This window comes from Panthera onca, chromosome B4 (assembly GCF_046562875.1).
Source record: "Panthera onca isolate mPanOnc1 chromosome B4, mPanOnc1 haplotype 2, whole genome shotgun sequence".
NCBI lineage: Eukaryota > Metazoa > Chordata > Mammalia > Carnivora > Felidae > Panthera > Panthera onca.
In genome coordinates, this window is record NC_138345.1 from 75,688,253 (window position 1) to 75,760,341 (window position 72,089).

Consider the following 72,089-nt stretch of genomic DNA (forward strand, 5'->3'; position numbering starts at 1 on the left):
GACCTGAGCTGAAGTTGGATGCTTAACCGACTGAGCCATCCAAGTGCCCCTAAAATTGATCTTCTTATTGATATTTTTTCCACTATAGCCACTATTTTCTTTATTAGTTTCCCTACCACCTCCTTCATAACTCTGGGAGTCTTCCAATTTTGCTTAGACCAGACACGTCTAAATTATCCCTTTAAATTGTATCTGCATCTCTGGGTGACAAAATGATGCTTACTCTCTCCCTTCAGCTCTAGAGAATAAGGCAATAATCAATGAAACTGAGTGAAAACATGTCATAGCTTTATTTCTCAATCCTAAATCTCAAGTTAATCTTGTTAGTTTTTATGCAATTCTAATACTAGCTTGATAGTGTATCTTTATAACAGATTTTCATGTGGCTAACAAGCCTACAACAATTTCCTGTACCCTAGAAATGGCCTGTACTATATGATCTTGCCCCCTCTAGCCAAGGTTGACCAACCCACAGGAAAAAACTCTAACCCAGACTGGGCCAATGAGATCCTAACTCCCAGTAATCTGACATTTGCAACAATTAAATACAGAGATGCAATTTTTAGAGCTGAGTAATTATGATGCACAGCCTCTAAGATGGCCCCCATTGTTCCCCTTCTAGTATTCATTCCCCTTCTAGTATTACATTCCTTATGTAATTCTTTCTCCTTGACTATAGGCTGGATCTACTGATTTTTCTAATAGACTATAGCAAAAATAATAAGATATCACTTTAAGGTTAGGTTACAAAAAGACCGTGGCTTCTGTTTTGGGGGTTCTCTCTTGCTTTCCTTCTAATTTGTTCTGAGGGAATCCAGTTGCCATGTTGTGTATTGCCCTTTGAAGAGGCCCCTTAACTTGTGTTAAGGAACTACAGGTCTCCAGGCAACAGACAGCAAAGAACTGAGGCCCTCAACTGAACAGCAAGGAACTGAGGCTCTCAAAATAGGTACTGAATTCTGCTAACAACCAGAGGAATGAGCTGGGAAGTGAATCCTCCCTCAGTTGAGCCTTCAGATTGACTGCAGCTCTGGCCAACAGGATGGTCGAAACCTTATGAGAGATCTTAAGTCAGAGGGACCCAGCTTGGCTGCACCCATATTTCTGATCCTCACATAATCTCTCCAAGTGCTTGTTGCTCTAGTCTTTCCAGTGTAGCATTCAAATCATCTTTCTTAGTTCTCACCTCATTTTTCTCATCATTCAGGGTTTCCTCACAAGTTTTGGCCTTTAACTCATTTGGTCTACTTTCTGGGAAATTGTCACTGGGGTGGGCCTTTCTGTGATATGCTGCAGCAAGGATTCCTGAGAATGCCACCCAGAATCCTTGGTTTTGCCTCCCTCTCCAGGTTTGACCTTGCATATATTGGCCTTCAGACTCCTGGACACTTGAAAGAGCTGTTGCTTCCCTAAATAATGCCAACATGGGAGTCAGACAGACTGCCTAGCAGGCCTCCACCTAGATACCTGATACATTCTCTTTGAACTGTTTCTGAGTACCTGGCCTGATCTCTTCAAGCTCTTTTTTCCAGGGTTATTAGCTTCTCTTTGTCACATTATCTTGTACCCTTCTGATTTATTACATCTTTTACTGGCTTGGAACTCATGGTCTACCGTACTGTTATTTTTACCAGATAGAAGCAATGCTATGTCTTAGTCATTTTTATCTGGACTCTGTGGGGACAGGCTCTAACTCAGTCTCAGATCACACTCACTTCCCACTGTGGCTGTGCTACTTATGACGGTAGTTGAATACATCTGGCTGGTTCGTGTATGCAACTACTTTCTTTTTTTTTTTTTTTTTTTTTTTTTACCATATTTTATTATGTTGAATTTTGGGTCTGCTTTTGTTCATTTCTTCTTGTATAACTTTTGTGTGTATATTTTCGCATGTTTTTTGTTAAGAGTTTTGGTTTAGCTCTAAAATACTACCTAAACTTACTTCAGAACAGAAGAGGAATGGTCCAGTAAGTTTTCTCATTTTTCACCTTAGGTTGTCAGTCCCTTTAGATTGTTAAGCATATGACCTTTCATTTAATTGCCAAATCCAATACCTTTACTCTACTTACAGAGGTCAAAGATTATATCTTAAGCACACTGCTGTTAAAACTATCAAAAACACTGAAAAAAGGAATATTTATGAGGTGTTCCCTAAATAATCTTCAGCTTTTAATTTTTCTAGTAGTTTTAATCACTTTAGAGAATCTGATGAAAACTGTATTCCTCCCACCCCAGATGTGTGTGTAAGCTTTGTTTCAGTTATCTGTTGCTACTTATCATACCACCCCAAAACTTACTGACTTAAAACAGTTGTTCATTTTTTTCATGATTACATGGGTCATGGACGGTTGCTGTGTTTTATGTGGTGTTATCTGGCTCATTCACATAGTTGCATTCAGCCGGATCGCATCTGGGGCTAGAATATCTAGGATAGTCGCATTTACATGTCTGGGGTCTTTGTGGTGGCTATTGGGTGGGGTGCCCTGGTTGTTTTCTACATGACCTCTCTGAGGGAAAACAAGCTGCCAGGCTTCTTAAGAGATTGACCTGGATGTGGCACAGATTCCTTCTGTCACATTCTATTAATCAGCTCAATCATAAGTCCAATGAAGATTTAAGGAGAGAGGAATAGGCTTTATCTCTTGATAGGAGAAATATCATGTACCTATAGAAATGAGGGAAATGGTTAGAAATTTGAAAATGCTCATGGTAGATTTGTCTTTGATTTCATATTCAAAAGGCAATGAATCTAATTCACTGTATCAATAGAATTTTAAAAAAAAATGATTATCTCAACAGATGCATGCAGAAAGAGAATTTGACAAAATCTAACATCCATTTATTAAAAAACCTCCAAACTTTCAGCAGACTAGGAATAGAAGGAAACTTCAACAATCCAATAATGCATATCTATGAAGGGTGCCTGGGTGGCTCAGTAAGTTAAGCATCGGACCCTTGATTTTGGCTTGGGTCAGGATCTCACAATTCGTAATATCAGGCCCCACATCAGGCTCCATGCTGATAGCACGGAGCCTGCTTGGGATACTCTCTCTCCCTCTCTCTCATTTTCATTCTCTCGTTCTCTCTCAAAATAAACTTTATTTTATTTTATTTTTTTAAAGAATTGTTTTTTCAACGTTTATTTATTTTTGAGACAGAGAGAGACAGAGCATGAACGGGGGAGGGTCAGAGAGAGGGAGACACAGAATCTGAAACAGGCTCCAGGCTCCGAGCTGTCAGCACAGAGCCCGACGCGGGGCTTGAACTCACGGACCGCGAGATCATGACCTGAGCTGAAGTCGGCCGCTAAACCGACTGAGCCACCCAGGCGCCCCACAAAATAAACTTTAAAAAGAAAGAACATCTGTGAAAAACTGAAAACTGACATCGTACTCAATCATGAAATATTTAACACTCCCTAAGATTGGAAACAAGACAAGGATATCTGTTTTCACCCCTCTAGTCATCAAGAATGAACTCCTGCTTTTGATACTCTAAATTCTATCTCTCAATTAAGCTAGATCGTCAAAGGCCAACTTGCCTGGACTGCACTGTATAAACTCAGGGTAGGATCACTTTTTTTTTTTTTTTTTTTTTTGCTAGAATGTGCCCTGGTGTGATGCCACAGTCTATATTAAAAGATAGTATAAATGACTTAGCAGTATGCTTATATAAACTACTGGTGGGAGTGAAAATTCACATTATCAAATAGAATCTGGCAGCACATTAGAAGAATACTCACCATAACCAAAATTTTTGTACTGGAAAATGCAATGATGATCCAACATTAGGAAAGCTTTTAAAATAATTCATCATAATATGTTCAAGAAGAAAAATCATGTCAATCTCCAAATATTACTGAAAAGACATTTAATAAAATTCAACATCCTTTCTGATATTCTTAACATGTAAATAATATAAAATTCTTACCTTGATATATATTTTTCCATATATTTTTTGTTTATAATGTCTCAAGGCCAAAAGCTACATTCCAATTAAAGACAGAAAAAGGATAGGGTAAGTATTGTTATTTTTTACTTTTCAATTGAAGGAATTAATACACAGAGGAGAATTATAAAATTCATATGATAGTCTCAAGACTCAAGACTAAAATATTTACTGTCAATTTTTGATTTTTTACATTAAAAATGTTTAATTATTTATTTATTTTGAGAGAGAGAGCGTGAGTAGGGGAGGGGCAGACAGAGAGAGAGGGAGACACAGAATCCAAAGTGAGCTCCAGGCTCTGAGCTGTCAGCACAGAGCCCAATGTGGGGCTCGAACTTACGAACCTTTAGAGCATGACCTGAGCCGAAGTTGGATGCTGAACCGACTGAGCTACCCAGATACCCCTAATTTTTTACATTTTAATTATCTCAAGATTCTTAGAACCTCACAGATTGAAGAGTAGTTAAAAATGTTTTAGGGAATGCAAACTGGTGCAGCCACTCAGGAAAATAGTATGGAGTTTCCTCAAAAAATTAAAAATAGAACTATCCTATGACCTAGCCATTGCAGTACTAGGTATTTATCCAAAGGACACAAAAATGCTGATTTGAAGGGGCACATGCACCTCAATGCTTATAGCAACACTGTCAACAATAGCCAAATTACGGAAACAGTCCAAATGTCCATTGACTGATGAATGGATAAAGAAGATGTGCTATATATATATATATATATATATATATATATATATATACACACACACACACACACACACCAATTACATACATATATATATTAAATGAAATATTGAAACAATAAATATTACTTGGCAATCAAAAAGAATGCAATCTTGCCATTCTCAACAATGTGGATGGAACTAGAATGTATTATGCTAAGTGAAATAAGTCAGTCAGAGAAAGATAAATATCATATGATTTTACTCATGTGGAATTTAATAAATAAAACAGATGAACATAGGGGAAGGGAAGGGAAGGAAAAATAAGGTAAAAACAGAGAGGGAGGCAAAGCATAAGAGACTCTTAAAGACAGAGAACAAACTGAATGTTCCTGGAGGGGTGCTGGGTAGGGGGATGGACTAAATGCGTGATGGGTACTTGTTGGGATGAGCACTGGGTTATATGTAAGTGATGAACCACTAAATTCTACTCCTGAAACCATTATTATGCTATATGTTAACTAACTTGGATTTAAATAAAATTTAAAAAGTATTTTTAATGTTTTAATATTAACTCAGTTAAAAAGTGGGCAAATGTTAGTAGACATAGAGAATAGATTAGTGGTTGCCAGAGGTAGGGGGATGGGGTTAAAGGTGGTCAAAATGCATGAAGGTGGTGAAAAGGTACGAATTTTCAGTTATAAAATAAATCACTAATGGGAATATAACATGCAGCATAGTGACTATAGTTAACAATGCTATATTGCATATTTGAAAATTGCTGAGAGCAAGTCTTAAAAGTTCTTTTTTAAAAAAATTTTGTTTTAATGTTTATTTTTGAGAGAGAGAGCGCGCGCGCGCGCGCGCGCGCACAAGAGGGGGAGGGGCAGAGAGAGAGAGAGAGGGAGACACAGAATCCTTAGCTGGCTCCAGGCTCTGAGCTGTCAGCACAGAACCCAATGCAGGGCTCGAACTCACAGACCATGAGATCATGATCTGCGCTGAAGTCAGATGCTCAACTGACTGACTGCCCCAGTCTTGAAAGTTCTTATCACAAGAAAAAATTTGTAACTATGTAAGCTGATAGATACTAACTAGACTTATTGTGGTGATCACTGCACTATATATAAATATCAAGTAATTATGTTGTATACTTGAAACTACTATAACGTTATATGTCAATTGTATCTCAATAAAAGAGAATTATGCTAAAAAAAAGTGAACAAAGGACTTGAATAGACATTTATCCAAAGAAGATATCCAAATGGCCAATTTGCACATTAAAAGGTGCTGAACATCACCACTCATTAGGGAAATGCAAATCAAAACCATAATGAGATACCACCTCATACCCATTGAAATGACTATCATCAAAAAGCAAAACAATAGAAAATAACAAATGTTGACAAGGATATGAAGAAATTGGAACTGTTATACACTGTTGGACTGTAAGATGGTGTAAACTCTATGGAAAAGAGTATGACAGTTCCTCAAAAAATTTAAACATAGAATTACCACATGATCCAGCAATACCACTTCTGGATATATAACCGTAAGAATTAAGAGCAGGGTCTGGAAGAGATATTTATATACCCATGTTCATAACAGCGCTATTCACAAGAGCCAGAAGGTAGAAACAACCATCATGTCCACAGATGGATGAGTGGATAAACAAAATGTGGTATATTCGTAGAATGGGATATTATTCAGACTTAAAAAGAAAGGAAATTCTGACACATGCTATAACATGGATGAACCTTAACGACATTATGCTAAGTGAAATAAGCTGGTCACAAAAAGATGTACCTAGAATAGTCAAATTCATGAAGACAGAAAGTAAAATGGTGGTTGCCAGAGGCTGGGGAGGGAGAAATGGGGAGTTATATGATGGGTATAGAGTTTTAGTTTTGCAAGATAAGGAGAGTTCTGGAGATTGGTTGTACAAACCATGTGAATGCATTTAATACTACTGACCTGTATATTTAAAATATGGTTAAGATGGCAAGTGTTACGCTATGTGTATTTTAGCACAGTTAAAAATAAACTAAAAAAAAATGTATATATGTGTGTGTGTGTGTGTGTGTGTGTGTGTATAATATTTTGTGTTGAATATTTTGTAATTCCAATCTTAAAACTATCTTTTTAGGGGCACCCGGGTGGCTTAGTTGGTTGAGTGTTGGACTTCAGCTCAGGTCACGATATCATGGTTTGTGGGTTCAAGCCCTGCATTGGGCTCTGCCCTGGTAGCATGGAGCCTGCTTGGGATTATCTCTCTCCCTCTCTCTCTACCCCTCCCTCGCTTGCACGCACGCACACTCTGTCTCTCTCAAAATAAATAAATAAACATTTTAAAAATCTCTTTATGGATTTATAAAATTTATTTTAAATTTATCTATAGCACTGTATTTTATGTTGAAAGCAGTTTGTAATTGAGAAAATGTAATAATACCCAAAAGTTTAAAGTCTCATTCCTGAAGCTTTACAAACTGTTTAAAAATGCTGAGTCATCTTCAGTCTGTTTCTGTTTGTGTTCTATTTATTATCCATTTATTCATTTTTTTTCCAGTTTATTTTTTGTTCTGTGTTTATTTGGATAATTTTTACTGTTTTTCTTCAATTCATTAATCTTTTTCTATGGTGCTAATCTACTGTTAAACCCATTTGGTATCTTTTTTATCTCAGATTTTTCATCTCTAGAATTGGATTTTCCTCCATATCTCTACTTAAAACTCATCCACTTTCTTGAATATGTAATATAATTCTAACTTTTAAGGTTTTTGTATACTAATAACATTAATGAATTATTAATTTTATTTATTCTAATATAAATAATTTCAAAAGTATAAATATTACTAATAATATGATTACTGAAAATGGCTATGTTCTTTTGGATGTCCTTTTTTGGGGATAGATCTCATTATGGATGTACAAGCAAATTACTGTGTGTTAAAGTCAGGTGAAATAGGGCACATGGGTGGTTCAGTTGGTTAAGAGTCTGACTCTTGATTTTTGCTTAGGTCATGATGTTACCGTTTGTGAGATCAAGCCCCACATCAGGCTCTGTGCTGATGGTATGGAGTCTGCTTGGGATTCTCTCTCTCCCTCTCTCTCTGCTTTCCCCCCACTTGTGCTTTCTCTCTCTACTCTATCTCTCGAAAAAAATAAACTTACAAAAAAATAAAGTCAGGTGAAATAATTCTGAATTAACTCTGTAGTTAAGCTACAACTTGATGCATGGTTATATTCATTTGTTTCATTTTGCTTTTAATTTTTAGAGATTTTTCCACCTTGATTTAATACTTTATTATAATATGTATAATTATGTAATTAAAATTATGTAATATAGTTACATGTTTCTTTTTAAAAATTTTTATTTTATTTTTATTTATTTATTTATTTATTTTTAACATTTATTTATTTTTGAGACAGAGAGAGACAGAGCATGAATGGGGGAGGGTCAGAGAGAGGGAGACACAGAATCTGAAACAGGCTCCAGGCTCTGAGCTGTCAGCACAGAGCCCGACGCGGGGCTTGAACTCACTGACGGCGAGATCATGACCTGAGCCGAAGTCGGCCGCCCAACCAACTGAGCCACCCAGGCGCCCCCTTTTTTTTTTTTTTTAAATTTTTTTTTTTAACATTTATTTATTTTTGAGACAGAGACAGAGCAAAATTTTTAATGTTTATTTGATTATTTTTGAGAAAGAGCATGAGCGGGGGAGGGGCAGAGAGCAAGAGGGAGACACAGAATCTGAAACAGGCTCTAGGAGGCCCTGAACTGCCAGCACAGAGCCCAGTGTGGGGCTCAAATCCACCAACTGGGAGATCATGACCTGAGCTGAAGTTGGACACTCAACCGACTGAGCCACACAGGCACCCCTATAATTACATGTTTCTATACAACAAATACAGTTTGGTTAGACCATGTTCCCTCCCCTGCAGGTAACCATATATTTTTAGTTTTTGGTTTATACTTTGGTTGTTTTTAAATTGTGGTGAAACTGTATATATAATATATATATAATATATAATTTTATAATATATAATTTACAATATATAGTATATATAACTTATAATATATATTATATACTTATATGTTATATAAGTATATATTATACTCATATATTATATAATATATACTTATATATTATATATTATATAATATATACTTATATATTATATATTATATAAGTATATGTTATACTTATATATTATATAATATATATGTATATATTTATATAAATAATATTTATATATATTTATATAATATAATATTTATAAATATAATATATAATATAAATATATTTAAATAATATAATTATAAATATAATATATAATATAAATATAATACTTATATATAAATATATTATATAAATATATAATTATATAATATTTAATTATAATTATATATAATTTATAATTTTAACACTTTTATTTATTTTTATTGATTTATTATTTTTAGAAAAGATTTTATTTTTTTTAAGTAATCTCTTTACCCAACGTGGGACTTGAATTTAAAACCCCAAGATCAAGGATTGCATGCACTACCAACTGAGCCAGCCAGGCGCCCCCATTTTAACCCTTTTGAAGTACAATTTAGTGGCATTAAGTACATTCTTATTGTTGTACAACCATCACCACTATTCATCTCCAGAAAAAATTTTTTAAGTTTATTTATATTAGTAATCTCTACACACAACTCATGACCCCAAGATCAAGAGTTGCAGACTCTTCTGACTGAACCAGTCGGGTACCCCCAGAACTTTTTTGTCATTGCAAACTGAAACTCTGTATCTCTTTAGTAATAACTTCCTATTGGGGCGCCTGGTTGACTCTGTCGGTTAAGTGTCCAACTCTTGATTTCGACTCAGGTCATGATCTCATGGTTCGTGAGGTCGAGTCCGGAGTCAAGCTCTATGCTGACAGCGTAGAGCCTGCTAGGGATTCTGTCTCTCCCTATATCTTTGCCCCTCTCCTCCCATCGCCTCTCAAAATAAATAAACTTAAAAAAGAAAAATTTCTGGGGCACCTGGATAGTTCAGTCAATTAAGCGCCTGACTCTTGGTTTTGGCTTAGGTCATGATCTCACCGTATGTGAGTTTGAGTCCTGCATTGGGCTCTGTGCAGCTCAGAGCCTGCTTGGGATTCGGATTCTCTCTCTGCTTCTCTCTCTCTCTCTCTCTCTGCCCCTCCCTCAGCTCTCTCTTTCTCTCTAAAGATAAATAAATAAACTTAAAAAAATTAAAAAACAATTCCTATTATATTCTTCCCCTTAGCTCCTGGTAACCACCATTCTACTTTCTGTCTCTCTGAATTTGATTGTTGTAGTTAGCTCATGCAAGTAGGATCAGAAAATATTTGTCCTTTTGTGTCTGACTTATTACACTAAGCTTCATGTTTTCAAAGTTTATCCATTTGGAGTATGTGTCAGAATTTCATTTTTTTTTAAGGCTGAATAATATTATATTGTATGTATATACTACATTTTGTTTATCCATTCATCCATCAATGGACTTTAGGGTTGCTTCCATCTTTTGGCTCTTGTGAATAAAGCTGATATGACATAGGTACACAAATATCTGTCTGAGTCATTGCTTTAAATTCTTTTGGGTATATGTCCAGAAGTGGAATTCTTAGATCATATAGTAATTCTATAATTTTTTTTTTTAGGAACTGCCATACTGTCTTCATATTTTTTTAAATGTGTACTTATTTTAAGAGAGACAGAGAGAGCATGAACAGGGGAGGATGAGAGAGAGAGAGAGAGAGAGAGAGAGAGAATCCCAAGCAGGCTCCACACTTCGAGTATGGAGCCTGACACAGGGCTCAATCCCACCAACCGTGAGATCATGACTTGAGCCAAAATCAAGAACCAGGGGCTTAACCAACTGAGCCACCCAGGGGCCCATTAATTGTTTTAAAAATTTTTTTTAAATGTTTATTTATTTTTGAGAGAGGGAGATCAGGGGAGAGGCAGAGAGAGAGGGAGACAGAGCATTTGAAGTGCTGTGCTGACAGCAGAAAGCCTGATGCAGAGCTTCAGACTCACTGTGAGATCATGACCTGAGCTGAAGTTAGATGCTTAACTGACTGAGCCACCCAGACACCCCCAATTGTTTTTTCAATCACACAGAAAATAGGGGTGCCTAGGCTGAACGCCCCACTCTTGGTTTCAGCTCAGGTCTTGATCCCAGGGTCATGGGATCGAGCACCGAGTTGGGCTGTGCTGAGTGTGGAATCTGCTTAAGATTCTCTCTGTCTCCCTCTGCCCCTCTCCCCCACTCAGTCACTCTCTCTCTCTCTCTCAAATAAAAAGTAAATCACGCAAAAAATATTATGAGCTCATGGGTTTTAACATATTTTTTATGATTCAACCCACTGCAGTCACTATTACTTTCAATGCTTACATTGTACCATCTATGAGAGTCCCTTCTACTTGACTCCTGTATCCTTTTGATATGACTTTTAGTCTTTGATATCTTCCTCAGTTTCTGGAATGAGAAATTATTTGGGGCTGAGTTTGTATATTTTCTTCTCCAGGCTTGAACATCTCTAAACATTGATTCCTTTTAGTAGAAAATAGTATTTAGAGACCACCATCTGAGTGGTAGGGATGCTCATTCCTAAATTGGTCCTAGGCCTTTTCAGTGGGCAACATTATGGAATTTTTTCTTTCATAATAGAAAATATATAATAAATTCATACTGTCATTTGCCATTAAAATTAAGATTATAGGGATTTTTAAATTTTATAGTTTTATCTCTTTTACCCTACACTATACTCATTGAGCCAATAATCATTGTACATGTTCCTTATATTTTGCTAGGTGCTGGGAATGCATATTAAAAATTTACATTTGATCTAGTTTTCACATTGTTTTTTATTCGAATAAGCGAAGCCTTTTCCTTTTTTTTCTTCCAAATCTATACACATTGGCTTCTAGTTAAAACTGCTGAGGGCGCCTGGGTGGCTCAGTCGGTTGAGCAGCCGACTTCGGCTCAGGTCACGATCTCACAGATCGTGAGTTTGAGCCCTGCGTCGGGCTCTGTGCTGACAGCTCAGAGCCTGGAGCCTGTTTCAGATTCTGTGTCTCCCTCTCTCTCTGACCTCCCCCGTTCATGCTCTGTCTCTGTCTCAAAAATAAATAAACGTTAAAAAAAAAACAAAAACAAAAAAACACTAACTGCTGAGCACTATTGGATTGGCTTTAAAACTAGTTGATTTTGGCTTATTTCTTATTTTTCATTATTTCCACTAACTTACATTAAACTCAGATTCCGGGAACTATAGTAGTATTAGGGGCACCTGTGTGGCTCAGTCAGTTGAGTGTCTGACTCTTGATTTTGGCTCAGGTAATAATCCCAAGATCATGGGATGGAGCCCCACATTGGGCTTTGTGCTGAGCACGGAGTCTCCTTAAGGTTCTGTCTCTCCCTCTGCCCCCTCCCCTGCTTGTGCTCTCTCTCTCGCTCAAAATTAATATATATATGTAACATATTAAATATATATATATACATATATATATATATATATAATTGTGTTACACCCCCTTGTTGGCAGTGTCAAAGGAAAAATAGATCAAATAAGCTGTTAATACCAAAAAATCATTTCATTACAACTATTATTGTAGAACAAGATAATGTGATAGTACAAGACAATTTGCTATTCTTGGGTCTTTTTGTTCAGTTGGACTGGCAGCTGAACTCTACTGTTGAAGAAATCATTGGTCCAGAATTGTTCCTCTCCCCATGTTGGTGCTGGTTCCTACAACTGCACTATTAGTTTTGTTCTTTGAAGTTATTGGCCCATATTAAAATAATATACTTGGAAGCTAAAATTAAGATATATAATTAACACATTAGAGTGAATACATTTATCAGGCTTTTCCACTGTGACATTTAGCTGAAAATAAGTTTGGAAAGAAGAAAGTAGAGAACAAGGGAGCAATTGCTAGGAGAGCAAACTTCTGAGAACCCAGAGAAGAGGAAGCCTGACAGCACTAGACACAAGCCAAGATGAGAATGCATGAAAATAAGCTTAAGACATAATGTATTTGGAATATTCATCATTTCATGTGGGTCGTATGAGACTTGGCAGGCAACCAGACCTTTGGCTGTGTATTAGTAAATACCAATTCTAAAGAGTACTAGCAGTTTAACTAACATATAGTGGAGTGAAAACTAAGAATTGCATGGATAATGGTAATTTTTAGTTATTTTGTATTTAACGAATAAGTTTTATAATACACTAAAATTTAAAATAAAAAAACAGGTCACTTTATAGTACATGTATAAACCACAGTCAACAGTTATCCTTTCTTCTCAGAACTAAATACATGAATATCAGACCCCCAAATAGAAAACACAAGACTGAATTCATTTAAGACAGGGAATACTTTATTCAAACCCATCAGAGAAATGGACAGCTTGGATCTATAACAAAGCGTTGTGTTTTAAAGCATAGGTCAGTAATTGTATATGAGAGTATACACTGCTACATACAAATTAACTGATCAGAGCACAACTTTTCAATATTCAAAACAGAATAAGCTTCCCTGTAAAAGCAGCACCTTTGTGACATTTTTAACTTTAGTATTCCTCTCCTTCCTCTTCACCCTCTCCTTCAACAGAATCCACACCAACCTCCTCATAATCCTTCTCAAGGGCAGCCATGTCCTCACGGGCCTCAGAAAACTCTCCTTCCTCCATGCCCTCACCCACATACCAGTGAACAAAGGCACGCTTGGCATACATCAGGTCAAACTTGTGGTCCAGGCGAGCCCAGGCCTCAGCAATGGCTGTGGTGTTGCTCAGCATGCACACAGCTCGCTGTACTTTGGCCAGGTCTCCACCAGGTACCACAGTGGGAGGCTGGTAATTAATGCCAACTTTGAAGCCAGTGGGGCACCAGTCCACGAACTGGATGGTACGCTTGGTCTTGATGGTGGCAATGGCAGCATTGACATCTTTGGGAACCACATCACCACGGTACAACAGGCAGCAAGCCATGTATTTACCATGGCGAGGGTCGCATTTCACCATCTGGTTGGCTGGCTCAAAGCACGCATTGGTGATCTCTGCTACAGAAAGCTGTTCATGGTAGGCTTTCTCAGCAGAGATGACAGGGGCATATGTGGCCAGAGGGAAGTGGATGCGGGGATAGGGCACCAGGTTGGTCTGGAATTCTGTCAGATCCACATTCAGGGCTCCATCAAATCTGAGGGAAGCAGTGATGGAAGACACAATTTGACCTATCAACCTATTTAGGTTAGTGTAGGTTGGGCGTTCGATATCGAGGTTTCTACGACAGATGTCATAGATGGCCTCGTTGTCTACCATGAAGGCACAATCAGAGTGCTCCAGGGTGGTGTGGGTAGTGAGGATGGAGTTGTAGGGCTCAACGACAGCAGTGGAAACCTGGGGGGCTGGGTAAATGGAGAACTCCAGCTTGGACTTCTTGCCATAATCGACAGAGAGACGTTCCATCAGCAGGGAGGTGAACCCGGAACCAGTTCCCCCTCCAAAGCTGTGGAAAACCAAGAAGCCCTGAAGACCTGTGCACTGGTCGGCCTGTTAGAAAAAAGGAACAGACAAGACAGATTATAATAGACCTTCCCAGAATTACAAAGCATTTCTTCACTTAAAATATCTTCATTGACGTTTATAAAATGACACCAAATAAGTCATGTTGTAGTTGAAAATTTAAAAACCCTATCAAGGAATAATTTACCAGTTGTCCTCACTCCATTATATTTCTATTCTGTGTTTGAAAAGAAAAGATCGTATTTCAAATGTCTTCCTTAGGGTCATTATTTACTTTATTCTGGAGAACAAACATACCAGTTTCCGAATTCGGTCCAAGACAAGGTCGATGATCTCCTTGCCGATGGTGTAGTGCCCTCGGGCATAGTTATTGGCAGCATCTTCCTTGCCCGTGATGAGCTGCTCAGGATGGAAGAGCTGGCGGTAGGTGCCAGTGCGAACTTCATCTGGAAGAGAAAAACAAAGCAGCCACCCGTCACTCACAACCTGCACACGCCTGCCCAACCCCAGGGTGTCAATGGAGCTCTCACGACAGACCTCCTGTCTCAAGAGCCCTGAGATCTCCCTTGGGTTACTGAGGCCAACTCACCAATGACTGTGGGTTCCAGGTCTACAAACACTGCCCTGGGCACATGCTTGCCAGCGCCCGTCTCACTGAAGAAGGTGTTGAAGGAGTCATCTCCTCCCCCAATGGTCTTGTCACTTGGCATCTGGCCATCGGGCTGGATGCCGTGTTCCAGGCAATAGAGCTCCCAGCAGGCATTGCCGATCTGAACACCAGCCTGGCCAACGTGGATGGAGATGCATTCACGCTATGGGAAGAAAAAGAGGAAAATTTAAAAATCAGATTGTGTTAGCATTTTGAATTTTCAGTAAATTTCTGAAAGTATTTCTAGTCATATACAGGTACTCTTCAAGTTTACTTGAGATTATCCCTAACTCGATAGAAATGTTTAAGGAAAAGCACCTGCTCCAAATGCTGCAGATGGGTGTGGTCTGAATAAGGTTGCAGTGTTCAATACATGTGCAAGCCCATTGTTCCCCAGCCATGCTTGAAGAGAAATTTTTCATATGTAAAAAATATTTACAGCACAGATTTAGTAAGATGCAGTAAATTAAATTCAATCATTAGTTAATTGGAATCAGTATTACTACTGCATTCCCTTTAAATAAAGATGAGAGTTTTTTGTACGTATGCCTTGGAATTTTAACATGGACATCTGCGCTGCAGCTGAGGCTAGATGCCACACCCCTTTGCAGTCTATCTGCAGGATCCATTAGTCCTAGGGGACTGGAAGCTAAATAAGGTCTGCCTCCTGCATTGCTGCATTTGCTGTGCCTGGTACTAGCCTGTTCTGTCTGCTACATTATTTAACAGAGTAAGTTCTATTTCCAGAAACTGCCTACATGATCTCATTGTGCTATTCTGCCAGTTTTCCTCCTCTGACCCAAGCTGGGACCATATGCCTAAATTGAAATGAATTAATGAAGATTCACTAGAACAAAAGACAGCTGGACAGAGTATAGTTCTTTATCTGCAGCATTTTCATTACTTAAAAAGAAGTCTTTCCAGAATCTTCTCCACTGCAAAAACTGAAAAATTGTTAGTATCTTTAAAACAATAGTTCCTAAATTAGAAAAATATCACATGAGAACTACCAAAGAATAAAAGCCTAGTGAAAGGATAATGAAGTATTTATTTAAAACAACAAAATAGTATTTTCATTTTGAGATTCTCTACTCACCACCGAATATTCATACTCATCACGTTCAATAAGAGATTTTCTTCTCTACTGTCTTTATGGCTTCAACTTCCATTGTCTGTCCATTGTCTACTCACTGACATATTGATGGGGGTGGGGAGGGGAGGGGAAGGGCGTTTCCCTGGATCCTGGGCTTTAGGGTACCTTGGCTCTCAAAGTGAGGCTTTCTCTCCAGCAGAACGTGCGGCTAGCGCGTGCGCGCGGGCACACACACACACACACACACACACACACACACACACACACGGAGTCAGTCAGGGCGGGGTGGCCCCAGACCAGACTTTAAAGTGCTTGTCAAGTGAATTGCGATTTTGCATCTTAAGAAAAAATATCTCATCTAAGCTTTAACAGTGAATGAAAAACCTTTTAACGCCTACAGTTCCACAATGATGAAAGCATTTTATTAAAAGTCTTATGACAGAGGTTTAGTGAGGGGGAACCCCGCCCAGTGGCTTTAAGGCCAGAGAAGGCAGAAACAAACAACTCCGCCCCTGCGCCGCCCTGACGCCGGCTGCCAGGGGCTCGAACAGAAACCATTTTTTTTCGCGTTAATATACGGGTATCTTCCTAAACGGCCAACGAACCGTGGAGGGATCTTTTAATACTAACCCAAGGCTCCGCTTTGTCCCTGTCCTTCTCCCCACCCCCCCCTTCCCAGCTACACCCACTGAGCCCGGGTCTTTCGGGACTTCTCTCCCTCCCCCTGGGAACAACGCCAGGAAGAAAAGAGCCTCCCCGAGTCACACGAAAACCGTGCGCACAGACACTGGGACAGAGCAGGCGACGCCACGACTGCCTTTCCCTGCCCAGACCCTTTCGTCACCGACAGATGGGCTGCCTGCAGCTTGGAAGGGCTCATATAACAAGAACTCCCTCTGCGCCGCCTTTGTTCTTCCCCCACGGTTCTGCTGCGCCCTGGGCGCAGTTCCTCACCCCGCACTGCGGCGGCGGCCAGACTCAAGGATTTGGGGCCCCAAAGCCAAACCTCGCAAACAAAGCATAAGGCTACCCTTACCCAAAGAAGTTGTAAAGGAAAGAGAGCTTAAGACTTTCCAAGTAGATCTTGGGGGACCGACCCCACCCAACGGCCACAAAGAGCCAGAGAAAGAAGATTCTTACCATGGTTGCTGCTTTGCGGCTGCCGAGCAGATGGCGGAGAGGAGGAGAGGTTGTTGCTTCTTACAGCGCGACTCTTAGGCGGTCGATGTAAGAGAACCTGCGGCACATGGGCGGATGCGGCTCCCTATATACAACTCGGTCACCATGGGGATGGGCTGGGGCCTTTTCCTGTTGGTCCAGACCCCTCAATCTGCCCGGAGAAGCCACGACAGGAGAGTGGTGATTGGTGCAAACGACATGGGATGAGGTAATCTCTCCCCCACCCCTTTTTCCCTAGCATCCATAGACTGTTTGCATCCTTCAGACAAAGAGACTGTGCAAAAACAGTCAGCCGAGCATCCATGATGGGGTGGGGTTGGGGCGGGGTGGGGGGGGGGGGGGGGGGAGAAGAAAGAGAACTTGAATTGTATGATTTTTATATTGCTTAAGCCTCACGCTACAGCTAAAATCACCAATGTAGGTTTTCCCCAACACTTACATCGCAGAATTTGTGTTGAGATGAAATATTTAACGGAAAATTACTCCCAGTCCCTCTCTCAGAGTGTTCTAAATTTCACTACATTCGGCTTCAACATCTCTAATTGCTTTACAAATAATGTAGGAGAGAAGATGGGAATGATGCTTAAAATGGCTTGAGTAAATGTAATTTTTTTAATATAAAAAAGGTTCAATAAGAGTCATCCAAAATGGTTTTTCAGATTCAAGTAATTTATCGTAAGACCTTTTTGCACTCCTCCCCCAAAGAGCTAAACAAAAAGGGAACGTGGAAGAAAACCATACTAAATATGGAAGCACACAAGTAGTTATAACATGATAATTAAGATCTAACGAACATACCATAGTTAAGTAGTCTCCTAGAAATATTCCTTTACCAGAAGTCCCTGTAATATATTTTATGTAGCGTATTGTTCCTTAAAATGAATTGTCTTTCCTGATATAGAATTGAGAAAATACAAGGAGAAAGGATTGAGTTCAGAAGCTGGTGCTACTACCTGTGCATGTAGTTAATATTCTGCATTGTTCTTTCTTTCTTTCTTTTTTTTTTTTCTGGAAAGGGAAGAAAAACTAAGATACCAAATTAAAAAGGAGAGCTGTATACAATGTAAAAAAGACTATTTTGTAATTTTGCCTCCATCCACAGACAACCATGTCAGCTCAATAACTGCATTTTTTTTTTTTTTTCTGGTAGTTCTTGTGTGAATTCAGTAAATCTCCTCAGAGATTGGGCTTCTAACTGTGGAAAATGTAGCCAGCCTCACACCCTTGCTATTCAGCTAGACTCTGGTGGTTGCTCAATTGCGTCTCGAGACAAAAAGGCTTTGCTTTCACCCCTAGGAAATGGATTGCAGGAACATTCTTTTGCTATTTAGAAAGACTCTATTATCAACAAGGATGGGCTATGCAGAATAAGACTTTGGACTGATTACCACCTGACATTGCTAATGAAATTTCAGAGGTAGAAAGGTTTGTTATGTCCACCAAAGTTGAAAATTTATATTTTGACAGGTAATTTTTATGTTTGGTTTTTAGCAACAGATTTTTGGGGTCTGCAGCACCATTTACAGTGCTCTGCAGAGCCCATTCATTCCTGCTGGGCTGCCGAGCCCAGCAGGCGTGGGAGGGAGGGACTTGAGACAGCTGCTGCAGGTTGTGGTGTGACAATGGCTGCCATGGATTTTTCTAGCCTGCTTTCCACAGCTCTGCTTTACTTGTTCAAAGTTGCTGCAGTCGTCTCCCTAGAAAAAATAAAACCCAACACACAAATTATTTTATCTATTTCTTGCATATTTCATAGGAAAAACAATCTTCAACATCATCTTATCTCCGTCCCTTTACCAAATAAATGTTTATTTCAGTAAAAAAAGGAGAATTAAGGACGACTTGAATGCTTCGTTCTGAACCCAGAAGTACATTTAATAAAAATAGGAATTAAATGGCATTGAGCAGTCTAAGGATTTATAAGTAGCTCATTGAAAGTACTTCTTATACAATTTTAATAATCAAATAAATGAAACACCGCTGGACCATGGTAAAGTGTGCAAAGCTTTCCTTATGGAGGGAGAGGCACAGTCTTGAATTTTATTTTCTTTACAGTATAAAAGGAATATGTCATTTCCCCAATAGTCTCAGTTCCTTATGCAACTTACTGAGGATTAAACAAAAGAGAGGCGTGTTCATGCAAGTGATTCTTTGTAATTCTATCTCAGAGCTATTCTGTTCCCTATGCAAATGAGGATTTTTTTCTCCCCTTGGGTATAAGTAACAATAAGATCTAGGTCAGAAATAGATTATTTGAGCACTGATAACCTTAAATATATAAATGGGAGAGCAGGGGAAATAACTAATCTGTTCCTTTTTCCCTCATTATCTGACTTAATGGCATGCAAACTATTAGAAATTTTTTTTACTAGTTCGCTTCTTTTTTTTTTCTGTCAGTTTCTTTAACTTACATAAACATACATGCATAAGTATTCTGTCTACTAAGGGATTCATTCTTGTCCACAGTAAGATTAGCATAAAACATCTTTTCTTTTATAATATTTGTAGAATTTAAGTTATTTGTGTGTCTATGCCTTTTCTCCATTAAAATGTGAATCTTAGTCCCTGGCAAAGTGCCAAGCATACACTAACCATTACACACGTTTGTTGAATTAAATGAACGGTTTCTTTCTGTGCATATTTTAATTAACTATTATAATGTGTAGTAATTTAAAGGTATTTAATAAGTATTTTTCCTTTTTAAAATGTTTATTTATTTATTTTGAGAGAGAGCAAGAGAGCACGAATGAGGAAGGGGCAGAGAGAGAGAGGGAGAGAGAGAATCCCAAGCAGACTCCGCAATCTAAGTGCAGAACCCAACACGGGGCTTGATCTCATGAACCGTGAGCTTATGACCTGAGCTGAACTCAAGAGCCGTACGCTTAACTGACTGAGCCACCGAGGCATCCCAAAACTCTCCATTTTCTGGGTTTCCTTCTTATATATTTTTGGTTTGCTTGTTCTCTGTCTCTGCTGGTTCCTCCTCCTCTCCCAGTCTTTAAATGTTGGAGTTTCTCAAAGTTCAGTCCTAGACTCTTGACTCATTTTATTCTATATGATCTTAGTCACTCCTAATAGATGGTAAGTGCTTTCATTTCCAAGGCTGCAAATCCTTTGTATATGTCCATCACTTCTTTTTTAAAAATTTTTTTTAATGTTTATTTTTGAGAGACAGAGAGACACAGAGTGAGTGGGGGAGGGGCAGAGAGAGAGAGAGAAAGACACAGAATCTGTAGAGGCTCCAGGCTCTGAGCTGTCAGCACAGAGCCCGACACAGGGCTCAAACTCACAAGCCGTGAGATCATGACCTGAGCCCAAGTCAGATGCTTAACCGACTGAGCCACCCAGGCGCCCCATATGCCCATCACTTCTTAACAATTCTTCTTAGTTTCAGATTGTGTACTAAACTTCCAGTCTTAGACTGGGTTTCTCACAGGTATCCCCGGTTGAACTAGTTACCTTCCCATAAACACGCACCTTCTACAAGGTTCTCTTGCTCAGTAAATGGAGCAGCATATATCTGATTTCTCAAATCAGAAAGAAGAATTACTCTTGATAGCTCCCTCTCTTTTTCTGACCAGCATAGAATCGATCACTAAGTCCTATCAGGTTTACTTCCTAAATCTCTCTCAGATCTTATTCTTTTCTTCCATCTCTATTGCCTTCACTCTAGTAAGTACATCATCTTTTGCCTGGACAACTGCAGTGCCCTTCTAGATTTTCTTTACATATACTCCTAACCCCACCCAGTTCAGTCTTCACACAACAGCCAGAGTGATCTTATTATGATACATATCACAGATCATGTAACATAATACAGATCATGTCACACCATTGCTTAAAGCAGATCAATGGCTGCCTATTAGTTTTAAGATGAAGATCCCATACCCTTAATATGGCTGCTTTAATTCCATAATGGAAGTAAATCTTATACTTCAAAATCTGCAAAAGGACATATTAATTTAAAATTATGTCAAAATTCAGCTAATTTCCTGAGAGATGATTTTGATAGGGAGGAGGGAGGCAAAGGAGTTATAAAAGCTAGATATTCACTTTACAATTATTTGTTATGGTATAAAATTATGTTTTATTTTTTTTGTATTTATACCATATTTATAATAAAAAAATTTAATGATATAAACCCATGAGTTTATGAAGATATTCCACAAAGGAAAAATAAAAATAGGAAAAAAGTGAATTAAAAATAACATCTGATACCATTGCACCACTGGAAGTAACTAGGGCAGCAATTCCATACTCTACACATTGGCAATCAGATAAAGATTTGAGCATTTGTCCTGCATTTCCTGTATAAACTATATTTCAAGGTAACCAAATGACCCAAATTAATTAGGGAAAATCATTGTTTTATAGAGTTTTATAGAGTAATGTCAACTAGTGAATATGGAAGTAATAGAATTAGAAAAATTACCCTTGCATCCCCTAATGAAGTAATTTATTCAAGCAAAGATCATCAGTGGATAACAACTCTGATAAAATATTGATGGGGAATTTTTTAAATGTTTATTTTTGAGAGAGAGAGAGTGTATGCAAGCAGGGGAGGGACAGAGAGAGAGGGAGACAGAATCTGAAGCAGGCTCCAGGCTCTGAGCTGTCAGCACAGAGCCCCATGCAGGGCTCCAACTCACGAACCTTAAGATCATGACCTGAGTCAGTCAGATGCTTAACCAACTAAGGTACCCAGGCGCCCCTGTTGGGGAATTTTTAAATGAAAGGATTCAGCTATTACTAAGTGAACTCACTGCTCAATATTAGCATCACTAAAAGTGGGACAATCAGACCCTGCGACCCTGTGATGTGATCTGATAGGAAGCACACAGCATCACCTATGAAAGTGCATCAGAAACAGCTGTGCTAAACCTATAACCAAACTTTTAGAACTAACTTCCATTTATAGGAACAAGTCAGATGACATCACAGGGAGGCAAACAAAAACTCAAAGTGTGGGACATTCTATGGGACAAATTATCTTGTTTCTGCAACAACTGAGTGGTCTGTATCTTAGTGTTTGGTTGGAGTACATCATACACTATGAATAAGAGTCCTTTTTGGATTTGAAGATTACAAAAAAAATTTTTTCCCACTCTGCAGCTTGCCTTTTTACTCTCCTAATGATGTAATGATGTCATCTGATGAATGGAAGTTCTTAATTGTAGTGTAGTTGTGTTTATCACTTTTTCTTTATTGTTAGCATTTAAAAAATATTTATTTAGTTTTGAGAAGGGGGGGAGGGGCAGAAAGAGGTGGGGACAGAGGATCTGAGGTGGGTTCTGTGCTGTCCACAGAGAGCTCTATATGGGGCTCCAACCCATGAACCATGAGAACATGACCTGAGCTCAAGTTGGAGGCTCAAAGAACTGGGCCACCCAAGCACCCCATTGGTAGCATTGTTTTAAAGATTTTGTTTTTAAGTAATCTGTACACCCACTGTGGGGCTTGAATCTACAACCCTGAGATGCAGAGTCACATGCTCTACTACTGAGCCAGTCAGGTGACCCTATTGTTAGTACTTTTTGAGTTACATTTAAGAAATCTTTGCCAGGGCACCTGGGTGGGTCAGTCGCTTGGGCATTCGACCCTTGATTTCGGCTCAGATCATGATCTCATGGTTCGTGAATTTGAGCCCCATATCGGGCTCTGTGCTGGCAGCAGGGAGCCTGCTTGGGATTCTCTGTCTCCCTCTTTCTCTGCCCCTCCCTCTCTCTCTCTCTCTATCTCTATCTCTCTCTCTCTCTCAAGAATAAATAAATAAACATTTATTTTTTTTTTAAACGTTTTATTTATTTTTGAGACAGGGAGAGACAGCATGAACAGGGGAGGGTCAGAGAGAGGGAGACGCAGAATCGGAAACAGGCTCCAGGCTCCGAGCTGTCAGCACAGAGCCCGACGTGGGGCTCAAACTCACGGACCGCGAGATCATGACCTGAGCCGAAGTCGGCCGCTTAACTGACTGAGCCACCCAGGCGCCCCTAAATAAATAAACATTTAAAGAAAAAAAGAAAAAAAATTTTGCCTATCCACAGGTCATGGATTCTTCTAAAGGATTTATTGTTTAAGCTTTTACATTTAGTTCCACAATACATACAGGAACCGATATTTTTGTGTGTGTTTGATGTGATGTAGAGGTCAGATCTGTTTTTTTCCCCATATGAATATCCAGTTGGCCCAACACTATTTATTTATAAGACCATACTTCCCCACTGGACTCCAGTGACACTTTTGTCATGAATCAAGCTACCATATGTATATTTGGGAACCCTCCTCTCAGTAGCTCATACATATTTCAACTTCATTATTTTCTAAATTATCTTTTTTAACCCAAGTAATTAACTCATATGAATGATCAGCCCTATATTTTTCAAACACTTATTCATTTGTTTCTTCTTTTTGGAAACACATAAGATTGCCTACTAAGTTGCATATATTGGGCTAGGTATAGTGTAGGATAAATAAATGTTTATTTGGCTAAGATTTAATTGGACATAATGCATTCTGATAAGTCCCAAGAAAGAGGCATGGCATGGTCCTGTGCAAGGAGATATATATTACCTATAACCTCTAGGTCTTTGGGGGATGGTGTGGTATAAAGAATGCAGGAAACCTTCCTGGAAGAGGCAATTCTTGGGATTGTCTTGAAAAATAAATAGAAGTAGCAGGTACAAATGGAGAAGAGAGTGCACATGCAAATACACAGACAGTTGGGTTAGTTTCAGAAACTGGAAATGGTTTGTTATGGTTTATTACATGAAGTGTAAGGAGAAAGGGATTGGGTGGCTGGAGGATTATAGCAAAGAATTGATTATGAAAGGACCTTATTCCAAACTCAAAGAGAGCCATTAAAGGAAAGAGGAATAATAAACTTTGCATTTCAGAAAGATCCTTCTGACTGTTATGTGCAGAAAGAATAGACAGAGCAGAGTTGGTTACAGGGGAACATAATGCAGAGAGACTGGCTAGTCTTCCTGGACATGATTATGCTGACATGGTGAATTTACATTTATTTACTTTAGGGTTCAGTACTGATCGATGTATTGAGTGATTTGGCTCTTACTGTGTATGGCCCTTAAAGACTACCTGCTACATTCACCTTGGCCAAATTCCTCATTAACAATTTAGGTAAGAATGTGACCCACACCTGAATTCAGAATTTTATTTAAAGCTTAACATTATCTTTTTCAAACTCTGGTCAACACAATGCAATATTACTAAATAATAAGTTTTTCTGAATAACAGTGGTAAGAATTATCAGTGGTGATTCTGGTAACTGAGTTTCATCTATTTTGAGAAGGACTTTTGTTGTATAGTAGAGAGAAATATTAATGAATTTCGATCCCAGAAGTAAGACTTATGAAATAATGCAAACACCTCTACCCTATAATATTAAAAATGTATCTCTTGTATTGTAATACAGTGCTTTGAGGTCGCTCATTGATGTTCAGGCACTTAGTGAACTCTTTTGAACAACATATTTATGTCCTGACATACACATTTTAATTTGTAGTTTTGCTCTGGCTGCAAGCCTACTATTGAAATCCAACCTTTGACAAAATTTGAAGAGGCTCAAAGGCATCCTGAGAAGAGAAAAAAAAGAAGAAAGTGGAGAGGCAGCAGATAATCTCAGTTTTCCATAAAACACAATTTATAATTTGGTTGCATTTTATTAGCCCAAATTACACACACTCACAAGAATGCACACTGAAGGCTTCACTTCCATCCTACCCCACCCTCCCCTTAAAGCATATGGAAATTAGGTGGCAGCCTGGGAAGGTTGCCATGGTGCACTGGCTGCAGGCATTTGATAGTAGTCAAAGATGCCCCAAAGTCCCTTCCCCCAACCATCCAAATGTGCACTTCTCTTCTTTCTTTCAAATCCCTGTCTTAACTAATTCCATAGCATAGATAAATCAGGGTGACGCTGATTTACTAGTGAACAACAGAATCGATGTTTTCATGTTGTAGGAAGTAAAATACTGAGGAATTACAACTGGTCTATTTTTATGTAGCACTAGCCACACAAAAATTCAGAATTCACTTTTAAAATGTCTTATACAACATGTTCCCATCTTCAGGACTTATATTTCTTACTTGGCTTTATCCCTTTGGATGACCTGTGGGTATCTCAAGTTCAACATATCTAAATGGAATTAGTTATTCTTCTCCATTACCCTCTTTAGTGTTCTATATTCTTCATTATTCTATATCCTCAATATCAGTTCATTGTCATCTGCCTAGTCTACCAAGCTAGACTAAAATAAGAATAACCTTGTATAATGTTTACTATATACCAGGCACTATTCTTAGCACTTTATGTATATCAACTCTTTCAAGTTACTCCCAACTGATCACTAAATTCTGTCCATTATATTTCAATTTGTCTTACTAAATATTTGCATAATGAACAAATAACTATTTTTCTAAAGCTTAACCAATTAAAAAAATTTTTTAACATTTATTTAGTTTTGAGAGAGAGAAAGAGAGACAGAACATGAGCAGGGGAGGGGCAGAGAGAGAGACACACAGAATCTGAAGAAGGCTCCAGGCTCTGAACTGTCAGCACAGATCCTGACACGGGGCTCGAACTCACAAACCATGAGATCATGACCTGAGCCAAAGTCAGATGCTTAACCAACTGAGTCACCCAGGTGCCTCTAAAGCTTGGCCAATTTTATTAGCCAAAGGGGCTAGTTCAAGGGCAAGATGTGGCAAATATTTAGGACTTGGTCTTTGAAGCTTCTTCTTTAAGCATTGGCGCAAAAGACGTAAAACTTTTTTCCTGGCCCAGAGGAGTTCAAGGTCTAGTGATTGAAACTGCTATTACAATACATTGTGTCCAGTGCTGTGTGAGAGAGGACAGTGCAGGAGCTGCTGACACAAAGAACTGTCACATTTCCCAACTTCATCCCAGGATAGTGTTCACTGTCTCACACCATACCACCACCTCTACATTCTTTATAAAACGATCATGCTGTCTGTCTCACATTGCCTGCCTCGTGCAAGTTTGAGTTTAAAAGGATAAATCCAAGCAAATACGTTTCTCCTAAATTCTCTAACAAAAACACAGCTCAAGATCTAAATTTATTTTTATTTTTTTAAGCGTTTACTTATTTATTTCATTTAGAAATGTTTGCTTTAAATAGGCTCCATGCCTACGTATGAATCCAAGAGACAAAATAGTGGAGGATAACCCTTTGTAACATATTAGAATCACCCTCTATACTAGTTTTTCCTAAAAGTGCTAAAGTAACTAGGGGGCTAGTTAACTGATTCCCAGTTCCTGCATCCTGCACCAGAGTCAGACTGAGTAGATCTAATTCAGTAAATAGTATTCCCTTCGATTAATATTTACCATTTTGGAACTAAAGAGTTGTAATGGTTTGGGGTGGTATGATCCAGTTATTTCTGAATTCTGAAAACCACTGAATAAGTTCGCAGAGAATTACTTTCCAGACTGTTGTAATCTTAAAAGACATAACTCCCAAATGACACCCAGCCTAGAGAGGTGTTTTGGGAAACATTTCTCAGTCTTCATTTAGATTTACAAATCAATTATGCATGTGCAGAGAAGAGGAAAGGCTGTGTTTTTCTTCATCTGTGCAGCCTAAGAGATCATTTAGGAAACACTTCTTCATTCTGCAGAAACATTGATTATGCATGTGTAGAAAAGAAAGGATTAGAAAAGGCTGTTTTATCTCTTTATAAGAAAAGCTGTTTTTCTAGTATACTGATTATAAGAATTATAGAGGTTTACTCAAGATAGCATGGCCTGAAATAAGTTCCCTCCATGGCAAACTTATATGGTAAACATGGTATATCTTAATAAGCCCCCTATTATTTTTTGTTAATGATTTCAGTATTTTTAGATATGTGAGAGAGACTTCACTCTCACCCCTCATGTTACTAAGCAACATGTCATACGTTGCTAGGAGACAGACTAGCAAGCTTAGGGGCACTTCAGTTCCCTTATCACCTTGCATAACACATGACTATACCCTAGAGAGTTTTACAGTCTTAAGAGAAAAGAGAGAAAAAGTATAATGGCATACAGAAAGGATAGAAAAAGTGACAGGGGTGGGGGAATGGAATAAAGAAAAGAGCAAGGTATTTGAGAAGAGTGTGTGAGGTTGGCAGAGGAAGGGCTATTATGCAATTTCCTTGAATGAGTCATGGAAAAACCTTAAATTGCCAGTGCTCTATTTCATATTCTGTATGCTTCTACCTTTTCTAAAAACAAATTAGAGACTGTACTTGGGGAAGAAGATCTTTCAGATAATATTCCTGAATATTATCAGAAGGGTAGAAACTAACCGTAACTTTGTAGAGAAGATTGCCAATTCCAAACACATTAAACAAGTCACACCTTATTTAAAATTCCAGATCAGATACACAATACTATTTCATTCCATTTATCTCTCAAAATAGTGAAAATGGACGGTACTAAGAGAGAGGTTAGAATGTAAGTGTTCTTGAACAAATTTAGAAGCAAGATTGTCATACAGGCTCCCGGGCAGTGTGTTTCTGTACAAAATTTTAAAAATCTAGTATAAATGGGGGAAAGAAGAAGCTGTTGTGCTCTACCTGGAAGATTCTGTTGTGTCTGAAATAGGAAACCAAGCTCCAGGTTTTATTGTGTACATGTGAAAGGTTGAGTCTTTGTGTCTCTGTGGCATTTACTGTTGCTGGCAACCAGGAAGCTCTGTAGCAATTGTTGCTAGGTCCTCAGTGCCTCTGTTTGCCTGAAACCTTAATCAGCGCCAGAAACACCAGAGATAAAAATCATTGCACAAAATCCAGTGCCCGTTATCCCCAATGGTCCTGCTGCAAACAGTCCATCTTGTGTTCAGTGAAAATCAGCATAAAATGGAGACTTGACACAAAGAGTTCCATCCTCAGTGTCGTCTCCGTGAATGCCTGCTCTTTCAGTGCAGAGCGGTGAGAGGACACTGGAGAATGGTTTAATTAAAGTAAAGCTTATATCTGGTGTCACCAGCTTAACTAAATGCATAATAAAGAGTCTGAGAGAAGAACACAGACAAGAAAGATTTCATCAGATTTAGATGACTTCCAGTTCTGAGGTCGCATCAACATTCGTTGACAGCTTGAGATCACCTTAGTGACAACAGAAGTCCTGGTGCGAATGATGGCACCATTTCAAATAGGAGTCCAGAGATTCTGATAAAGATCCCCAGAAATAACCTGCATTGTCTCTTGAAATGAAATACTGGCTCTTAGGTGAGCTTCAGAGACCGGTACAACCCACTTACTCAAGCCATCCTATACAAATATAGACTTCAAATTTTGCTTCCTGTGTGTCTCCTACCCAGATGTAGATGGTTATAGCTCTGAACTTACCTGGAAACAATGGCAAATCTGGGCTGAGATTTAGTAAACATTGATGCTGAGATGACATAAATATCTACTTCCATCAGGCATCTAGCCTCCGGAGTGGGTCTGAAGAGATATTTATGGTTGCGATTATTACTAATTTTTGAGTACCTTATCAAGGCTAAATACTATATTATCTAGTTTAATCCTCAAAATAATTCTTAGGTGTAGGTACAATTATATTCACTTTTTTTCCTCTCTTGAGGAAACTGAGGTTCAGAGAAATTAGATAATATGCCCAAGGTCTCTCACAGCTGATATGTGACAAAATGAAAATTCAAACCTGGACCTATCTGTCTCCAGCATTTGACTTTGAACCACTACTCTATGTATTGTTTAATAGAGAATGCTCTTTATATGGAAATAAATTATGTAGTACATCACACTTGTGTCAAGGTGAAGACTGTAGGGTCTTGGGTCTCACTGTCCCCTTATGGGGCAGTGGAGACTCAGAATGTCTGCTCCCCCTGGAGTTGACTTTGCCATAAAGGCCCTACCAGGACAATCCTTCAGAACCCCGTGATGCCTCATCCTTGCACTTCCCCAAATCTAGGTTATTCAATATGTAATAACACTCCCTGAGGTCTTTAGGTGAGTGGTTCAGATTGGGCTCTGCAATCCCAGCCCATTCAACCTGGTAGTCCTTTTTCAATGTGAGGCAAAGACTTTGCCCCTAAACGCTTTCTACATTCATCTGATCTCTCCTTCTCATTTGCTTATCTAATAAGAACAGGAGATCATTTTTAGGGACTTCGTGATCTGAATTCTAATTTAGAAAAGAATGCCTTTTCAAAAGAACAGTCTGGGGCATCTGGCTGGGTCAGTTGGTTAAGCGGCCGACTCTTGGATTTTGGTTCAGGTCATGATCTCACAGTTGGTGAGTTTGAGCCCTGTGTCAGGCTCTGTGCTGACAGCACGGAGCCTGCTTGGGATTCTCTCTCTCTCTCTCTCTCTCTCTCTCTCTCTCTCTCTCTCTCTTTCTCTCTCTTTCTCTATCTCCCCCTCCCTCTCTCTTTGCCCCTTCCCTGCCTGCACATGCTCTCTCTCTCTCTTTCTCAAAATACGTAAATAAACTTCAAAAAAGAAGAGTCTGGAGAGATTCACGTTTTACATTATCCAGACCTTTGTTCAGTGCCTTGGAGTCACATTGTCTCAAAATCTTCATTTTAGAATAAAATGTTTCCTTTTCCTTGGCATAACCGAAAAGTCCACTGAATGGTATTTTCAGAACAAAGAAACGTTTGATAATTAAAAATGCTTTCATTCTTACATGTACACTGGGCAGAAAACATGAAATAGTCACATGCAGATGGTATGCTGGGGACTGCTTGTTAGGGCTCATGCGAGCAGAATATAGGCAGCTCTTTCCAACTCTGTATTCAGAGACGTCACACTGGTAGCTTGAAACTGGTCATGATGGGAACATTTACACCATAGAAATTGGCCATGCTACAAATCTGGGCGCCTTTTTTTTTTTTTTTTTTTTGCCTCTTTATCTTAGAGCTAGTTAGTTGTTAAACCACTAGGAGAGGAGCTCTCAAAGAGCAATGTGTCAGCAGTATAATTGCAGTGAAACATAATCCATCCTTGTATCGCTAAGCATCATGTTGCTGGATTCTCATACTGTATAAATGAAGGAAGTCATCTGCTCAGTGTGTATTAATACAAGTTTTATTAAATGAGGGCCCTCAAACAAAAGACTTGGTAGAAATTGCGTTCACAGGCATGAACAGGACAGTATGATCCACATCTTCTCAGAACATTTGGGTATGTTTGGCAGTGTCTAAGAGAGAGATATAAAGCAGGTTGCAGGGACAACATAGTTTTCTCAGAATAGCACCTATAAGGGGCTTTTGGATCCTGAGGTGATCACCCAAAGATTCTGTATTGAAATCCATAGATGATAGGCCTAGTCTCTATGTGTGAGAAGCTTTATGACCTGACTTGAAATGGTAATTGTTAGAAAAATGGGATTTAAAAATATGACTTCTATTGCCAAGTAATTTGAGAATATTGATAATAATAGCTAACATTTCTTAATTTACTGCTATGTGCTAGGCTCTGTTCTAGGCATTTTACTTGTATTGACTCATTTATAGCTCATTATAACTCTCAGAGATAGGTGCTATGATTATCCCCATTTTACAGATGATAAAATTGCACAAAATGTTTAAGTAAGTTGCTGAAGGTCACCAAGTAAGCAACAGAACCAGAGTTCAAACCCAAAAAGTCTGAAGGCCTTTGTAGGCCTTCTAGTATACCTTTTCATGCTAAATATAGATCAAGCTTAACATTTAGGTTATTTCTAATGCCTTATTTTAGCAGAGCATTTACAATACCACTAGTCAGTATTTTTCCAACCTTTTGGCCACTGATGCATTGTAGAAAATACATTTTGCATTCATATCATATACCCCAAACAAAATAATACTCTTACTATGCATAATATTCTCTGATACTTTCTATCCTATCCTATTTCCCTTCTTTTATGCACCTTAATCTGAAAAATCAGTGACTAGTTCTCATCCACATTAACTGTCTGTAGATTTTTGAAAGTGACGACAGGTACATAGGGTAGGTAACCAATGTATAGAACTTGTTTGGTGAATCTTCATCCTTGTTAGGTTTTCTGGACAGCTGCACACGCATATGGTACAGAACATTCCTTATTCCTTTGGCCCAGACAGCTTTGTTGAGCCTGGTGTCAATATGCATATCACCTTCATGGTGAATTTCCAGATCTCTTTCAGTGCCTAAGGTGCATGCTTCTTGAAACCCACTCCATGGATGCGCTTGTGAATGTTGATGGTGTATTCTCTGGTCACTACCTCCTTGCTGGCAGAATGGCTCTTCCTCTTGCCACCCTTTTTTGTGGGATCATTTCTGCTGGACCCTGATTGGAAAGGAAGAGTGCGAGGTACTGTGGGAGAGGGAAAGCAGCATTACAAGTACAACTTCTGGGTCGCTTCCTATTCTATTTCACTTTTTAAATACTGGTCACAAGTCACTTAGTTGATTTCTTGACATGCTAATGAGTGGTAAACCTACTGTCTGAAATTCAGTGTAGTAAATTTTCGTATATGGGGTCCCGTGCCATGGTTTGGTTTACTACTGGTATCCTATTTTAGAGCAGAATTCACGGTATTCTATTTCCTTTCCAGTTAACCTATGGTCTAGTGGCAAAGTCACGTGAAGATGGACATATGTTTTAAAAAAGATGCAAGAGATAATGGAAGTCTGGACTAGGCTGATGGCAGTGAAAATGGAAAGGAAGAATCTGACGTGAGAGTTTTAGAGGAAGACTTTCAGGATTTGACAGGACATGAGTGACTAGTGTCCCTTCCCAGATGATACAATTAGTGATGTCCCAAGTGTCCAGGATGGGCAGAGAGGTGAGATGTAAGGTATGGAGCCATGGGACAATAGCCAGATGCAATGGTCTATCAGGTTTTCAGGCTAGTTGTGCTAAGGTTACCACATTCTAAAGCTGAATTACTGAATCCAAATGGTTGAAACAAGAAGGGAAGGTAAAACGTGAAGCAAGCAAGTTAGAGACCATTGTGCTATCAGCACAGAGCCCAACACAGGACTTGATCCCACAAACAGTGAGATCATGACCCGAGCCAAAATCAAGAGTCAGATGCCCAACCAACTGAGCCACCCAGTTTCCACACATTACCCTCCCCTATCAAACCTTATTATTATTCTTATATAGCATTTACAGCTACCTGAAGGTTATCTATCTATCTATCTATCTATCTATCTATCTATCTATCGTTTGTGACTCCTCTAGAATATAGGTTTTTTGCATTTTTTAAATTAAGTTTTTAATTTTAATCCCAGTATAGTTAACATACAGTGTTATATTAGTTTCAGGTGTACAATATAGTGATTCAACAACTTTAGGCATTACTCAGTGCTCATCATAAGTGTACTCTTAATCTCCATCATCTATTTCATCCATCCCCTTATCCACCTCCCTTCTGGTAACCATGTTTGTTCTCTATAGTTAAGAGTCTGTTTCTTGGTTTGTCTCCAGAGATGAACTTTGAAAACATGTTGCTAAGTGAAAGAAGCTAGACATAGAAGGCCATATATTGTATGGTTTCATTTATGTAAGATGTTCAGAAGAGACAAATTCATACAGACATAAAGTAAATTAGTGGTTGCCTGGGGATGGTGGAGAGAGGGTATGTGGAAAGAAGTTGGAGAAAAGGGGGAGTGACTACTAATGTATACAAGATTTCTTAGTGGGGTGATGAAAGTTCTCTGAAATTGATTATGGTGATGGTTGCATAACTCTATGAATATACTTACAACCATTACATTATAATCGTATGGTGAATCGTATGGTACATTAATTATATTTACATAAAGCTGTTGTCTAAAAAAAAGATTATAGGGGCGCCTGAGTGGCTCAGTCGGTTAAGTGGCTGACTTTGGCTCAGGTCATGATCTCACGGTTCATGAGTTCGAGCCCCGCGTCGGGCTCTGTGCTGACAGCTCAGAGCCTGGAGCCTGCTTCAGATTCTGTGCCTCCCTCTCTCTCTCCCCCTCCCCTGCTTGTGCTCTGTCTGTCTCTCTCTCTCAAAAATAAATAAACATTAAAGAAATTAAAAAAAAAAAGATTATAACCATGAAAAAAAAATTCCTGATTCTGCTCACTGAATACAAATAATGATATCCTAGTAGCAAAGAACTCCCTTGACACCAAGAGAGTGAGTTTCAAAAACTATTCCCAAGGCATTAAGGAGGTCAGGGGATCTCAGAATAGAATGTGATAAAAGAATCTAACTGCATTACAAACGTATGAAACAAGCTCCCTGAAGAGGATAGGGAGAAAAAGTGCTGATCCAAGTAACTTTGGAGATGGGTGGAATCTATAAGACTAAAGGCAAGAGGAACTCTCCATAAGTCCTGTATTCTAGGCAATAAAGTTGTTTCCCAAGAGGGTACAAGTTAACAATCCTGAAACCACTATATATCTATACTGGAAATGAACGATTAAATATGTATGGTGGATGGTGGGAGCCAAGTTTCTTACTATTGGAGTTAGAGGTTATAGACAAACAAGAAGAGAAAGTTAAAACGTGATAATGGATTCGAGTTGGAGACATCAGTATGAACTCATATTTAGTTTAATATACATGTAATATACATGTAATTACATATAAAATATTAATAAATATGTGTGTATGTACACAGGTTAGTATACATATATATATTTCCTTTTTCTGTCAGCTGAAAGTGCATAGAAGCAATGACACCCCAATAGCAACAAGCACACCTATCCTGTGTTTCTTTCTTTCTTTTGTTTTTTCTTTTTTTTTTTTTTTAAGTAAACCCTACCCACAACGTTGGGCTTGAACTCATGACTCTGAGATCAAGAGTAGCAGATGCTGCCGACTGAGCTAGCCAGGCACCCCCCCACCCCAATCATGTGTTTATAATAACATTTTCCAATAAAAGGAAACAGTTCCTTGGAGAAATGGCTGATTCTAGGACTAAGGCAAGAAATAAAATGATCCTGGAGCATCTTATAGTGCCAGAAAGTAATGAATCGCTAAAAAAAAAAAAAAAACCCACAATGATGAAGTATGTCAAAGGGACACAGGAGCCACTTGAAAGGAGCCCAGTGGTCAAAGCTGGAGCAATCTGAGCAATAACTAAATGAAGTCGTACTAAATTAAGACCCAAAATATAAAATATCTATGAGTACATCTGATAATAATTAATTAAGTTAGAGGTGAGTTAGGCAAAACTCCCATGGAGAAGAATTTCAATTTTCTTTTCTTTTTCTCATGTTTTTAAAAAAATTATTTAGTTTTGAAAGGGAGAGAGAGTGAGTGAGCATGAGTCGGGAAGGGCAGGGAGAGAGAATTCCAAGCAGGCCCAGTGCAGAGACTGACATGGGGCTCGATACCCCGAACCATGAGATCATGACCTGAGCTGAAACCAAGAGCTGGTTAACTGACTGAGCCACCCTGGTGCCCCTGAAATGTATTTTAAAAAATGTATACAACTCAACATCCCCAAAACAAATAATCCAAGTAAAAAATGGGCAGAAGACATGAACAGACACTTCTCCAAAGGAGACATACAGATGGCCAACAGACACACGGTTTGTGAGTTTGAGCCCTGCATCAGGCTCTGTGCTGGCAGTGTGGAGCCTGCTTGGAATTCTCTCTCAGTCTCTCTCTGCCCCTCCCCCTCTCTTACTCTCTCTCTCTCTCTCTCAAAATAAATAAATAAGAAAAATATATATTTTTATGTAAAAAATATATATTTTTTATATATCTCTTTTATCAGATATGTCATTTGTAAATATCTTCTCCCATTAAGTAGGTTACCTTTTAGTTTTGTTGATTGTTTCCTTTGCTGTGCAGAAAATTTTACTTTGATGTAGTCCCAATAGTTTGTTTTTACTTTTATTTCCCTTGCTTCAGGAGACGTCTAAAAAAATGTTGCAATGGCTGATGTCAGAGAAATTATGCCTGTGCTCTTTTAGGATTTTTATGGTGTCAGGTCTCACATTTAGGTCTTTAATCCATTTTGAGTTTCTTCTTTCTGTGTGGTGTAAGAAAGTGGTCCAGGTTCATTCTTTTGCATGTAGCTGTCCAGTTTTCCCAATATCATTTGTTGAAAGACTTTTTTTTCCATTGGATATCCTTTCATCTTTTGTCGAAGATTAGTTGACCATATAACTGTGGGTTCACTTCTCAGTTTTCTATTCTGTTCCATTGATCTATGTGTCTATTTTTGTGCCAGTTCCATGCTGTTTTGATTACTATAGCTTTGTAATATAACTTGAAGTCCATATTTCTGATACCTCCACTTTTGTTTTTCTTTTTCTTTTCTTGTCTTTTATTATTTTTAAAATGTTTATTCTTGAGAGAGAGAGAGTGTGTGAGCAGGGGAGGGGCAGAGAAGAGGGAGACAGAATCCGAAGCAGGCACCAGGCTCCAGGCTGTCAGCTCAGAGCCCAAAGTGGGGCTCGAGCCCACAACCCTGAGATCATGACCTGAGCCAAAGTCAGATGCTTAACCGACTTAACCACCCAGGTGCCCCTTGTTTTTCTTTTTCAAGATTGCTTTGGCTATTCAGGGTCTTCTGTGGTTCCATACAAATTTTAGGATTGTTTTTTCTAGTTCTGTGAAAAATGTTGTTGGTATTTTGAGAGGGATTGTATTAAATCTTTAGCTTGCTTTGGGTAGTATAGACATTTTAACATTTTTTTCTTCCAATCCGTGAGCATGGAGTGTCTATTTCTTTGTGTCATCTTTAATTTCTTTCATCTATGTTTTATAGTTTTCAGAGTGTAGGTCTTTCACCTCTTTGGTTAAGTTTATTCCTAGGTACTTTATTATTTTTGATGCAATTGTAAATGGGATTATTTTCTTTTTTTGGGGGGGGGATTATTTTCTTAATGTCTCTTTCTGCTGCTTATTATTAGCATATAAAAACGCAACAGATTTCTTTACATTGAGTTTGTATCCTACAGTTTTACTGAGCTCATTTATCAGTTCTAGTAGTTTTCTGGTGGAGTCTTTAGGGTTTTCTATACATAGCGTCATGTCATCTGCAAATAGTGGAAGTTTTACTTCTTCGTTACCAATTTTGAATGCCTTTTATTTCTTTTTGTTCTTGGATTGCTGGGGCTAAGACTTCCAGAACTATGTTGAATAAAAGTGGTGAGAGTGGACATCCTTGTCTTGTTCCTGATCTTAGTGGTGAAACTCCAGTTTTTCCCCATTGAGTATGATGTTTGCTGTGGGTTTTTCATATATGACCTTTATTATGTTGAAATATGTTCCTTTGAGACCTACTTTGTTGAGGGTTTTTATCATGAATGGATGTTGTACTTTGTTGAATGCTTTTTCTGCATGTATTGAAAAGATCATATAGTTTTTTAAATACTTTTTCTTGGTGATGTGATGTATCACTTGTGAATATTGAACCACCCTTGCATCCTGGGAATAAATCCCACTTGATTTTGATGAAAGATTTTTTTAATGTATTGTTGGATTTGGATTGCTAGTATTTTGTTGAGGATTTTTGCATCTATGTTCTTCAGAGATAATGGCCGGTGGTTCTCTTTTTTTATGGTGTCTTTATCTGGCTTTGGTATCAGGGTGATACTGGCCTCATAGAATGAATTGAGAAGTTTTCCTTTCTCCTGTATTTTTTGAACCATTTGAGAAGAATAAATATTAACTCTTCTTTAAACATTTGGTAGAATTCACCTGTGAAACCATCTCGTCCTGGACTTTTGTTTGCTGGGAATTTTTTGATTATGGATTCAATTTCATTGCTGGTAATTGGTTTGTTCAAATTTTCTATTTCTTCTTGCTTCAGTTTGGGGAGGTTATACGTTTCTAGGAATTTACCCATTTTTTCAGGGCTGTCCAATTTGTTGGCATATAGTTTTCATAATATTCTCTTATAATTGTTTCTATTTCCATGGTGTTGGTTACTATTTCCCTCTTTCATTGGTGATTTTGTTTATTTGAGTCCTCTCTCTCGCTCTCTGTTGTTTTTTTTTTTTTTTTAATTTTTTTAACGTTTATTTATTTTTGAGACAGAGAGAGACAGAGTATGAACAGGGGAGGGTCGGAGAGAGGGAGACACAGAAACCAAAACAGGCTCCAGGCTCTGAGCTGTCAGCACAGAGCCCGACGCGGGGCTCGAACTCACGGACCGCGAAATCATGACCTGAGCCAAAGTCGGTCGCTTAACCGACTGAGCCACCCAGGTGCCCCTCTCTCTCTGTTTTTTAATGAGTCTGGCTGGAGATTTGTCAATTTTTGTGGATCTTTTTAATTTTTTTTAATTTTTTGTTTTGAGAGAGAGAAAGAGCAAGCATGAGTGGGGTAGGGGCAGGGAGAGAGAGAGGGAGAGAGAATTCCAAGCAGGCTTTGCAGTGCTACAGCGCAGAGCCTGACACAGGGCTTGAACTCACGAACCATGAGATCATGACCTGAGCTGAAATCAAGAGTTGGATGCTTAACTGACTGAGCCACCCAGGTGCCCCTGTTGATCTTTTCAAAGAAACAGCTCCTAGTATCATTGACCCATTGTTTTCTTAGTTTCTATATCATTTATTTCTGTTCTAATCTTTATTATTTCCTTCCTTCTGCTGATTTTGGGGTTTTGTTGTTCTTTTTCTAGCTCCTTTAGGTGTAAGGTTAGGTTGTTTTTTTGAGATTTTTCTTGCTTCTTGGAGTAGTTCTGTATTGCTACAAACTTGTCTCTTAGAACTGCTTTTGCTGCATCCCAAAGATTTTAGATCATTGTTTTTTCATTTTCATTTGTTTTTCTGTACTTTTAAAAAATTTCTTTTCTGATTTCTTTGTTGATGCATTCATTGTTTAGTAGCGTGTTATTTAACCTCCATGTATTTGTGCTCCTTCCAGATTTTTTCTTGTGGTTGATTTCTAGTTTCGTTGTATGTGGTCAGAAAAGATGCACGGTATGACTCCATTCTTCTGTATTTGCTATCTAGTTGTATCCATGGGACAAGGTGAGCTTAGGATCCTCCTACTCTGGCCTCATCCCAGCTCCACAGAAAAGAGTAACTTTACAGTGGAAATACCTGATAAACATAACCTCAGCCAAGTGATCAAGATAACATCAGTGATAAATCATATTGATAGTATGTATCCCTGATAATGACACCTAGAATTGTAGTTTATCTCTGTGGTCTTCCTCCCCAAACCCCATAACCTACAGTCCAATCATGAAAAACACCACACAAATCCCAAATGATGGAAAATCTACAAAATATATGACCAGAACTCTTCAAAACTGTCAAGGTCATTCATCACAAATAGGGAGAGAAAGTCTGAGAAACTATCATAACTAAGAGAAGCCTGAAGAAACATGATAAATAAGTGTAATGTGGTATCATGGATGGGATGCTAGAACAAAAAAAAAAAAATTAGGTAAAAATTAAGGAAATCTAGAAAAAGTATGGACTTCAGTTAATAATCATGTAGCAATATTGGTTCATTAATTGTGACAAATGTAAGATGCTAATAATAGGGGAAATGGAATATGGGATATATGAGATTTCTCTGTACTATTTTCACAATTTTTTGGTGAATCTGAAACTATTCTACAACAAAAAGTGTACTTAAAAAAACTACTACTAAAAAAATTCTAAAAAGAATCAGGACTTCTTGGAGAAATGGCTTATTCCTGGTATGGGGCATGAAAAGTATAAGGTGACCCTAAGACATTTTATTATTCCAGAAAGCAAGGAAATTATTTCAAAATTAACAGAATTGTGGGGGTACCTGGGGGGCTCAGTTGGTTAAACATCCAACTTTGGCTCAGGTCATGATCTCGTGGTTCATGAGTTTGAGCCCTGCGTCGGGCTCTGTGCTGACAGCTCAGAGCCTGGAGCCTGCTTTGGATTCTGTGTCTCCCTCTCTCTCTGCCCCTCCCACCTCTCAAAAATAAATAAACATTAAAGACATTTTTTTAATTAGCAGAATTGTGTCAAAAGAACACAGAAACTAACATGAAGAGGCTCCTATTGCTAAAAAATGGCACACTAAAAGCATTCAAAAGAACAATTCCTGAAATTGATGGAAACGCACTTATTATATTTTTAAAATAATGATTTTGTAATGAGATTTTAAAGAGAAAAATGGAAAACATTCATTACTATATTCTGAAAATTGACAATTTAAAGGAAAGAATTCAGTTTTATCCTAGTTTTTTTCCACATGAACTATTTCAGACATCCCCATAGTACTCTTTAAAAAATATTATTAGCTAATAAATGTAGGAAAAAGTACAGAATTTGAAAATAACCATTTTGCAACTCTTAATGTCAAATCATTGATTCAAGCAAAGGTCATCAAAGAAAGATACCGTTGCAAGAAGGGTTGATGAGGCATTTGACAATGAGGGGCCTCAGGCTGTCACAACCTGAACCCACCCGTGAGTCTTAGCATCACTAAGATAACCTTGGATAACCAGCAGTTGTGCCTTCTGATGTGATGCAGTATGAAGCATACAGTGTGCTACCTATGACATAGATCCTTGAACATGAATCTAATTAAGCCTTAGAGCTAACTTCTGATTTATAGGCGATATGGAGAATGTAAGAATAAGTTAAAGAAGCCACTAAGAAGCAAATTAAATAAAAAATGGCCGATACTCTTAATTTATTTGTATTTTAGTTAATCTACAAGACAATGGCATGGGGATAAAAAAGAAAGGGAATGGTTTCAGATTAAAAGAGATAAGAGATATAACCAAAATAACATGTTCCCTTTGTCTGGATCCTACTTAAAACCAATAAATTATAAAAATAAAATTTTTGAGATAATCGGGTAAATCTGAATATGGCCCAAGGAATCGTTGTTAATTTATTAGATGTGATAATGACATTGAGGTTATGTAAGAAAACGTCCATATTGTTAGAGATGGATACTGAAGTGTGCAGAGGTACAACAACATGAAGTCTGCCATAAAGAAAGAGAGAGACAAGCGCCTGGGAGGCTCAGTCAATTGAGTGCCTGACTCTTGATTTCAGCTTAGGTTATGATCCCAGGGTCATGGGATCAAATCCTGCATTGGGCTCAGCCTGAGCGTAGAGCCTGCTTAGATTCTCTGTCTGTCTGTCTGTCTGTCTGTCTCTCTCTCTCTCTAGGGGCACCTGGATGGCTCAGTGGGTTGAGTGTCTGCCTCTCCATGCAGCTCAGGTCATAATCTCATGGTTCATGGGATCGAGCCCCAAGACGGGCCCCTGCACTGACAGTGTAGAGCCTGTTCTCTCTCTCTCTCTCTCTCTCTCTCTCTCTCTCTCTCTGCCTATCCCCTGCCATCTCTTTCTCTCTCCCTCTCTTTCAATAAGTAAACATTTAAACATTCTTTTTTTTTTTTTTAACACTTATTTATTGCTGAGAGACAGAGCATGAATAGCGGAGGGGCAGAAAGAGAGGGAGACACAGAATCAGCAGCAGGCTCCAGGCTCTGAGCTGTTAGCAGAGAGCCCGATGTGGGGCTCAAACCCACGAACCATGAGATCATGACCTGAGTCAAAGTCTGACACTTAACCGACTGAGCCACCCAGGCGCCCCATTTATGAGATCATGACCTGAGTCAAAGTCTGACACTTAACCGACTGAGCCACCCAGGCGCCCCATTTAAACATTCTTTTTTTTTTTTTTTAATTTTTTAAAAATGTTTTTATTTATTTTTGTGACAGAGAGAAACAGAGCATGAGCAGGGGAGGGGCAGAGAGAGAAGGAGACACAGAATTGGAAGCAGGCTCCAGGCTCTGAGCTGTCAGCACAGAGCCCGATGCGGGGCTCGAACACACAGACTGTGAGATCATGACCTGAGCCGAAGTCGGACGCTCAACCGACTGAGCCACCCAGGCGCCCCTAAACATTCTTTAAAACGATTCTATCTTCCTGTGCCCCTCTCCCCCATGTGTGTGTACGCTCTCTCTCTAAAATAAAAAATAATAATGATGATGAAAATAAAATAAAGTGATTTGCCAAAAAAAAAAAAGGGAGAGAGCCAGAGATAGAGAAAGGGCTAGATGAAGCAAGTGTTGCAAAATCTTGATAATAGATGAATCTAGTTGATGGGTATATAGGAGTTAATTACACTATTCTCTCTTCTTTTTCTTTTAAGCTTATTTATTTTGAGAGAGAGAAGGAATGCCAGTGGGAAAGGGGCAGAGAGAGAGAGAGAGAGGGAGAGAGAATCCCAGGCAATCTCCACACTGCCAGAGCAGAGCCCGATGTGGGGCTTGATCTCATGAACCATGAGATCATGACCTGAATGGAAATCAAGAGCCAGACGCTCAATCCACTGAGCCACCCAGGCGCCTCTCTTCTCTCTACTTGTGAATGTGTTTGAGAATATTCATTAAAATTTTTGAAAAGCAAGTTGCAGAAAACATACAACATATTTCATTTTGATAGAATCCAGTGTGATGGGCTCTGTGATGCATTGCCCAGATCTGCCTTTACTGGTGGTTATTGCTCCTGCTGCTGGGAGTGCTGTTGGTGGATGCCCTCAGCTGTTAGCCCCTACAGAGAGCTTTCGGCCCAAGGTCACGCCCCTTTCTCAGGCGGCTAGGCCCAATGACATTGATGTGGCAGTAAAAGCCCTGGTCATCTCAGCCCAAGGTGAAACAACTCTAAAGGGCCATCCTGAGCAACCTGTGGGGTTGACTGCGGCAGTTGTTAAGCCTGTATCACAACTTGACTTGTCTGTTTGCCAAAATTCTGCTTCCTAGCCCTCCTTTCCCTAGATGTTGATCTCCAATATATTAATAAATATTGTGGTTGCTTTTCAGAGTCTGCTTCCCTGGGAACCTATTTGTGAGAGTCTAATGGGATAATTATGTCCCCCCACTAAAATGAAAAAAAAAATTTTTAATGTTTATCTATTTTTGAGAGAGAGACAGAGCACAAGTTAGGGAGGGGCAGAGAGAGGGGGAGACACAGAATCCGAAGCAGGCTTCAGTCTCGGAACTGTCAGCACAGAGCGGGGCTCAAACCCACAAATTGTGGGATCATGACCTGAGCCAAAGTCGGTCCCTTAATGAGCTGAGCCACCCAGACACCCCCTCCCCCTCTAAAATTTATATATTGATTTCCTAACCTCTAGTACCTCCGAATGCGATCTTATTTGGAGACAGGGTCTCTAATGAGGTAATCAGGTGAAAGTAAGGTTGTTAGGGTGGGCCCTAATCCAGGATGATTGGTATCTTTATAAAAAGAGGAAATGTGGGGGCGCCTGGGTGGCGCAGTCGGTTAAGCGTCCGACTTCAGCCAGGTCACGATCTCGCGGTCCGTGAGTTTGAGCCCCGCGTCAGGCTCTGGGCTGATGGCTCGGAGCCTGGAGCCTGTTTCCCATTCTGTGTCTCCCTCTCTCTCTGCCCCTCCCCCGTTCATGCTCTGTCTCCCTCTGTCCCAAAAATAAATTAAAAAACGTTGAAAAAAAATTAATTAAAAAAAAAAGAGGAAATGTGTACACAGACAGGTATAGAGGGAAGACGATGTGAAGACTCAGAGAGAAGATGGCCATCTGCAGGCGAGGAGAGACGCCTGGAGCAGCCCCTTTCCTCACGGCCCTTGAAGGAACCAACCCTGAGGGCACCTCGATCTAGGACTTCCGGCCCCCAGATCTGTGAGACAATAAATGACTATTGTTTAAAGCACCCAGTTTATGCTACTTTGTTATGACAGTTCTAGCAAACTAGTATGGACGCCAAGCAGAACTAAACACTTTTATCTAGAGATGCATATATATGTAGCACATCTATCAAGAAAAGCAAGAACGAGAAGCACATTCCTCCATGGGGGAGTCAGGGGTGCCATGCAGGGGAAACAGGGAGCTTCATCAGTGGGTGGTGGTTTGCTCCCTGGGATGCTGGTAGTTTCATGAATACTGGTTTTGTTTTCTCAAGTAGGCTCCATGCCCAACATGGAGCTTGAACTCATGACCCTGAGATCAAGAGTCCATGCCTCACAGACTGAGCCAGGCAGGCATCCCTCATGAATACTGGTTTTATTATTATGCTTTAAAATGTATCTTATATTACTTAAATTCTTTTTTATATATTTTTGATGTTTATTTATTTATTTTGAAAGAGAGAGAGAGAGAGAGAGAGAATGTATGTGCATTGGGGAGGGGCAGAGAGAAAGAGAGAGAGAGAGAGAGAGAGAGAGAGAGCGAGTCCCAAGCAGGGACTCAAACCCACAAACCGTGAGATCATGAGCTGAGCCAAAATCAAGAGTTGGACCCAGCCGACTGAACCACCCAGGCGCCTCTACATTACTTAAATTCTTATCTTTATATAAAATATTTCATAACTTAAAAAAAGTCATATAAGTAATCTGAATCGTGGGAACATGTGCAAAATTCTCTTGCAGAGTTTGGCATTATAAGAAAGCATGAATAAACACAGAAATCTGTTTCTCCTCCTAGGGACCAAAGTGCAGATAGGAGACTTTCTTTGGTAATATTCACTTCTGGTCCTTCTGGACCTCTTTCATGGCCAGTGGAATGTGACAGAAGGAAAAAAAAAATCCGTACTTCCATTTTTCATGCCCAGGAAACATGTTGTTCATTTGAACTCAATGATGACTCAGCTGAAATGACTAATTTACATAGTTTTGAGAATGGATTCAGCAGATTTCTTTAATTCCAACATTGACTGCTGTAGGAAATAATGTGTTTGACCTCATTCTACATTTTGCCGGAAAATAGCATTAACGTTTACCTCAGAACAGTAGTGTGAGGCTTAATGTTTCAGAGGAGGTTTGGATGAGAGGTGTTTAAGGAATCTAACCTGTTTGAGCTGCAACTGAGATTGGTTGTTTTCTTGTTTAGCTAAACAGGAATGCTAGTTTGTTCTGCCTTTAGTATTGGCCTGCTGCCTGGGACTCCACAGTCCTGGCCCTCTCACCTTTTGGGGATAGTTATTAGGGTTTCTGAAGCAGCCAGGTAAGTCGTTGCCCCTGCTGCTTGTGTGGTGTTACCCTACCGTAGGGTATGCCTTCCCTGCTGCTCGGATAAGGAGCCCTTCTTCTACAACGAAGAAAGCTTTCCATACACAGGATTGCTGCTTCAGAAAAGGCAATTCGCATAAGGTGGGAAAGCAGTTCAGTCTCAAACCTGGCAACTAAAGGGACTGGAACCCAAATTACACACGTAAATGTTTGGCAGTAGAGAACGACGAAAATGAACAATTGCTTAAGTGAGTATTTAAAAACTATTTTCCTAAAGCAGCAATCATGTCTCTCTCCTCTCTCTTTTTACCCTAAGGTAAAGGACGGTTGAAGCTCTTCTCAAAAAACAGGTAGGATTGAGGAGGTTTATTTATGACTTACTGGAAGCACAAAGAGAAGCTTCTATTGTTGATAGTCAGGCTGGGTGGATGCCAGGAGACACGTCCCAAAGGAGCTGTTTTGCCAAGAGCTGACACACAAAGAGAGCTGACCTAGTCCTTTTTTATGCTGACTGCTTGCTCAGAAATTATACCGGAGAACGGTATTGAAAGACCTAGTGTGATTTGGAACAATTACGGAGACTTTAGGGCGATCCTAATTCTAAGGAACCATTTGAAGGGAAATAGGGAAGCCACATATTCGTTAGCTTTGTGTGGAACTGCTGCTCAGCTCGTATAGGGAAATTGTCTTGAGCTAGCTCCTCCTGGCCAGGCATTCAGTATCATCCTCCTTCCTTTTCCTTTGAAACTACAAATTTAAATTCAAGTTTTCAGCAGATGCCTCTGAGACACCTCCAGAGGGGAAAAAAATCTAAGGAACACATCATTGCCACCAATATTTTTAAGCTTGAGAATATTTTTCAGATTCTAAAGTGCAAGTCAGAGGGAGAAAGGGACAGGGTGTGCGTGCTCGGATGGTTTGGGAGGAAGGAAGAGGGAAGGAGCAGGGGAGAGGAAAAGATGGATCTTTCAGGGAAAGTAATGCAAAATGCAGAAAAATTCGTAGATTTTCTTCGACTCAACAGAACCGTAAAATCTCAGCACCGGAAAGAGTTTTAGAGATGATCTCCCTGTCCCTTACTGGTCACCTTACTGATGAGGAAACTTAGATCAGAAAAGTGAGATGATCTGTCCAAAGAGGCAGAGCCAGGTGGTGGCAGACCCAGGCTGGAAACTAGGTGTACTCACTATTCTCATGATACCCCTGGCCTCCCACCACATCTGCATCTGATTCTCACCTTGCCTGATAGCTGTGGCCCCTCGTTCATCACTTTGAGAGCTTTGGACAAAGGAAATAGTCAGCTGATGATTGTGATTCAGTGCAATTGCCTTCTAGCCTCTGTGCCTTATATCTTCATGTCGTAAAATAAATAAATCCATTCCGTTTTTCAGCCAACCCATTTTTCAAATAATCTTTCATTTGGAAAACATACCACTTACATGTAAAAGAGGAAGAATAACCCCAGAGGTTTGCTTTACGATGCAATTCACATTCTACGATCTTTTATGATATGGATCCTTGCACATGTCCCAGGACCATCCAGGTAGTACCAGCTGCTACAGTCTCCCATTCTTCCTCCCACGGCAACACTTTGTTTTCTCCATAGTAACCCGAGTCCCCAGGATTTCACCAGGGTGCAGCCCGTGGGACTTTGGCTCTTGCAAGTAGGCTGGTTGAAGCCATTTAGTTTGTAAAGTATTGGGAGGGAGGGGCATGCATGGTAATTGGTATAATATAAAGTATAATAATAGTGTGGGTCTGGAGCTCAGCCTCAGACCTTTAATTACCTTCTTCTCACCTTTATCATTGTCTTGCCCGCCACTAGACACACTGTCGCCGCAACTACCAACAGAAACGTGTATGTTTGTTTCCTTGAGGTGTATACAACCAAAAATAGAGGATGACACACGTGGGGACTCTAGTATGGATTCTTCGCAGATGACTGGTACCTGGCATCCAGAATACCCCAGCCATCTCATGTTCATTCCCTGTTTCCTTATGAGATGAGGGAGATCCTCTTCATTTCCTGACCTGGACTCCAGGACCCAGGCGAGGGAATACATGCAGGGCCATGGTGAGACGCTCCCCAAAACTTGGGAGGCAAAGTTGTCTTGAAAAATGTTGGAAAATAATTATTGTCTGTACAAACACACACTTTTTGTCTTAAGATAAGAGTTTCTCATTCTCTTAGGCATCCAAAAGAGATTTGTATGCAACCTACTAAATCAGCAAAAATTAATTTGGGGGCATCTATTCAGTGTTCAATGATATGCTAAGCAATGTGGGGGATGATAGTATTAGCTAACGTTTGTCAAATTCTTACAATGTGCCAGGTATCTGCTGAGCACTGTATATGAGTTGTTGCATTTAGCAGTACAGCCACTCCTATGAGATAGGTGTTTTTATCATCTCCATTTTAAATATCGGTAATGAAGGTATAGAGAAGTTAGGCCATTTGTTCGATGTCACACAGCTGGCAAGCAGGAGGGCCAGTGGTTTTCTTACTGATGAGGAACCTTACCTAGTTCTGCTTCCAGAACTTATGATTTTAAACGAGTATAAATCATGGTTCCTTCCCCCAATAGATTTATAATCTAGTTGGGGGAAACATGACTAACACACATTAAAACAACAGTAAATTATGTGAGGTGAGCATATATAATTAAATGCTAAATTGGATGCTATTAACTATGAATGCTTCAGGAGATCAGAGGGCACAGGGAGGCATGGACCAGGCAGGCAGGATTTCATGAAGCTGAGCATCAAATGGTCCCTAAGATGTGCACAGGCAAAGGACTGCCTCAGGCAAGAAGGTGGCAAAAGTGCTTGAAGCAGAAGTGAGCAAGACCCATGCTGGAGGATGAAGCCGCTGGCCTGACCACAGCTGGGTGGAGCTGATGGGAAGGGCGGGGCCAGCTTGGACAGCCTTTAAAGCAAGTGGAGTTTAGGTTTGGTGCATTAGCAAGGAGAGAGTCATTAAAGGCCCTGGATCAATAAAGCAATATTAGAAAAGGGATGTTTAAGGAAGATGTACTTGGCAGGACACAGAGAACCCATCTTTTTAAAATTGCAAGTGACATAAAGCTTGGAAAAACATATGAAATGACTCTAAATTGTTACCGTTCTTATTCTTCAGTTCACTGTTTATTCTGTCTGATATTTTTAAAAGATGTTTATTTATTTTGACTTTTTTCTAATGTTTATTCACCCTTGAGAGAGAGAGAGAGAGAGAGCACGCATGAGCATGCACGTGCGAGAGAGGGTGGGGCAGAGAGAGAGGGGACAGAGGATCCCAGGCAGGCTCTGCGCTGTGAGCAGAGAGCTCGATGCGGGACTTGGACTCACGAATTGTGAGATCATGACCTGAGCTGAAGTTGGCCACTTAACTGACTGAGCCACCTAGGTGCCCCTATTTATTTATTTTGAGAGAGAGAGAGAGAGAGAGAGAGAGAGAACACGTACACGCACAAGCTGGGTGGGGGTGGCAGAGAGAGAGGGAGAGAGAAACTCCAAAACAAGCTCCATGCTTAGCATGAAGCTGAGTAGGGCTTCATCCCATGATCATGGGATCATGACTTGAGCCGAAATCAAGAGTCAGATGCTTAACCAACTGAGCCACCCAGGTGCCCCTATTCTGTTTGATCTTTATGATTTATTTTTACATTTATTTTACATTAGCAAGTTCTACCAATTCTGTGCCTACTTAATACTTTTCTACACTTCCTTGCCATTACTTTAGTTTGGCCACCATCCTAAGGATGAGGGGAGGCAGTAGAAGCCTTTCTGGAAGAGATGGCATGTTTCCAGAGTCCTGAATATTTCACAAGAGTTAGCCAGAAATGAAAGGAAGAAGTGGGAAGAAGAGCAGGAGAAGGATAGCATAATGGGCAAAAGAAAGCAACAACAAAACAACCGCCCCTGAATATGGTGCTAGCCCTGGGGTGCCGCAGTAAAGAAAACTAGATGTGGCACTGACTTAGTGAAGGACCGCTGGCTCAGGGCAGGGGGTGGTGGTGGGGGAGGGGGTACAGGAGGGCCCAGAGTCCAGGTTGGAAGGCTGATGAGCTTCATTACATGATATCAAAAACATTTGGTCAAAATTTTATACCCTGGAAGGCAGAGCACCTCCAGCGTGGTGGGAGGAAGGCCCTTGAGGAGGTGACATATGAGCTATGCCTTAAACATGTAAATTGGCCTTGTCAGTGGAGGGAATGATCTTGGCCAAGGCAGAGTCTGATGGTTTGAAGGATAAGGATCCTGAACACCAGACAAGCTTTCGGAAGATTCGTTTGTTGCTGGGGGTACAGCACACCAGGAAGTGGACCTAAGTAGGGCTAACCTAAATTTAAGGACTGCTTATTATTGTAGAGAAATGTTGAGGAAGTAAGTGAAAATTTTAAATTATCTTTCAGAATCCGGTGAGAAGTCAGCGGTAGATTTTTAACAGCTTTATTGAGATATGATTCACGTACCATACATCTCACCTTATGAAAGTGTACAATTCAATGGCTTTTAGCATATTCACAGAGTTGTGCAACCATCACCACAATTAACTTTAGAACAGTTTCATCACCCCAGAAAGAAACCCTGCACCTATTTGCACCCCTCCCCACAGTTCCTGGTAATCTACTCATCCATTTCCATCACTGTACAGTTGCCTATTCTGGGCGTTTCATATATGCAGAATCATATAACATATGGTCTTTTGTGACTGGCTTCTTTCATCAGTGCTAGATTTTGCAACCCTATGGTTTGTTATTAAATGACCAATGGTTAAATCACACATTTTCAAGTGTATTAGGAAGAAATAATAGTAAAAACCTGGAACACAATCAGTGGGGCAGGATGCTAGTGTAGGAGTAAAGACCCTGGGCCAGAAATCAGGAGATTTACTTCTAGTCTATTTTTTTTTTCTTTTTTTGAGAGAGAGGGCAGGAAGATCATGACCTGAGCCAAAATCAAGAGTTATTTTGATAACTCAAGGCCACTCAGGGGCCCCTCAATTCTGTTTTTAACCAAGTGTGTGATCTTGGGCAAGGCAGCAACCTGTCTGGGCCACAGGTTACCATCTGTAAAATAAGAGGAATGGGATTTGAACAGTGAATCTCAGCTTTTAATGCACAGAAATTGCTTGGGGAGCTTTTGAAAAATATACGACCCTGGGACCTCACCCTGAGATATTTCAAAAGCTCCTGAGTTTGTTGTTTACCAAAGGTTAGGAATTTCAGAGCTTACACCTTCTTTAGGTTTCCTAATAAATTTGATATTCTATACGGTACATGTATTTACCAATGCATTTTTGCCTAGAGCCATATCTGTGGCTTTTGGTCAAGTCCTTTTGTCTGTAATCAGTAATTACATCAAATAGGACAACTTCTTGGTGATGCTATGGATGCGGCTGTTGCTGGTCAGTGATCCTGGGCGCCTGACTGGAACTCACTGTGAGTCATAATAATAAGAGCAATTTGCCTTCCCTAATGCTTCCCACTTCACAGAGGACAGAAATAACTGAAAATAAGGAACGAACTATGTGAATAAATAGCATATATATGGTCTATTGCTAACCACTGAAGTCTATGAATGTGTGTGTGTGTGTGTGTGTGTGTGTGTGTGTGTGAGAGAGAGAGAGAGAGAGAGAGAGAGAGAGAGAGACATGCTTGACATTTTTTAAAGCCCACTTCCCCATGGACAGCTGGTCAAATTCCTAACTTGTGAGGCTGCTTGGATAGAAGTGGTTGAGTTTAATGACATAAGAATGATTTCACTCATGTGTGGAATTTAAGAAACAAAACAGATGAACATAGGGAAGGGAAGGAAAAATAAAATAAGATAAAAACAGAGAGGGAGGCAAACCATAAGAGAGTCTTAATGATAGAGAATAAACTGAGGGTTGCTGGAGGGGTGGTGGGTGGGGGATGGGATAGATGGCAGATGGGCATTAAGGAGGGCACTTGGGATGAGCACCGGGTGTTATTATGTAAGTGATGAATCACTAAATTCTACTCCTGAAACAATACTACACTATATGTTAACTAAATTGAATTTAAATAAATTCCCTATATTCTGTACGCAGAAACGGAATATAGGGAACTTACATTCCGTATATTCTGTTTACATAAAAAAATATAGACCTTTGATCCTTCTTCTCCAGTTTGTTACTCTCATGGCTTTTTGCTTCTCTTCAGCTGCCAAACCCCTTCTTAAAACAAGGGAGGGGGCAGCTAAACTTACAGGCCTGGCGGGGGTGCCTGGCTGGCTCACTCCATAGAGCATGCAAGTCTTGATCTTGGGGTTGTAAATTCAAGCCCCACGTTGGGTGTAGGGATTACTTAAAAATAAAACCTTTTTAAAAAATTACAAGCCTGGCCTCCACCTAAGACGCAGTAGAGAAAGAAATCTCCCAAATGTATATGAATCAACACTCATTGTTGCCTATTACACAATGTCTAAATTAGCAGGGATAGTTGCCTGCTTCCTTTAGTTTAGTTACAAAATTAACCTTCAGTGCATGTTTTTGTGGTCATCTTATACCTCTCCTCAAAGCCTTTCACTAGCTTCTCTTCACTTGGTGTAAGATAATTTTATTCCATAAACCTGAAAACCACTTCTCCGCTTGAGTTCACTTTGTCTAGTGATTTTCATGTCCCATTTCCCATCACCCCAATCATCAACACATACACTTTTATGCCCCTAAACGTATTATATTTGGTCAATTCTAGATATATACTTTTTCACTTTCTAACATCTCTGAAGTCAGGAAGTATCTTACAACCAATGGTATCTGAAATTCAATGAAGTACAGTAAGTTCTTTCTGAGTGAGTAGTTTACCTCCTACCACTTACTGAATGATGTACTTCCATCCAAGTATTTGGCTCCAATTCATAAATTAAAAAAAAAAATTTTTTTTAGGGGCAGCTGGGTGGCTCAGTTGGTTGGGCGACTGACTGGCTCAGGTCATGATCTCGTGGTTCATGGGTTTGAGCCCCACTTCAGGCTTTGTGCTGACAACTCAGAGCCTGGAGCCTGCTTCTAATCCTGTGTGTCTGTCTCTCTCTGCCCCTCCCCCACTCATACTCGCTCTCTCTCAGAAATAAACATTTTAATGTTTATTATTTTATTATTATTATTAATGTTTATTTATTTTTGAGAGAGAGAGAGAGAGCATGACCTAGGGAAGGGCAGAGAGAGAGGGGGACAGAGGATCGGAAGCAGTCCCCAAGCTGACAGAAGGGAGTGAGACGTGGGGCTTGAAATCACAAACCATGAGATCATGACCTGAGCCGAAGTCGATCACTTAACCGACTGAGCCACCCCATCCAATTCATAAATTTTATAAGAAATCTTTCTTTATTTTTGTGAAACTATTTGATATTAATATAATTCCAATATTTCTAGCATTCTGATAGATATGTTCTTAAGTAGCATAGGAATCTACTTTATCAATTTAATGACTCTATAATGTTCCATTATTTGAGTATGTCATGATTTTATTACCCAATCCCTATTGATGTTATCAGTAATGCCCAGAGAAACCAATTTTGTGTACTTATCTACTTCCCTATGGTACATTTTCTAAAAGTAGAGAATGAATACTAGTATTACTGGTATAATACAACAAGCCTTTCTGTCCCTGTGTTTTCATTTTTTTAAAAAATAAGTGTACTCTTTTTTTTTTTTTTTAATGTGTATTTTTGAGAGGGACGGAGTGTAAGTGGGGGAGGGGCAGAGAGAGAGGGAGACACAGAATCAGAAGCAGGCTCCAGGCTCCCAGCTGTCAGCACAGAGCCCGAGATGGTGCTCGAACTCACGAGCTGTGAGATCGTGATGTGAGCCGAAGTCAGTGCTCAACTGACTGAGCCACCCAAGTGCCCCCTTATGTTTTCATTTGTTGACTGGACTGTAAGCCTTTGTCTGTAGTCTAATGATGATTTTTTAAATCTTTTATTCATTTTTTATTGTGGTAAAATATGTAATGTAAAGTTTACTATTTTAACCATCTTTATGTGTACAGTTCAGTGCCATTAAGGATATTCGCATTGTACAGCTGTCACAACCATCCATCTCCAGAAGGATGATCTTTTTTAGGGTTGTAAATACATATTGCCATGTTGCCCTATAGAGGTAAAAAAAAAAATTGCTGTTCTTCACAACAACTTATTTCTCTATTAAACATACATTTATTGGGGCGCCTGGGTGGCTAAGTCGGTTAAGCGTCCGACTTCAGCTCAGGTCATGATCTCGCGGTTCGTGAGTTCAAGCCCGGCGTCAGGCTCTGTGCTGACAGCTCAGAGCCTGGAGCCTATTTCAGATTCTGTGTCTCCCTCTCTCTCTCTGACCCTACCCCGTTCATGCTCTGTCTCTCTCTGTCTCAAAAATAAATAAACGTTAAAAAAAAATTAAAAACAAAACAAAACAAAAAACCCATACATTTATTAAATAGTCTCATGTGTCAAGCAATCTACTAGCTACCCATAAACATTGTATCAGTTAAGATGATTTTGTTGCAAACGACAGAAAACCTAACACGAACTGACAGGCAATAGTTTTGTTTCCAAGTATGGCAGAATTAAGTTCTGCTTCTATCACCAGGACCCTGTTTCTCTCAGTCTTTCTTTTGGTTGTGTTCTCTCCAAGTATTGCCTTCATTCTCAAACAGGTTTGTCCCTTGTGATACCACAATGACTGTAGCAGCCCTGCACCCTATTGATTCCATGTCCAGGAGAGAGGGGGGGGGGAGGGAAAGAACCCCTCTTTCAGTAACTTTAAAGATTCAGAGCATATCTCACCCAAACGAATCAGGAAGGCCATAGGAATGGGACAATAAGTGGCTAATTTAGACCTGTGACTTTTCCTCCATCCTGACCCCAGGGGTGAGGGGCGCCCCATCTGAATCATAATGACAAGGGCGCCTGGGTGGCTCAGTGGGTTAAGCGTCCGACTTTGGCTCAGGTCATGATCTCACAGTTCGTGGGTTCAAGCCCCGTGTTGGGCTCTGTGCTGACAGCTGGGAGTCTGGAACCTGCTTGATATTCTGTGCCTCCCTCTCTCTCTGCCCCTCCCCCACTCATGCACGCTCACACATGGGCTCGCTCGCTCTCTCTCTCACAAATATGAATAAACATCAAAAAATTTTTTGGATCACAAAGACCAAGAGCAGATAATTCACAAGGAAAATCAAGCCTGTTGCCAGAAGAACATGAAGGACCCTGGGGTGGCACAATGTCCACTGCCATTCAGGAGTACAGCGAGACTATCTTATAAGAAACCATACCATAGAGCATGGAAAAATGAAGTTAGGGGGTACCTGGGTCGCTCAGTCATTGAGCATCTGACTCTTGTTTTTGGCTCAGGTCATGATCCCAGGGTCGAGGGATCGAGCCCCGTTTGGGCTCTGCACTAAGCACGGATCCTGCTTGGGATTCTCTCTCTTCCTCTGCCCCTCCCTGCTCACTTGCACATGCGTGCTTTTATCGTCCAATGAGGGAAACAGACATACAAGCAGGTCTGATAGGCTGCGTGTCAATAGAGGTAGAAAGGTGGTGTGCTGCAGACAAGGGCACCCACAGCCAGCCTGAGAACCCAGGAAAGACTCCCTACAACAGATGACACCTGAGCGAATCTTGTTGTATGCAGTAAAGGAAGGTGGAAAGAGACTTTAGGGAAAAGAGAACTGCATGAAATGGTTGAAGGGGAATTATAAATAGTTTACTACCTCAAAACTAACATCTGTTGAATGCTATTATATGCTAGATACTTCTTAGCCCCTTTTCTATAATATTTTATGTAACTAATATGTTCAAAGAATAGTGAATAGCCTGGCATCTGGAAGGAAGGTTCATGAAAAGGAAAACAAAACAAAACAAAAACAAGCAAACCCGAAAAGATCAGACTGAAAAAAGCAGTTTGGGCTCAGATTATGGAAGGGCTGTGTTATACCTAATACCTAATGCAGTAGGTATTGGAGCTAATACAGGTTTGGGGGCAAGGGTTTGACATGATCAAGGTCATGCTTTATAAACGTGTTCCAAATTTGATACCCACAAGATGGTATGGAGTGGATAATTGTTTCTGGGGAGCCACTGAAGAGGTTGCTAAGGCACACCAGCCAGAGATCAAAAGAATCCTTCTCCCTGATGCTCATACACTGCTGACCTTCTCTGTCTCTCCACGGTGCCCTCTGGGATCTTTGTTTCATTGAACGGCCCCCTATATTCTTTTTTTTTTCTGCCCCCTATATTCTTAGTCTCTTTATAGAATGCACCCTTCTCCTCCTTGCCTTAACTAAAACTTGTTTTTGTTGTTTTTTTTTTTCCTGTCGGGAATTTATTTCTCCTAAGCCTCCTTGAGCAGAATTTACTAATCATCCCATTGGACCCAGAGCTCACCCATTTGCAAACCATTTCTAAGCACCTCCCTGCCAGCACCCTCCTGTGAGGGCAGTGCAGTCCAGCCCTGTCCCATCTTTCAGATTCACTAACTCTCCCTGATTCACTTTTCAACACATTACTTTCTCCTGAGAGCTCCTTGCCAGTTGTCACTAGATGCTAAATCCAATGGGTTTCAAATTTTAACTTGAGGTATTTGATTCTGTTGACTGTTGTTTCTTGATAGATTCTCCAGAAATTATTTTTTCCTGTTTCTCCGCATACCCTTCTGGCCATTCTTCTGTCTTTTTTGAAAGTTCTTCTCTCCCTACTTAAATATCAGTGTGCCTTGGGCTTCTTCCTCAGCCATCTTCCCTTCTCATCTGCCATGCTCTTCCAATGGTTTGAATCACTACCCAAGTGTCAGTGAGCTGACAGCTCACAAGTCCATACCAGCCCCAGGCTCTCTCCTGAGCTTTAAATCTATTGTGTCCAACTGCCTACTGGACAGCACTAACGTAGTGTTTCCCTGAAACTCCAATTCCACATGCCTGAAGGAGTAAATTATTTCCTGTCTACCCAGGCACCCAAGCAAAAGCCTGGAAGTCACTTCAACTCTTCAGTTTCAATAACTTTTTTAAAAAAATTTTTAACGTTCATTTATTTTTGAGAGACAGAACATGAGCGGGGGAGGGGCATAAAGAGAGGGAGACACAGAATCTGAAGAAGGCTTCAGGCTCCAGGTTGTCAACACAGAACCTGACACGGGACTTGAACCCACAAACCATGAGATCATGATCTGAGTCAAAGTCAGACGCTTAACCAACTGAGCCACCAGGTGCCCCTCAATAACCACTTTTAACCAGTCATCGAGCATTGTTCGTTCTGTTTTTTTGCTATATCTCATAGCTCTCTCCTGTCTATTTTCATTCTAATTGCTTTAATTTAGGATCTCATTTTCCTTTGTCTAATATATTAGCTTTCATTTTGATAATTTTCAAATATACAGAGATTAACAATAAATGAGCAGGTTTACATTACAACTAGATATGCTCCAAGGAGAAATTTCTAATAGTCTCTCCTGCTTACAGCTCTTGAGGCTATGGGTATAAGCCAGACTTAAGTCAAGGACAAGGTCACTCTTATTTGAGAGCTGGGCCCCAGACCTGATGTCTGTTGAGTCCCATCCTATGCCCCTGTAAGAGGAATGTGGCATTGGGTGAGTCAGGAACCATTTGTTACAAGACCACTGGATTCTCAGTAAAGGGAAACATTTCTGAAAACATAGTCCTTGGGTGAGGAGAATTCCTTCCTCAGAGAAAGAAAGTTGCTTTCCTGGCCAATATGGTTTATTATTAGGCATAGGATGGCAGGCTAGTGACAAAGTTAGTTAGCAAGCTATTGTTCAGTGTCAGATGTTTAAAGTCTAAGAACTAATTTCATGACACTGCACGTCACTTCCCTCATCTCCTTCTTTTGGCCTCTGTGTTGTTTTTGTTTTTGTTTGCTTGTTTGTTTTTAGAGAGTGTCTGAGCAGAGGAGAGGGGCAGAGGTAAAGAAAGAAAGAATCCTAAGCAGGCTCCACACTCAGAAAGGAGCCTGATGCGGGGCTTGATCCCATGACTTTGAGATCATGACCTGGGTGGAAATCAAGAGTCAGATGCTCAACTGACTGAGCCATGCAGATACCCCTGGCCTCTGTTTTTTAATCTTCCAAATGAAGATATTGGACTAGATGATCTCTAAAATCATTTCCAGCTCTACTATTTTATTATCTATTTTTTATATAATACCAGTATAACATGTTTTTGATAGGACAAAGGTTCAAGAACTATTGATGGCATTTTACAGATATGGAAACTGAGGGCAGTGGGGCAAGAGATTTGTTTCAGACACATGTAGGTAATGTCAGGGCCCGAATCTTTCCAGAGCTATTTCATTAAACAAAAATTTCCTGGCTCCTGGGCGGAACTGCAGTATCTTTCCCTTCAGAAAAGCTGGTCTGTGGGGGCACCTAGGTGGCTCAGTCGGTTGAGCGTCTGACTCTTGGTTTTGGCTCAGGTCATGGTCTCACAATTCATGGGTTTGAGCCCAGCACCTGGCTCTGCACTGATGATGTGGAGCCTGCTTGGGATTCTCTCTCTCCCTCTCTCTCTCTGTCCCACCCCACTTCTGTCTCTCAAAATAAATAAATAGACTTTTTAAAAAAATCATAAAAGAAAAAAAAAGAAAATATGGTCTGTTTTTTTTTTCCCACCAGGCCTGAAGAAAAAAACAACAAGGGTCAGAGGATTAATATGAAAAATATTAGAACACACTTATTCCACTCCCACAGACAAGGGCTTGAATCTCACAGTACTGAAAGACAAGTCAGTGGTGCAGAGACTGCCAGGGGGCATTTAAGAACGAGGCTGGAGGAGAGGGGGAACAGATCTGAGCTGCTGGGGATACCTTTCGGTGTTAGTGGACTGGGATAGGGGGCGGGGCACTGATCCCAAGGGCATAATAACAAGGTCAGCCTCACCTCTTCTCTCTCTGTTCTTGGCAATAGCCAGTCTAGCTAGAAAGAGCAATCTGTCAAGTCTAATTAGAGTAGAACCAGTGAACAATGGGCGCCCAGCTCTAAAATGACAGCCCAGTTTAATGGGGTGGAGGAGCTTGGGAGGGACGTGCGCTTTGTGTGCTCAGAACTGGTTCCTTCAAATGGATCCTTTCCGAACTCAAACTGCAAAACAACTTCAACTGGATCCTTCTTGACTTCTTGACTTCGCCAGAAATCTTCAGGTCCCTGCGCTTTTTAACACAGGGACATCCAGCAAAAGTAGAGAACCTGGCTCTGTTTCAAAGGTGAGGCTGTAATTGAAAATAGTTACATCATGGGCTGTTGGGGCACCGTGCAGTGCTGTGTGCATGCACTGATATTTATTAATTTGTTCATGTTTCTCCTTCGTGTTTAATTATATTGGTGATGTTACTGTTTCTTTTATTACTTTTGAAATCCTTATTATAAGGCTGGTAATTGGATTCTCGAAATTTCAGAACAGCTTGAAATTTTAGCAGGACCACAAATAAGCACATTTAACATGCAAAAAAAATATATTAATTATATTTTTGGCTCATCCTTTAAATGCTGTCTCTGATTTGGATATTTTAGTCCTTGCATCAAAAGTAGGTTTTACGGGTAAAGGGTATGTTTTATAAATGAATCAAAGAAATACATTCCTTAAAATAAATACACAGATGCACATTACTGAAGCTTAAAAACTATGCACGTACATAATCTAAAGCCTCAAATAATGGAGGCCTGTTATCAGCAAATATTATATTGAAGACCAATGGTGTGTTCATTTAACTCTGCCTCATTGTGGGGCATACTTAAAGGTGTGAGAAAAACGGAATTCTCTAAAGTGGGAGAGAAAGACTGGAGAGGTAGTAAACACAAACATAATTTCTAAGTTCTAAGTGTCAGTCTGCATGATTTTGCTATTCTTTCTGGTGTGATATCTCACTTGACCCTTGAAGCACCTTATGAAGTATCTTACTGTTATCTTCAGTCTACAGATAGGAAAGTAAGGCCCTGAGAAATTAGCCCAAGGTTACAGAGAAATGCAGAGTCAGGCCTTAAACTTAGGCTGTCTGGCTCCAGGTCTAATGCACTGTATTTCTGCTAGAGTTGGGAGACATTGCATTTTGAAAATCATCCAATTCATAATAATAATGCCAACATGAGAACTCTCTTCTAATCCATTGGTGTCTTCTGGACATGAAAAAAGCTAGTTTGCCTTGTTTGTACCACTGCTGGCACTTTACTGCATGTTGCTAATTTTTTCTTCTCCAACAGCATCACTTACTTACTTCTTTTCTAATCTTTCCTTTTTTTTCTTTTACATGCATGTTATTTGAATAAATTATCTTGTAAAAAAGATAAAGTCAGCCAGTGCTACCCATCTCACCCCAGACCTAGTCCTCCCTCCGGAGAAATCAGTTATCAGTTTGGGGTATAACCAACTGTTTACTATGTGTGTTTGCATAGATATGTGTGTGTGTGTGTGTATCATATTGTTTTCTGTCATTTAAAAACATACATGGTACCATGCCATATTTTTTTATTCTGTAATTTGCCCTTATTTTGTTCAACTTCTTATGCCGGTGGAGATGGCTTTGTGGCAGTCTAAAATGTAACTCTTTTTTTTTTTTTTTTTTAATGTTTGTTTTTGAGAGAGAGAGAGACAGAGCATGAGAGGGAAAGGGCAGAGAGAGAGGGAGACACAGAATCCGAAGCAGGCTCCAGGCTCCGAGCTGTCAGCACAGAGCCCCATGTGGGGCTCGAACTCATAAGCTGTGAGATCATGACCTGAGCTGAAATCGGACACTCAACCGACTGAGCCACCCAGGCGCCCCATAACTCATTCTTTTTGTCACATAGCATTGCATTGTCACTTTTACTGTTTTCTACCTTGCCTCTGCTTTTGAAATGACTTAGTGGCACATCAAGTCAAGATTAACCATATTTGTATTTATGGGGCAGGTAGAGGTGGGCCTAAGCTTTCTAAGCCCACTGAGTGCTAACAAGTAAGAAAGGAAGGGGACAGAGCAAGCACCTAACGAGCACTCTGGGTGGAGGGAAGGGCCTAAGGCAGGAAGGGTGTTACCTATCAGTAGTTTTGTTACCTCTCAGCCTCTGAATTTTAGCATTTTTGTCATTGTTGTTTTAAACCCATCTGTTCTCCAGAGCTACATTCCTTATATATAAGAGAGAATAGTAATGTACTTGACAGAGTGCTGTGAGGATTGAATGGGTAACACCCAGGAAGGAACATCAAAACTGAGCCGACTGAGACTTGTAAGTTATGAACTGTTTGCTTACCCTCTTTCCCTCCCGCCTCAGATATTGTGTTGTGAGTAAATAGAGCTAAAAATGTTGTTATTAGATATTCTGGAGCATTAATGTGCCTGAAGGCATGGATTTTGGAGACTGACTTATCTCTGGATTCAAGTCCTGATGAGGCTATTGATTAGTAGTGTTTTGTCTGATGTAAAATAAGGGCGGTAATAATAGTAAACTTAGCCTGTGGCGAAGTATAAATGAGATAATGTACGTGAAGTACTTATATAGTTGCTGGAATGGAGGAAAGCCAGCGGCTGTTACTGTTATCAGCCAGAGAAGCTGCAATATCTCCACTTCCATTTTCTGTCTGTAAAGTATGCTGTCGAGTTTCCTCAGACTTGACAATAAAGGCAGGCCTAATCTCAGGATTAAAGCACAGCCATTCATCATTCCTTTAGTCCATACTTTTTTTTTTTTTTTTTTTTTAAGCAGCTCTTTCCTGAGCACCTACTGCATGTCTTAATACCCTGCTGGGTACTGTGTGAAACATAAAGGAAGTGCATGACAGGGCTCTTGCCCTCAAAATACTTATGGCTATTAAGCTGAAGTACCTTAATATACCAGGTTAACACAGGAAAGGACCTGTCAGATGAAAGGCCTGATGTCATATGCTGTCTGGGTAACAGATAATAACATAAACCCAGGGTAGTAGTATGAATATACATGCCCAGTGACTCCTTTCTCAAAATTTTCTGTTAATTACAAAGGTATATGTACATACTCCTTTAACACCTGCTTATTCATTCCTTATCTAGCTTCAGAATTATTTTACTTTTTTAAAAATTTGTATTTTTGGAGAGAGAGAGAGCACAAGCCATGGAGGGGCAGAGAGAGAGGGAGAGAGAGAATCCCAAGCAGGCTCCACGCTGTGAGCACAGAGCCCAGCATGGGGCTTAAACTCACAAACTGTGAGATCATGACCTGAGCCGAAATCGAGTCGGATGCTTAACAGACTGAGCCACCCAGGTGCCCCCAGGATTATTTTAGAAGCTCATCTGGGCCTCACCTGTGGAACTTGAGCATTAAATTAGTTGCTAACGCAGGGCCAGTCTCCAGGCTGGGGGTTGCTCTCACTCCCTCTGGAAAGAGCTGGAAAGAATGAAGTCACCAGGAACTGGCAGAGAGAAGCTGCTCTCTACTCGGCCTAAGTCTTGAGTGAATAAAAACATGCAGATTTTTCTGTTCTTCTGGACAAAATAGCTGATATTTAGTGAGCAGATAAAATCCCAAAAATGTAGGAACTGTTGTAAAGAGCCTGAGGATGCCACATAAAGGGCCTGAAAGTACTTATTTGGGGGAGTAAATTCCCAAGAAGTAAACCTACAATATTTCCAAAACGTCAGCCTAGTCCTTCTCAGCCCAGTAAGCTTTCTGGCACCCATAGAGCCCATTTTCTGTCGTGTGTATGAACCCATTCTGGCCAGCCCAGACTGGAGTTCCAACAGGACATAAAAGGCCACCTCAGTTGTCAAGCACAGAAGTCATGTGTGGCTTTTGGTTTAAGAATCAGTCCAGCCAGCAGATGCTCTGAGTGCTTGGGGAGTGGCATGCCTATTTCTGATATGAGAACAAGCATCCTTTGTCTTAATTCCGCACTTAAATCTGGGATAGACCATTCTGAATGTCTTTACTTTTAAAGGACCTATGTTAAAATCATTCTTATTAGCAAAAAGTCACTTGTATAAAAAGGTGTGATTTCCCAGACAGCCTTTTTACTGTTGAAGGAATTTCTTAGCAGACAAAGGAATCTGCTCATTAAATCATAAGCCCTGTGAGAAAGAGATTCTTAAGCATAAGGTGCAGCACATGTAGTTGTTAAGTGGGATTCAAAACACTGTCTCCACTACCCCTTTCTGAAGGCGATCTCTTTATTTTTCTTTGCTGAAGAGGGGCACCTTTCTGAAAATTTCCCCCATGAACCCAGAATAAAAATGTGCAGCACATTAGAGTTCTAAAAATAATTCGACCCTGCGTTTCACAGAGTTCAGGGCTCCAAAAATATGCTGTCCAAATCATTATTGGTGATTACTTTATTTTGCCCTTGTACAAGAGGGGAAAGCAGCTGGGGAATGAGACTTGAGAGAGAGCCCATTTTCCAAGGAAGAACAAAGAACCGAGGGAGAAGCTGCTATGCTTTGTCTGAGCCAACTCCCTCTGAGGATTGCCGCAGGAAAGGCTTAGAGCTGTATCCCTGCCCATTAGTTTAGGGCCACTTGGTTCAGCAGTCCTGGCCATGTGGGAAGATGTGTGCCTACCTGCACAGTATTAATGTTATCAGCTGCCCTGTTCATGTAGCCTCTCTCTAGAGGACACTTTTATAACACAGTAGCACTTAGGGAGACATTCCCTCCTTTACTTCTGTTTCTCTGCTGATAAACAAATGTCAGGCTTCCTCTTGGATCCTGTCCCTGATTCACTAAGTTACTATATATTCTTTGCTCTTCTTTGTGCTCCAAACACTGAGCTCTCAGTGCTCATCTGGTTGGATCCAGATTGTGAAGGCTACAGCCCAAGCGATCACATACAGGACTTGGGGGCCCAACCTTCCTTTTCCAGGAGCCTCGAGAAGCCTTCTGTTCCAGCAAGGTCCCTAATTAATGTGTTTCTGGTGCTACTGGACAAAAGAGAGGGCCCTGTTTTGAACCAGAGCCTATAATTTATGCCGACAGCTATACCCCGATGGGAGATGGGAATTTTCATGTCAGAGGATAGGGACCCGATAAACAGCATGACTAATCCAAATGAAACCATCCACCTCTGGGTCTTTACTCCCTTACTAAAAGAAAAAACAGAGATGTGTGGTTTTTACACTTAATCCACTGAATCTCTGCAAGTGGAAGGGACTTAGCACATCATCTGGGCAATGTGGAGGGCATGGCTCTAAAGGAGAAAGCATCAGCTTCAAGAAGGGCAGCATACAGTTCTATGCGGCACAAAAAGGGGGAAGCTGCACTTGGGCATCATCTTGCAGGTTACAATTCCGGGCAGTCGCGCGGCTCCAGCGCAGAAGCACAACTCCTCATCTTTCTTCTGTGGGCTTCAGCCATAGGGGGAGAAAGGTGGTGCCACAACTCTCTCCCAGTGGATGATGATGACGTGTTCTAAGCAGATGATTGCGGAGGCTCCTGTCAAATGAGTGGAGAGAAAAGGGAAGTGGGGAGAGGAGGAGGGACTCAAGAAACAGCACTGCAACAACCCTGGAATAAAAATGAGGGGCCATTATGGGAAATGATAAGCACAATCACCTTGAAACTCAGTCCCTTGCCCGTTTTTTTCCAATTTGCTTCTGATAACCTCTTACAATACTTTGTAAATAACTTAAAGCAGCACAGGATAAATGAAAGAGAGCTTCTATCAGGTTCTATTTTCACTCTTTAGGACGGTCTTAAATAGAATTATCCTTTTAAGCTTCAGGAAGCATTAAAAACAGTCAAGCCTTTTGAAACACTGTGTACCAAAACCATAACGGTCCTGTAGGTTTCCCTTCTCGACAGAAAGGCTGCTCGGGCTGTGCCCATTACTTTCAGTTTCGTTGGCGGGGGGTGGGGGGGGGGGGATATCCTGTAGCATCCTAAGCGCAACGGACTTTGGAATGTTGGCTCGGTCCAAGCGGTCCCCTTGGCGACGCCACGGCCTCCGGGGAGATCCGAGCTGTTTCCCTCTTCCCCAGCAGGCGGCGCTGTTTTTCGCGGCGCCCGCCACCGCCACCGCCCAGCTCGGAGGTCACTTCCGCCGCGGCCTGGGGAGGCTTCCCTCCTCTTGCCACTCCTTTCTGGTGTTTTTCTGAGGCAGGATTTGTTTATCCAGGGCTGCCTACTAACGTTTCTGAAACACTATGCTCTAATGATAGTTTATGCTACTTTAAAACTTGCTGCTTGGGTCCTCTGAAAAAGTGGAAATCTTAAAAAAAAACATGTATTTGGGATTTCGTAATCACTGTTTTTTTTTTTAACTTCTAACGCATTTCAACCTAGTTAAATAAAAAGGGTCTCTGACCCGACAAAGAAGGCAATAGATGTTGAAATTTAGAATGCTTCAAAACAAACAAACAAAAATTCCCCTTCCTGTTTATTCCAGATTCTTCCAGTGTAGAGAGCAGCTCACGAAAATTCAGCTGCGGCTCCATCTGCTGGACGCGCCGCGCCGCTGCAAGGCCCTGCCCTGGAAGGAGAGGTGTCGGCTGCAGGTGAAGAAGGCCTGGCCTTTTCCCCAGGAAAAGCTCTGGCACCAAGGTAGCATTCACATGCAGGTCTGCTTATCTAAAAAGAGACTAAACTGATCCTCTGTAATAAAATGGGCAGAGTTTTGAGGAGCCCTCAGGCCTAAATGTACTGGCATATGTTATATGAGTGTTCTCTTAGGAAAACCTGGGGCTTGAGGGAAAAGAGGAGGCGTGATTCATTTCATTTCACCCGCACGTCTCTCAGGTTGCAGGGCTGAAAACTAAAACTGTATTTTTCATCAAGGCACACAGGGAAGCAGCGGGGACAGAAGTCAAAATGTATTTGTTCTCCTGAATGGAAGTGATTTTGCTGAATGGAAGGAATTTCAAAGGTGAAGAGGGTGACAGAAATAAAATTAATCTGGGAATGGGGACGTGTTAGAATGTGGCCTTGGCTGTGGTTTGATATAAGGTCACTAAGCCCTGTACCATTTTCAAAGGTGTGAGTCAGTTCTGATTTACTTGAAGATTTTTCTATTTAGGAGACTTCAGGCCCTTTTCCCACAAAGGTCTAAACCCATTTGCAAATGCATTTATATACATACTTCCACGCAGACGTTTTCACCATTGTTGAAAACTTTGTTATAGGCCATAATCAGAAAATGCTTGGGGGACTGATAGAAAGCAGAGTTTTAGAGCAGAACTACAGTTGGCCCATCCATCTGAAAAAATGTGGTATCACTGATAGGATACATTTCGAATGGAACAATGTTAGCAAACATAGTTCTGACCCTCCAGTGCTTGATGATAACTTTCTAGCACAAATGAACTTTTGTGTTCTGGGGTGAGTTTATAATGGTTTTCCTGAAAGATTAAGTAGGTTTACCAACAGTATAGTCTACAGGAACATAACTAGTTATGTGCGTCCTCCGGGTCCATGTCATGTGACTTCCACATACGGTAGATGTTTTAAAATGACATCCTTTGGTGCTTCAATGACTAAGCCCTCATGGTTGAGACTTACCTGATTCTACTGCCCTAGTGAGTAGTTTCATAGAGAAAATGTTCAGCCTCCACATGGCCACTTGAAGAAGATACATAACTAAGAAAACAGATGAGAAATAAAATAAAAATCCACTGCAATGATGTTTGTATCAGAGAACAAGACTGCGTATTTTTTATGTTTTGAATCAACAAAGAGGTTTTGGGGTACCAAATTGTGACCAGTATGGGAAAGATTTGATGGCTGATACTACATCTATCACACCTCTCTCCTACTAATGTAGTTGTGGTTTTTAAGAGATGTTTACTTTTTGTAAGAGAGAGAGAGAGAGAGTGCGTGTGCATGCAAGTGAGGGAGGGGCAGAGAGAGAGGGGAACATAGGACCCAAAGCAGTCCCCCCCTTTGATAGCAGCGAGCCCCATGTCGGCCCCGAACTCACGACTCGAACTCATGAGCCATGAGATCATGACCTGAGTCTAAGTCCCACGCTCAACCCAGTGAGCCACCCAGGCTGCCCTCTACTATAAAAGGAGAGTCTTTCATAGATATGAATAGCTTGATAACAAATCAGCACTGTGAGTGATGGCATGAAGTGGAGGATCGAACATCCCTCAGTGAAGGTCCTTCCACAGCCTCTGGCTCAGGACAGTGAGGGACAGGATCAGAGGTGGAGCCGTGAGGAACCAGATACCCGAAGCCTTCACCGTCTTACCTCTGTTGTGGCACAAGGCAGTCCCTGGAAACGGAATGTTGTGTCTTCTGTGTTTCTACTTATTTCATTAACTTGTTTGTTTAGAGGGTGTCTCCATCCTTAGAGCAGAGCCACATATATAAACCACCTGTCACTTTCTTAACAGACTTCCCAAGAGTATTCACTTTGCACTATTTCTGGTGAACTTAATATAAAAAGGCTGCCTGGTCCCCCAGCAGTCGAGCCTGGGGTTCAAATATTTTTGTTTTTGGAAAACAAGAGAAAATTTTTCTAGGGATGACCTCTCCCTTGACTTTTGGCCTATTCTAAATTGGGCTTTTGAGAGAGAGAGAGAGAGAATGTGACCAATCTCTCAAGAGCATGAAACAGATTGAACTTCATAGGAATTTCTATCTGGACCCTACAGTTAAGTAAGTGTGTCTCTCCAGGTCAAAATCCTGACTTCACGGAGGAATTGCCTTAACAGTGTCGGTGAAACTCAGTTTTGTTCTGTCAGCATAGATCAGTCCTTTTCTTTCCCCTTCCTGCAAAATGTCAGGCTGACTTGTGCTTAGCTCTGGGTCTTGGCTTTCTGGTCACTTCCTCTGAGACTTCCTTGAGCCCCAGGTGAAGGGAGGGTGCCCTCATGGCTCCCCGTCACAGTTCTGTAATATTATATCATCACTGCTTATCTGTCTGTCACCCATACTAGACTCTTACATCCTATGAAAACAGGGTCACAGTTATCATTATGCTCATTTTCCATCTTCAGCACCTAATTAGTGCCTCAGATCACACAGATGTTAAGTAGGAACTCAACCCATGGAGATGAGAGGGAAGGGTAGGTATTTCCAAGGGAGAAACTGGCATGAACACAGCACAGGCATAGACCCGGAAGGGTGCCTAGGAGCATGAAGATAGTGTGGCTGCAGCCTGAGGGGGCTGACAGGAGAAGAGACGAGAAAGAGTCTGGGCAGTCGTGAATATTGGGAATGTTAGTGTAGGGCAGCGGTCATCAAAAGATGAAATAGTTGCAAATGATGACATTTCTGGTGTATTGTGTATTGGATAAGTGCTTTGCTTATATTTTCATCAAAAACATGGAGCCAGAGATCTAGCCCATTCTGCTTGTGGAGTATCATTTGGCAAAAACAACCTGCATGGCTTAAAGTTTAGCTTCATTTTTTTTTAGGTTTGTTTATTTATTTTAAGAGAGAGAGAGCATGTGTGCAAGTAGGGAAGGGGCAGAGAGAGAGAAGGAGAGAGAAAATCCCCGACATGGGGCTCAAACTCATGAATTGTGAGATCATGGCCTGAGCCAAAGTTGGATGCTTAACCAACTGAGCCACCCAGGCACCCTAACTTCATTTTTTTTTTTTAAATTAAAAACACTATATTCCTACAAGGAATTGTCTGCATCACAGAGGCTTGCCAGTATTTGTCCAGGGAATGAAATAAGGTGCTGCCCTGTCAGTGTTTCTTACTTGGCTCTCAAGAAATTCTCTCTCAAGTATAGTGCATTCCCATGTTATTCCTTCGTTTGGGGGCAAAGCACAGTTCAGATGGCTGAGGGGTGGGCCTGAGCAATTGGGAAGGGGAGGCTAGAAAAAAGAAATCAGCTCAATGCCAGCCATTCCCAGGCAGATCACTTTCAGGAGAGGGTACATTTTGTAGTTCAGAATCTGGAAATTGAGCCACTTAATACTGTGCTGTCTATAGTATATACAGTTGGCCCTCAGACAACATAGAGTTAGGAGCACTGACTCTACCATGCCACTGAAAATCCACATAATTTGTGGGGCACCTGGTGGCCCAGTCGGTTAAGCATCCGACTCTTGATTTCGGCTCAGGTCATGCTGTCATGATTTGTGAGTTCGAAACCCGCATCAAATTGCACCATCAGTGCAGAACCTGCTTGGGATTCTCTCTACCTCTCTCTCTCTGTCCCTCCCCCACTCATTCTCTCTGTCTGTCTCTCTCTCTCAAAATAAATAAACTTAAAAAAAAAGAAAAAAGAAAAATGGGCCGCTTAGGTGGCTCAGTTGGTTAAGTGTCCACTCTTGACTTCAGCTCAGATCATGAACTCACAGTTCATGAGTTCGAGCCCCACATTGGGCTCCATGCTGACAACGTAGAGCCTGCTTGGGAGTCTCTTTCTCCATCTTTCTCTGCCCCTCCTGTGTGCATTCTCTCTCTCTCTCTCTTAAAAAAAAAAAATAATAGGGGCGCCTGGGTGGCGCAGTCGGTTAAGCGTCCGACTTCAGCCAGGTCATGATCTCACGGTCCGTGAGTTCGAGCCCCGCGTCAGGCTCTGGGCTGACAGCTCGGAGCCTGGAGCCTCTTTCCGATTCTGTGTCTCCCTCTCTCTCTGCCCCTCCCCCGTTCATGCTCTGTCTCTCTCTGTACCAAAAATAAAAAAAATTAAAAATAAAAAAAATAATAATAATAATAAACTTAAAAAAAAAAAAAAAGAAAATCCACATAATTTTTAACTCCCCCCCCAAACTTCACTACAAATAGCCTACCTTTGACCAAAAGCCTTACCGATAACATAAAACATTGATTAACACGTATTTTGTATGTTATATGTATTATGAACTGTATTAGTACAATAAACTTAGCTAGAGAAAAGCAAGTGTTATTAATAAAACCATAACGAAGAGCAAATACATTCACAGTCCTGTACTGGGAAAAAACTTGCATAGAAGAGGACCTGTGCGATTCAAACCCATGTTGTTCAAGGCTCAACTGTACTCTCAGGATACCTAGACTCCAGTTTGAAGGCTGTGGTTTTATTTATTTATTTTTTTAAATTTTTTTCTTTTAACGTTTATTTATTTTTGAGACAGAGGGAGACAGAGCATGAACGGGGGAGGGTCAGAGAGAGGAAGACACAGAATCTGAAACAGGCTCCAGGCTCTGAGCTGTCAGCACAGAGCCCGACGCGGGGCTTGAACTCACGGACCGCGAGATCATGACCTGAGCCAAAGTCGGTGGCTTAACCACCTGAGCCACCCAGGCGCCCCATGAAGGCTGTGGTTTTAGAGAACCTGGATTTTATCCCACAGACCAATGGTCTCCAGAGTGGAGCATTACAAGGTACAGAGAGAAAATACTACAAATTCTGTTTATACTATTTTTATGTCATCCTCTTAAATTTCCTATATCGGTGGATGTTTATCACTTATGGAAGGTGGTAGTACGATATTAAATTATATGTGGGTATTAGAGGATGTGCAAGCATCGGTTCACTGATAAGCACATGGAATCAAAAAAAGTCTGAGGACCACTTTAGGTGCAGTGGAGAATCACTGAAGGTTTCGGAGTAAAGGAGTGACAGTGAGCATTATCATCGACTGTAGGTGATAGCAAGGGTGATAGCAAGCATAGAGGAAGATACGCAAAAGGACCATCCCTGCCTGTGGAGCGCTGGCAGCCTTGTTGAAAAAAACAAGTAACAATAGTGAATAATAAATAGTGCATCTCTAATTACAGGGATACCAATAAGGAGGAGATGTTAAGCAATGGAAAAAGCAATTGTTTTTTCTGGTTTAAAATTTTTTTTTTTTAATGTTTATTTTCGAGAGGGAGAGAGAGACAGAGCGCAAGCAAGGGAGTGGGGCAGAAAGAGAGGGAGACACAGAATCCGAAGCAGGCTCCAGGCTCTGAGCTGTCAGCACAGAGCCCGATGCGGGGCTCGAACCCACAGACCACGAGATCATGACATGAGCTGAAGTTGGACGCTTAACTGACTGAGCCACCCAGCCACCCCAGTATTCTGTTTTTAAACATGGATTTCCTGCAGAAAGAACTGAACTTTCAGCAAGGCCCTAAATGGTGAAGGCCTCACCATACTATTTTTATTTCAAATTCCGAGCATTCTATTTGGCCATGTTCATTCTTCTCCATCTTTAACCCCCAAGTTGATGTTTTATTTCTGATTTGGAGGTGGGGGAGGGGGGCATGTTCTTCAGTTCTTAGAGGAATAAACACCTGAAAATGTGAGAGTTTCTTATTAAGAAAGATTTACATCTGTAGTCCTGATCTTTCAGACAATGCCCACAGTATAATGGTTAAAATGTCCAGGATAAAAGGAAGTTAGAGAAGTGATTTCAGTAGCTTCCCTATTTTTAGAAATTCTATAACCAAAATTCCCAGAGAGGGATTTTAAAAAGTTCCCAGAGAACATCATAAGAAGGCATAATAATACCTTACAGTTGTGGGATAATAGATCCCATCTCAAAGGATTTTCATGAACTTATCCTGTGTTTCCACCCGTCACGGGTCCGGTGAGTGTAAGGGCTAGAAAAAGGTCAAGCGGCATCCCAGACTCACAGTCTGAACAGAACAGACACTGTTGGAAAGAACCCTGAAGTGTCCGCCCAGACGCTTACTCAGACCTCACTGTCCTCACAAACACCATAGGCATTATTTTAGCCATTTAACAGAAAGAGAAACAAAACTTGGAGAAGGTAAGTACACTTGCCAAGTGCACAGTCACTAAGTGGCAGAACTGGAATTCAACCCAGGTCTGTCTTTCTCAGAACCTGTTTTAGTGCCTGGAAGGCAACTGATAATTTTTGATGGGACAGTTTCCGTAGAGTGGTAGAGGGAGAAGACAGATGACACAGTGTTTAGTCACTTACTCTTCCTCAAATATTTATTGAGGAGGGTGGGACTGCCAGCCATGGCAGAGTGAAGAGGTGGGATGGGCAAATCCTCTCCCTGAAAAGGCCATTACAAAGCTGGAAAACATTGATGAAAACAACCATTTTTAGCGCTCTGGAAATCGGTCAGAGGTATATAACAATACGAGAAGTGTCTGTGCTTGAGCCACAGGTGAAATTCAGTAATAACAGTGGGAATCTGTGGCACCTATGCCTGGGGATGCTCCCACTTTCCAGCCCAGTCACCTGGAGATTTTGCCATAAGGACCAGCGTACTTGCTGCCGCAGCCAAAGTAGGCTCACTTGATTTGGAGCAGGAGAGAGCCAGTGGTTCTGCTAACCTGAGGTTACAGCTGTGTTCGGGGCAAGTGTATTCTTGGATAAGATTGTGCACATTTACAGCTGAGAACAGAGGGCCTAAGATCAACCCACACTCCTGGCTGACCTTGAGGATTCTGGAATAGAGGAGCTATGAAAGGGCCCAGTGGAAAGTAAAAAGTAAAAGCATGAACTTTGAATGTGCTCCCCTCTCCCCACACAAATTCATTATCAGAAGACGGAAGCCTTATTGGCTTGAGGTGTTTGAGCACAATTTCCATCCCATGGTTTGCTGACCATGGGGCTACTTAGACACAAGGGTGACCCCTATGCAGCCAGACGAAAATAGAAACAAGAGAGGGGCGACTGGGTGGCTCAGTCAATTAGGTGACCGACTTCAGCTCAGGTCATGATCTCACGGTTTGCGAGTTCGAGCCCTGCATCGGGCTCTGTGCTGACAGCCCAGAGCTTGGAACATGCTTCTGATTCTCTCCCTCTCTCCTGCCCCTCCCCCCTTGTGCTGTCTCTATCTCTCTCAAAAATAAATAACATTAAAAAATAATAAATAATAAAAAAATAAAATAAAAACAAGATAAAAATAAACTGAGCAGAGGTAGCAGCAGCCACACACCTCAGAGGGACATATTTTGTAGGTTTAACCCAGGCAAAGCACTAAGTGCATGACACAAAAGACAGCCTTGAGAGGGGAAAATCAGAATCCAGAGTTGCTACAATATGGTGTTTAAAAATCTAGTTTTCAATAAAATATGCACGGAGATAGGAAAGTGTGACTCACCCAGGAAAAGTAAAAGTCAATAGAAACTATCCCTAAGTGTCCCCAGAAGTTGGATTCAGCAGGCAAAGACATCAAAGTAGTTATTATAAATATGTTCAAAGAACTAAAAGAACTCATGTTTAAAGAATCAAAAGAAATAGGACAATAACAAATCCACAAAGGTGCTTATTAAGGAAAATATTAAACATTTTTAAAATGTAATTTCTAGAAGTGAAAATAAGCAATTACTGAAATGAAAAACTTACCAGAGGGGCTCAAAAGCAAATTCAAGATGGCAGAAGATAAGAATCAGTGAACTAGAAGAGAGATCAACAGAAATTACCTACTGAAGAATAGAAAGAATAAAAATTGAAGAAAAATAAACAGAGCCTGAGACTTGTGGGATGATATCTTACATAGTTGGTATGTGTGTAATGGGAGAGGACAGAAAGGGTCAGAAAATTTTTGGAAGAAATTATGTCCCCCCAACTTGGCAAATTTGATTAAAAACATTAATCTACATATCCAAGTAGCTCAACAAATCCAACTAGGATAACTACAAAGAGATCCACACCTAAATACAAGATGCAAACTGTTAAAAGCCAACAGCAAAAAGAAAATCTTAAAAGCATCAGGAGAAAAACCACCATCATGTAACAATGGAGCATCAGTATGATTAATAGCTAATTTCTCATCTGAAACAATGGCAGCTGGAAGGCAGTAGAATTGCATATTCAAAGTGTGAAAGAAAAAAACTATCGCCTAAGAATTCTATGTCCCACAAAACTATTCTTTAAAAATGAAGGAGAGTTGGGGCACCTGGGTGACTGAGTTGGTTTAGTATCCAACTCTTGGTTTCAGCTCAGGTCATGATCTCATGGTTGGTGAGCTTGAGCTCCGAATGGGACTCTGTGCTGACAGTGCAGCTTACTTGGGATTCTCTCTCCCCCGCTCTCTGCCCTTCTCCCACTCCCACTTGCACTCTCTCTCTCTCAAAATAAATAAACAAAAAAATAAGTAAATAAAAATGAAGGAGAGGAGTGCCTGTGTGGCTGTCAGTTAAGCATCTGACTCTTGATTTCATGATCTCACAGTTCATGAGACCTAAGTTGGAGCCCCACATTGGGGTCTGTGGTGACAGCTTGGAGCCTGCTTAGGATTCTCTCTCCTCTCTCTGCCCTTCCCCTGCTTGTGTGCTCTCTTCCTCAGAATAAATAAATAAACTTAAAGATGAAACCATGAATG

General features: G+C 40.5%; 1 protein-coding gene, 1 long non-coding RNA gene and 1 pseudogene across 2 annotated transcripts; all 3 read right to left on the reverse strand.

Moving 5' to 3' along the window:
- Window positions 1-12,998: 12,998 nt before the first annotated feature.
- On the reverse strand, window positions 12,999-17,183 carry LOC144616914 (tubulin alpha-1A chain). Its single transcript, XM_078449892.2, has 4 exons — window positions 17,049-17,183; window positions 14,756-14,978; window positions 14,464-14,612; window positions 12,999-14,193 (listed from the first exon to the last, which is right to left on the reverse strand). The coding sequence occupies exons 1-4, from the start codon at window positions 17,049-17,051 to the stop codon at window positions 13,213-13,215; spliced, it is 1,356 nt and encodes a 451-aa protein (XP_078306018.1). The 5' UTR covers window positions 17,052-17,183; the 3' UTR covers window positions 12,999-13,212.
- A 13,495-nt stretch (window positions 17,184-30,678) lies between these two features.
- On the reverse strand, window positions 30,679-56,844 carry LOC132695357 (large ribosomal subunit protein eL31 pseudogene; annotated as a pseudogene).
- A 4,385-nt stretch (window positions 56,845-61,229) lies between these two features.
- Window positions 61,230-63,299, reverse strand: LOC132694431 (uncharacterized). The gene is made up of 2 exons (XR_009617303.3): window positions 62,474-63,299; window positions 61,230-62,353 (listed from the first exon to the last, which is right to left on the reverse strand). It is a non-coding gene; the product is annotated as an uncharacterized LOC132694431 (long non-coding RNA).
- Window positions 63,300-72,089: the final 8,790 nt, after the last annotated feature.

Excerpts from the sequence above, each read along its gene's own strand:
- LOC144616914 (XM_078449892.2), bottom strand. Across the intron at positions 14,613-14,755 it reads CCTGGAACCCACAGTCATTG|ATGAAGTTCGCACTGGCACC; the intron begins GTGAGTTGGCCT and ends TTTCTCTTCCAG. Across the intron at positions 14,194-14,463 it reads TGGACCGAATTCGGAAACTG|GCCGACCAGTGCACAGGTCT; the intron begins GTATGTTTGTTC and ends TTTTTCTAACAG.